The following is a 68,870-nucleotide window of genomic DNA, read 5'->3' on the forward strand; positions in this document are numbered from 1 at the left end:
AAGGATTAAATGTGTGTTCTCCATTATTCTAGACAGCCTGTAACCTGGGAGGGGCCCACAGGGCTAGCACAGAGGGATGAAAGGCTCGGACCACCTGGCTTCGGATGTGTACACCCTTCTTACAAAAGATAGGGAGGTAAAGAGGGGCCTCTCCTCCTGCCAGGCAGGGGCTGTCCCGAGGCTTCTTCCCACCTTCCTCGGCAGCATAGCTAAGTATCTGTCTTGCCCTGGAAGTCAGCTCCTCCTTCAGTTTTATAGTGGAACCAGGTTCAGAGAGGCCAAGAAACACGGATGGCTCACACAGCTAGGAAGAGAAGGAGCAGGGGTTGGGGGATTTAGAAGGGGTTGGGGATTTAGCTCAGTGGTAGAGCGCTTTTGCCAGCAAGCGCAAGGCCTTAGCCTGGTCCCCCAAAAAAAAAAAAAAAAAAAAAAAAGAGAAGGAGCTGGGATTTGGTGGGTTTGTTCTGTTTCGGTTTTCTTTTGTCGGCCTACCTCGGCCCCACCAGTGGAGAGCTTTAGAACCAGAATCGGAATCCAACAGGTAAAATGTAGTTGCGATACCAGCACTTGGGAGGCTGAGAGAGAAAGAACACTGTGAGTTCCAGTTGGGCAAGGGCTCCAGAGTGACTGATTTTCTGTCTCAAAAGAAATCAACAGATGCTTTCACAAAGTCAATTCACCTTTTTATTTAGATAACTCTGACAGCCCAGCGGTGGTGGCACACGCCTTTAATCCCAGCACTCAGAAGGCCGAGGGATATCTGTGAGTTCCGGGCCAGCCTGGTCTATATAAAGCTCAGAAGAAACACGCCTGTCTTTTTGTCTTCCTGCTATCTGTCATGGCATTCACTTTTAAAGTCTTCTGGCCCAGCCGTGCTAAGAGAAGCTTATGTTAGGGGCTGGAAAGATGACTCAGCATTACTGAAGCACCGACCATTCTTCCCTAAGGACCCAGGTTCAACTCCCAGCACCCACACGGGAGCTTACAACTGTCCGTAACGCTAGTTCCAGGGCATCTGATACACTCACACACAGACTGACAATCAGGGAAAATACCAACGAATATAATAATAGTAAAATCATCATCATCAACAGAAGCCTCCTTTATCACTGTTAAACGGGCAAACATGGGTCTCAGTCCTCACATGGCGGAACACAATTGTCTTCAGTTCCGCGGGATCTAGCGCCCTCTTCTGGTCTCCATAGCTCCTGCACACATCCAGGCAAAACACACATAGACAATACATTTTTTAAATGATAAATGTAATGTTTTTAATTTACTATTCAAGAGTTTCATGGATGTATACGATGTATTTCAATTCTACACACCCCCAGTCCACTCTCCAACTCATCCTGGACGCCCCTCCACACTACCCTACCAATTTCATGTCCCTTCCTTTCCTTAAGATTTCCAATCGAAGGCTGGAGAGATGGCTCAGCGGGTGAGAGTCCCGAGTTCAATTCCCAGCAACTACATGCTGGTTCACAACCATCTGTAATGGGATCCTATGCCCTCTTCTGGTGTGCATGAAGACAGCTACAGTGTACTCATATAAATAAAATAAAGAAATCTTTAAAAATATTTCCCATTAATTCCGGTTAGTGCTGCACTTATGTGTCTGGGTGTGGGGCCATCGACTGGAGCATAACCATCCTACCAGAGACCACATACCTACAGAAAACTGATTCTCCCAAACAGAGTTTGTCTTTGTTTAGTAGCTTTTAGATCTATTGTATGGGTCTGAGTATTCTGTCTGTGTACTACATAAAAGCAAGAGGTAGCCAGAAGAGGGCATGGGATCTCCTGGAACTGGAGTTCCAGATGGTTGAGCAAACAAGTGGATGCCGGGAACTGAAGTCAGGTCGTCTGCAAGAAGAACAACACACACACACACACTCACTATGTAGCTCTGACTGGTCTTGAACTCACAGAGGGGACAGGTTTGCTCCATCTGTCATAGCATCCTGTCTCTAAGTGCCCCCACTGAAATGATACTTCTGTGAAGACTACTATCAAATGCTATGGAGGGAACCCAGGCCAATGGGCTACACCCCAAACCCCAGTTACTCTTGTTCTGCCTCTTGGGTTGGGCTCCCACGCTTTATCTAAGTTTGGCTTGGAGTTCTTCGGACTTTAACCTGTGGCTGGGGCTTCCTCTTCAGTTCTCTTCTAGAACTGGGTACTGTTTTTTGCCAAGAGCAGGTTCCTAGATGGGCTTTAAAAGGCTGGCTGACTTTTGGCTTTTTTTTTTTTTTTTTTTCCCCGGAGTTGAGGACCGAACCCAGGGCCTTGAGCTTGCTAAGCTGGCTGACTTTCAACTGACCAACAGTTGGCTTTCAATTATTATCGTCATTAATTTCCGGAGAAGTATGTTCTATGTAATGGTTGTTATTTGATTTCGTTGTTTGTTTTTTAAGATAACGTTTTTCTTTGTAGGCCTGGCTGTTCTCTGCAACTCACCGAGATCTGTCTGCTTCTGTCTCCTGAGTGCTGGGAATAAAGGCACAGACAGACAACCACTCCTTCCTGGCCTCGTCTGAGTTTTGTTTTTGTGTGTGGGTGTTTCGCTTCATGTATGTCTGTGCACCACTTGCAGTTCCTGGGGTAAACCAGAAGAGGGCGTCGGATCCCCTGGGACTGGAACTACAGATGACTTGGAGCCAGCATGTGGGACCTGAGAATTGAACCCCGGTCCTTTAGAAGAGCAGACAGCCAGACAGCCAGCTCTTAACTGTAGAGCCATCTCTCCAGTTCCTGTCGCTTTTTCTTTTCTTTTTCTTTTTAAAGATTTATTCATTTATTATATATAAGTACACTGTAGCTGTCTTCACATACACCAGAAGAGGGCATCGGATCTCTTTACAGATGGTTGTGAGCCACCATGTGGTTGCTGGGAATTGTGAGTTCAATTCTCTGGACCTCTGGAAGAGTAGTTGGGTGCTCTTAACGGCTGAGCCATCTCTCCAGCCTCCCCCCCCCCCTTTTTTTTAAGACAGATTCTCACTCCAGAGTTCAGATTGACTTGGAACTCACCAAGCTTAAACTTAGAGCAATCCATCTGCCTCAGTCTAGGGACTACAGGCATTTATAGGCATTTGTCACAGTGTCAGCTGAAATATTTATTTATTTATTTATTTATTTATTTATTTATTTATTTTGATTTAAAAGCACGAGGTAGCTTTATTAACGAGATCCCAGGTCTTAGCGGGATCCCGGGTCGACACGTATCTCACACAGGAGACAGAGGAATCGACCAGCTGAAATATTTATTAATGGTATTTATCCAATTAATAGATGCTTGCCTGGCCCAGAGACGGCATAAAGCCATAAAATAATTGTCCTTGACAAATACTTGGATCACTTAACTAAAGCAGTATTTTTCCTTCCTTAACCATTCTTCAAAGACTTAGTTCAAATCTCAGCAACCACGTGGTGGCTCACAACCATCTGTAATGAGATCAGATGCCCTTTTCTGGTGTGTCTGAAGACAGCTACAGTGTTATATAAATAAATAAAACAAAAACAAACAAACAAACAAAAAACCCAAAAAATTCTCAGGCAGAAAAGACCCAAAAAAGTACAGAGAAGGGTCTCCTTATACCTTCACCCACAGAGCAAAGGTAAGTCAAGGAACCGAAGCAAATGAAATACATTAAGTAATCTATTATGGCAAAAATTAAAATCTAAACAATGAAAAAAACAAAAAAACGAATTAAAAATGGCTCACATTTACTCAGCTAAAAATAATCATTAGCCACGGAAGTAAAACAAAGCTATATAAAACCAATTAGTTGAAGAATTGGTCAAATAAGTAAAAGCAAAATAACTAGAAGAAGTGAATAAACTGGAAAGGAACGAATAAAGCAAGCTCAGCTATCAGTGAAGAAATCGGAGAATTTGGTGGACAGGACAGATGCATCTGTTCCGCGCTGCCGCTAGGAGGCGCTCGGTGTCCCCGGGTCCCCGCGGGTTCCCGGCTGCATCCGGAGCCTCTGTTATCCAAGGGGATCCCGCGGACCGGCTGTGCGGCTTTGCACTGTGTCCCCTTCCCGGTTGTCCCCGCTGGGATCAGCTTGGAAGTCATGGCAAGCGTCACATCGTGTGCAGGATACCCTGGTCACAAGGACACAGATCGCAGCTGGACCACAGATGCTCCAATGATTTCCTTGGTGGGACAGCCGCAATAAAGTTGTTTCTGGTACATTAAAGGGTCAACATGTATGGAGAGAAAACTCCCCACCTGCGGGCTGCCTCTCTTAGCTTCCTGAGGTTTTAGCGGAGATGTGGACAGTGGCAACATGTTGGCAGCTGGCAATGGCCCGAGTCCCAGAAGCCCCCAATCAGGGTCGCGCTGGGGGGTGCGGGTGGGGGTGGGGACAGGGGCTGCTCATATGCTAATGTGGCGGTGACAATCGCGCGGGGCGCCCCTGCGCCTGGGGAAGCCAAGGCCGGAACAAAGCATTAGCATTTTCTCCAAGAGAAAGGACTGCATTCCTAGGAGGGGAGCGCGGCCCTCCCCATTCACACTGGGGACCACACAGAGTGCCTCTCGCGCCAAATGCAACAAGGTTCGTTTCGGCTTTTCTTTTGACCCGGGCGATGCATACGAAATGTAGATATTTCCCTAAACGCCGGCTTTGACATTTAATGCGTTCCTAAGTAGTCTGAAATGTGGACGGGATTAGGAGGAGGCTAGGGGCCCACCGGGACACTCGGGCAAATCCCCCTAAATCCTCCAAGACAATTGTGTGTCACCACACGGATTCGCTTTGCCCCAAATGAGGAGGCTAATGAACTTCACTGCCTCCTCCCGTGGCAGCCCACTCGCACCCGGCAGAGCCTCTGCGCCCCTCTCCCTGCTTTGTGTTTACTTTACGCCGGGCCAGCTGGCTTCTAGGACCCAGTCTGACCAATAACTCAGCCACCTATCCTGGGCCACTGCTCAATCCTCACCCCACGAGGGCCTGAAAGGCACAAATGCTGAGCTTGTGGCTACCCCGTTTCAGGCCGTTGTAACACTGCTAAGTAAGCCCAGAAAGAAAAATACCACGTTATTTTATTGTACGTTGTGTTTTTGCCAGCACGTTATGTGCCCACGGAGGCCAGAAGAGGGCGTCAGATCCATTGAACTGGAGCTAGACGCTATGGTTTGGAGTCACCCTGTGAGTTCTGGGAATCAAGCCCTGTCCTATGCATGAAATGCACTCTATGTAACCGAGCCCTATCTCTCCAGCTCCCCTCCCCCGTGTTAACTTTTTTTTTTTGTCCGGAGCTGGGGACCGAACCCAGGGCTTTGTGATTGCTAGGTAAGCGCTCTACCACTGAGCTAAATCCCCAACATCCCCCTCACCACCCTCCCACCCCCATGTTAACTTTCTTTTTTTTTTTTTTTTTTTTTTTTCTTTTTTTGGAGCTGGGGACCGAACCAGGCCTTTGCCCTAGGCAAGCGCCTACCACTGAGCTAAATCCCAGCCCCCATGTTAACTTTCTTAATTCTCTTTTATCCCCTCTTTGAGACAGATCTCATTATGAATCCCAGGCTGGCCTGGAATTTGCTGTACAGACCAGAACGGCTTCAATCTCACATGTTTCAATGCCACTCAGATTTTGCAAATTTTTGTTTGTTGTTTGGTTGAGAGAAGGTTTCTCTGTGTAACCCTGTCTACACGGTGTAGTCCTAGAACTCAACCTAGCTGGCCTTGAACTCAGAGATCTGCCATTCTTTGTCTTCTGGTGTGCTGAGAGGCAGAGGCAGGTGGATCTGTGAGTTTGAGGCTAGTCTGGTCTACAGAGCAAGTTCAGGGACATCAGGAATAGCGAGACCGTTTCAAAAATAAACACCACTACTGTTAGGATTTATGCAGTGGGAGTACCTTGGCAGATTACAGGCAAGGTATACCAGAAAGATCGTACCATGCAACATATCCCAGCAACCACATGGTGGCTCACAACCATCTGTAATGGGATCTGATGCCCTATTCTGGTGTGTTTGAAGACAGCTACTCATATATAATAAAGAAAGAAATCTTAAAAATTGTAAGCCAACCCCAATTAAGTGTTGCCCTTTATAAATGTGGCTGTGGTCACGGTGTCTCTTCACAGCAATAGAATAGTGGCTCAGACAACTGCCACAAAATAGCTAAGTAAATAAAGTTGTTTTTTCTTTTTCTTTTTTTTTTTCTTTTTTTTCAGAGCTGGGGACCGAACCCAGGGCGTTGCGGTTGCTAGGCAAGCGCTCTACCACTGAGCTAAACCCCCAACCCCGTTGTTTTTCTTTTTAAAGATTTATTATATATGAGTACATCCAGTCTGTGGGCCAGGCTTCTCCTCTACCATCATCCAATTGTACCTTATTTTTATCAGTATATTAACTTTTTTTTTTTTATGTATTTTGCCACAGCACAGGAATGGAGGTCATAGAACAGTTTGCAGTAACTGGTCCTCTCCTTCTACCACGGGGGACCTCAGGACTAATCTCAGTCCATCTGGCTTGTCGGTAAATTCCTTTTCCCACTGAACTACTTCATTTGCCCTTTTTAATTGTGTATAGAGTTCTGCCTGCATGTACACTTGTACACCAGAAGAGAGCATCGGATCCCATTATAGATGGTTGTGAGCCACCATGTGGTTGCTGGGAACTGCACTCAGGATCTTTGGAAGAGCAGTCAGTGTTCTTAACCTCTGAGCCGTTTCTCCAGCCCTCATCTGCCCTTTTAAGAGATGGAGCCCTATGTAGCCCAAGCTGGCCTTGTTGTGCCTCATTCATGAGTCAAAATCCACCTGGGAGCTGACTCCGATGTGATCACATTAGGGTCTCTCTATTACAAACTCGAGTTTGGACTCACAAGATGGTTTGGTGAAGCAGGCCTGACCTCTCATCGGGACAAGGTTTTAAAGGAAATGGGAGCAACTGAGGGGGTGTCCATCCCGGCAAGCATCTAACTAATGGAATGAATATTGTAAACCCACGGGCGGGCACTCTGAAGCAATACCGAGTACAAATACAAACGGTCTGAAAGGACATCTGAAACAATCAGACTAATCTTTGATTGACTGTTGCTAGGAGTAGCTAGGGAGGGACTCTGGCCAAGGGCAAGCCATGGGGTCCTTCCTGGTACTTGGGTGCAGCCGTGGGTCAAATTCTTCAGGCTTTTTTTTTTTTTTTTTCAAGAAGGAGGCTGTTCCCAAGACAGAGTAGGTCTGGCCTCTCAGCCTCAAACTCCATGTAGCCCAGGCTGGCCATGAACTCCTTACCTTCTGGTGTCTGTCTCAGAATGCTGCCATGACAGGCAAACCAACGTACTAGGGTTTCTGAAGTGCTGGGCATGTGGTCCAGGACTCCCTGTATGCTATACCTCTACTGCCTGAGCCACAAAAGGATCCCACTTGAGTCCTCACACTGCGGGGTAACAGAACACTTGCTCTTTACAAACGGGCTGGGAAAGCCGTGCATGATAGTAGACACCTTGTCATCTCGGCATCTGTGGAACACGCTCTTCATTCCAGCACTCAGGAGGCAGAGGCAGGTGGCTCTCTGTGAGTTCAGAGCCAGCCTGGTCTACAGAGTGAGACCCTTGTCTCACATGACCATTGTCTGCTCTTGCAGAGGGTACGGGTCCCACTCCTACCACATACTCAGTAGTGGGGCTCACAAGCACCTGTGACTCCAGTAACAGAAACCCCAGAAGAACACCTATACATGGATGGCCGGAGGTCAGTTCTCAGTTCACATAACTCTCCACTCCCACAGCCCCTGAAGCAGCCTGCTCCACTATGTACGACCTGAGCTGCTAAGGGAGGCCCTGCTGAGGTAGCTCTCCGCCCATTTGCCTTTGACTGGGCCTGAGGAGCCAGCAGGTGTGGCTGTGGTGATATTCGTGAGAGTGGCCTCCCAGTGCCACAGGGGGTGGAACTGCTTGGGCAGGGTTAGGTGTGGCCTTGTTGGAGGAGCTGTGGCGTTGAGGGGCCAACCGTGAAGTTTCCACTCTTTGCCTTGTGCTTGCTGATTAAGATGTGAGCTTTCAGCTACTGCTCGAGCCCTGTGTTCCTGCTATGATGATCATGAACTCTTCTTTTTCCCCATCTTTATTAAATTGGGTATTTCTTATTTACATTCCAAATGTTATTCCCTTTCCCCGTTTCCATGCCAACATCCCCCTAGCCCTTCCCCCTCCCATTGCTCATGAACTCTTAGCCCTCTGAAACTGTTAGGCCCCAAACATGCAAACATGCTGCCAAGATAATTAAGGCAGCTGGTATATACACGTCCCATGGTAAAGTGGTCTCTGCAGCAGGGCTCTGAGGGGAGGGAAGACGCCAAGGAACATCCCTAAATGAAAAACACCTGCCCGGCACGGCACCTTGTCAGCAGTGGAGGCCAGTCCCTTTATCTAAGGGACATCAACATTAATTTCCAAGTTCAAGTCAGCGTGCGGCCTGTCAACAAATTCTCAGAACCGCAGTCTTACAACACGCACACCTTATTTTGTGAAACTTGTACATTCTTGCTTGCATTTTGAACTTGGCAGGTAGCCAAGGCAGACCTGAGCTCCTGCTCCACCTCTCGTGTGCTGGGACCACCACAGCCAGGTTTATGTAGCGCAGGGGATGGAATCAAGGCCTCGTCCGTGCTGGCAAGCAAACATGCTAATGGCTACAGCAGCAGCTCCTTCCAGAGGGATCTGCAGTGATCCTTGAATTGCCTGGTAAGGGTCCTAAGTCTAGAACAGGCTGAAGCAGGCCAGATCAGGGATGTGCCTGTCTCTCTGGTTTTGAATTTTATTGTTTGCTTTTGTTGTTGTTGTTGGGTTTTCTGCTGTTGTTTCTTATTTTTTTGTTTTTGAGATAGGGTGTCACTATGTAGCCTTGGCCGCCCTGGAACTATGAACTTAAGAGAACTGGCCTGCCTCTGCCTTCTTTTTTTTTTTTTTTTCTTTTTTCTTTTTTTCGGAGCTGGGGACCGAACCCAGGGCCTTGTGCTTCCTAAGCAAGCGCTCTACCACTGAGCTAAATCCCCAACCCCTGCCTCTGCCTTCTAATTACAGCGATTAAAGGGGTGCCTCACCATGCCAAATATGGATCTATCGATGTACCTATCAATTGATCTATTTATCCATTCATCCATCCACCTATCATCCATCGATCTATCATCTGTCTGTCTACCTACCTGTGCACTTACATGTGTATAAAAGTAACTTTTATTCCAAAATTGTCATGTTAGAGGGTTACTGCTGAATAAGCTCACCTTTTCTTTTTTTTTTTTTTTTTTTTTTTTTTTTTTCCGGAGCTGGGGACCGAACCCAGGGCCTTGCGCTCCCAAGGCAAGTGCTCTACCCCTGCGCAAATCCCCAACCCCTCACCTTTTCTCAACTGTCAGGCTGGTTCAACTCAGCTGTTCTGGCTGACTGATTCAATCTGGCTTCTCTCAGTTTCTCACTGAATTGTTCTGCATGGCCTCAAACTCTGGCAATTTGTTCTCACCTTCTGGATCCTTCTCATTCTCTGGCTCATTCTGTCTTCACCTGTAACCTGTTTCTGTAAAACTGCATCCCCCTGCCCCATAGAGGGGGTGAGTAGTAGACATCTGGAAGGGGGTTGAAGCTAGAACCACACGCAGGCTAAGTATTGAGCTATATCTTCAGCTCTCTTTTTTAGATTTATTTATTATATATGAATAACTGTAGCTGTCCTCAGACACACAACAAGAGGGCATCAGATCCCATTACAGATGGTCGTGAGCCACCATGTGGGTGCTGGGAATTGAGCTCAGGATCTCTGGAAGAGCAGTCAGTCAGCGCTCTTAACCATTGAGCCATCTCTCCATCTCTAGGTATCACTTTTTTTTTTTTTAAGATTTATTTTATTTAGGGGTTGGGGATTTAGCTCAGTGGTAGAACGCTCTTGCCTAGCAAGCGCAAGGCGCTGGGTTCGGTCCTCAGCTCCAAAAAAAAAAAATAAATAAATAGATTTATTTGTCTTCGTGCGCTTTAACTGTCTGCAGCTCCGCCCGAAGAGGGCATCAGATCCCATTACAGATGGGCGTGAGCCACCATGTGGGTGCTGGGAATTGAGCTCAGGATCTCTGGAAGAGCAGTCAGTCAGCTCTAACCAAAATCTCTAAAAAAAATAAATAAATAAATAAATAAATTTATTTATACACGTACACTGTAACTGTCTTCAGACACACCAGAAGAGGGCATCAGATCCCATTACAGATGGTCGTGAGCCACCATGTGGGTGCTGGGAATTGAGCTCAGGATCTCTGGAAGAGCAATCAGCCCTCTTAACTGCTGAGCCATCTCTCCAGCCCTAGATATCACTTTCAAACATGGCTGCTTCCTTCGATAAATTAACCCTACTGTCACTGTTAGGGAATACAGGTATGTATGTACTAAGAACCCGTCTACATTCTAGCCAGATCACAGATCACAGTGCAACCCACGGCGTGTCTGCGTTCCAGCTGATCACATAGACCCAGAGCAGCCCTGTTGCTGGATGAAAACTACACGTGTGAGCGTGCACCGAGCTTCTGTGCGTCTCATCTGTGCAGGTGCTGGCCGAGACCTGAAGATGCTGTCAGACGCTCTTGGGACTGGGAGTTGTGAGTCACGTGGGTGGAGGGACCAGAACTCTGGTTCTTAGAAGACCAGCAGAGCTCCTCACTACTGAGCCATGTGTCCAGCCCCACTGTCAGGAACTTCAGTAAATGACGCCTATGGTGCCAGTTATCTCCTTTAAACTCAATTGTACCCTGTGGTGTTTCAGTGATAACGGCCTCAGAGGCTCATAGGTTCCAATGTCTGGTCACCAGGGAGAGGCACTATGTGAAAGGACTAGGAGGTGTGGCCTTGTTGGAGGCAGTGTGTCACTGAGAGTGGGCTTTAAGGTTTCAAAAGTCCACACCAAGCCTAGAGTCTCTCTTGGCCTATGGACCAGGCAGGACATGGCTCTCACTCCAGTACCACATGTGCCACCAAATTCCCTGCCACGACGGTACTGGACTAACCCTGCCACTGTAAGCCAGCCCCAGTTAAATGCTTCCCTTTTGCATCTCTTCATAGCAACAGAGCAGTGACTAAGACAGGCCCTGGAGGTGAGCATGAGTTTACCTCACTTCCTGTACCCCAAGGAGAACTTCTGAAATGCTTAGAGCAGATATTTCTTTGTTAGTTTTTTTTTCAACCTTGACAATAAATCAGTTGCTAAACTATTTCAAAACAGACCACAAAACTGTTCTGATAAGAACATGTTTTAATGCCTAGACACAGACATACCAACACAATGGTTCACAATTAAAAGACTTGCAGAGATTAAATAAAAGCTGACAGTGGGTTATGAGTCCTTAGTTTTAAGGAAGCCTCGGCCATAAAACCCAGGGGTGCACTCGTCTCAAACCGCCTTCCGGCCAGCACTGTTGCCACTGTATTTCCTCTACTGCCTTTCCTGTGGACAACTGAGAGGCCCTCAACACGCCCTGGGCCTCAGGTACAGCTCCTCCACAGCGAGCGCTCACTTCCTCTGTACGGTGGTGAATGCCGGCATCTGGATGGGCTGGATGGGGTGCACAGGCTGGAACACTGTCTTCTTCCTCACATCGGAGTGCGCCTTTACTGCAGGGAGCAGCTGGTTCCGTTTGATCATCTGCAAGGCCAGCTGCGTGTTACCTAGAGAAACACAGTCCATTAAAGAGAGCAGGCACACAGCACTGTACAGAGCAAGGTGACAGAAGCCTGAAAAGGAGACGACGGAGTCCTAGACAGCTCTGCTCCCTTGCCCCAGCTGGACGAGGAACCGATGCCCAGACAACTTATAACTCAGGCAGGCTGTACAACAGAAGGGGTTCAAGGGAGTCAGACCTACTACCTATAGACATCCTGGCTTTCAGTCAGCCAGGCCCTCAGAGGGCCAGGCATTTAATTAGCCTCTTCAACTATAAAAACAGAAGATGCTGGAGAGATGGCTCAGAGGTTAAGAACACAGGCTGCTCTTCCAGAGGACCCAGGTGCCTGGCAAGAAGATGGTGGCTGCAAAGAAGACGAAAAAGTGGGCTGGAGAGATGGCTCAGATGTTAAGAGCACTGACTGCTATTCCAGAGGTTCTGAGTTCAATCCCCAGCAACCACATGGTGGCTCACAGCCATCTGTAATGGGATCCGATGCCCTCTTCTGGTGTGTCTGAAGCTATAGTATACTCATATACATAAAATAATTAAAAAAAAAAAAAGACGAAAAAGTCTCTGGAGTCCATCAACTCTAGATTCCAGGTTGTTATGAAAAGTGGCAAGCACGTGCTGGGGCACAGACAGATCTGAAGACGATCAGACAAGGCAACCTGGTTATGCTCGCCAGCAACTGCCCAGGTTTGAGAAAATCTGAAAGAGTACTATGCCACGTTGGCTTAAACTGGTGTCCATCAGCACAGTGGCAATAACACTGAATTGGGCACAGCGTGTGGAAAATACTACAGAGTATGCACACTGGCTGTCAGTGACCCAGGTGATTCTCATATTATTAGAAGCACGCCAGAACAGACCGGTGAGAAGTAAACAAGAAAGTTTTCCTTTAATAAAACTTTGCCAGAGCTCCTTTTAAAAAACAAACCCAAACCAAACCAAACCAAAAAAAAAAAAAAACAAAAAACAAAAACAAAAACAAAAACAAAACAAAACCCAAAAAACAAAAAAACAAAACAAAACAAAACAAAACAAAAAAAACCCCAACCAAACAAAAATACTGTGCTGTGCAATTTCAAGCAAGCAGCACCGTGGTCCACGTTCTCAATTAAGAGTCAGTCAGCTGCTCAAGATAAACTTCATGTGGGCTGCAGAGATGGCTCAGCGGTTAAGAATGCTGACTGCTCTTCCACAGGTCCTGAGTTCAAATCCCAGCAACCACATGGTGGTTCACAACCATCTGTAATGGGATCTGATGCCCTCTTCTGTGTGTCTGAAAACAGACAGTATGCTCATGTATAATAAACAAACAAACCAACCTTTAACAAGGCAGCCAAGCTCACGTTCAGGGACCGATTCTGAGGTCAGAAGTCAATGCTTTGCATTTTTCAGACTTTAATTTATGAGCAGGGCTCTGTGTGTCAAAGCCTTGAGGTGCAGCACTTAGAAAACATGGACCAAGTTCTCAGGACTGGGAAGCTTTACACTGTTATTCTTTTGGAGACAGAGAAGTCTTGATCACATGACTCTCCTGCCTTTACCTTTCAAGTGCTTTAATTCTAGGGACAGACCAGCATGCCTTGTCCTGAGTTTGAATCTGAAGAGAGATGGCAGATACACCAAAACTCTGAGCACTTTGAAAGTCAACACTCTGAAGAGACTTACCATTCTGCAGCTCAAGGTAGACCGCCAGCAGGATGGCCTCAGGGGGCACCTCTTTAGGATGGATCATTGATGCCGCCTTTGCCCATGAGAGAGAGAGACCAGTGAAAGCCAACAGTTTAGGATACAACTCCAAGAACCACAACAGACACCCAGGCCTCAGAAACACTCTCCATGAGAAGCTGGCCAGTTGACTTGGGGTCTCAGGTTCTCAGGACCCCTTGACCCTGAGCTGTCTCCCAGCTGCCTTTGCTTTTACAGTGTAAAAGCTCACACTGTAGCCCAGGATGGCCTCACACTGAGTGTCCTGTGCTTGGAGTCATCATGCTTGGCTATTTGTGGCTAAAGGGATGACAGGCCTTCACCACAGGCCTGGGTATAGGGTACAGGAATATATCACTTCACTTACCATTGAAACCTACCTACTATTAGACTTAACATGTACTTTCCCTCATGTATGACATGAAAATGTAGGTTTCCAGCCTCCTCCCAATTCCCCAGTGCTGCTTTTAGCTCCCCACCCCTTAGTTATTTTTTGAGACAGCAGCCCTAAAGTACTCAACCAAGGATGACCCTGAACTCCTCATCCCGACCTCTACCTGGTTCTGAGTTACAGGTCTGTATGACTTTACCTAAAAAAATTCTTTTTAGGTCAGTTTATTTTTATGTGCATGTGTTTTGTCTGTTTGTGTATGTGCACCCATCCATACCCAGCAAACTGAGGAGTCAGAAGGAAGCAGGAGATCTTTGGGAACTCGAGTTACACATGGTTGTAGGCCACCAGGTAAATCCTGGGATCCAAGCCTGAGTCCTCTGCAAGAGCAAGCGCTCTCACCAGCCGCGTTGTCACCAGGTGGTGGTACACCCCTTACTCTCAGTAGATTAAGGGTCAGAGGCAGGTGGGTGTCTGAGTTCAAGGCCAGCCTGGTCTACAGAGTGAGTTCTGAGATAGCCAGAGCCAGAGTTAGAGAAATCCTGTCTCAAAAACAAACAAACAAAAGAAGCTGAGCCATCTTTCTAGTTCCTAATTCCTTTTTTCCTTTCTGTTCATTTGTGTGTGACAGTGCGTGTGTGGGTGGTGTATGTGCCACAGTACACAGTGGAGGTCAGAGGACATCTCGCACAAGCTGCTTCCACCAATGGGTCCTGGGAGAGTGGAACTTAGGCCATCAGGCTTGACAGCAAGTGACTTTCCCAGTGGATCATCTTCCTGGTCCTGTGTTCCTCACAGAGGTCAGACCTCACAGATCTCTGGAGCTGGAGTTACAGGTGACTGTCGTCAGCACATCACATGGTGTTCCGTCTGCTCTGACTGCCGAGCCACCTCTGCAGCTCCTCAATTTTACTTAACCTCCATCTCCTCTTCTTGAAAGGGTTTCTTACTGCATAGCCATGAAATGTCTGGGACTTGCTCTGTAGATCTGGCTGTCATTAAATTCAGAGGTCTCCCTGCCTCTGCCGTCCACCGAAGGTCGCAGTGTCCGCTTGTTACTGTGAGATGGTTGTCATGAAGTCGTTCAAGCTGACCCTAACAGTCCAACCGTCCTGCCGCAGCCTCTGCAGCAGGATGTCACAGGGCTGTAGACAGACCTGTGTTTCTCCTTTCCTGGGAGCTCTCACTGCTCTCTGCCCTACTGCACATTACAGTCTACACTCCAGTCACATGAACAAGTTTACTCCTGTCTCTTCTGAACAAAAATCTTTTTGGGAGTGCGGGGGTTCAGACAGAGTTTCTTTGGGTAGCAATGGCTGTCCTCGAACTCTGTAGACCAGGCTGGCCTTAGACTCTGCATTTCACCCGCCTCTGCCTCCTGATGCTGGAACTAAAGGTGTGCACCCCAATACCTGGCTAGTTTGTTTGTCTGAGACAGGGTCCCTCTGTGTAACCTTGGCTGTCCTCTCCAGGATGGCTAACAGTTGCATTTACAACACCATCTGCGGGAAGACTCATTGGTGGCATAGAGGCTTCACCTCCAGGACAAGAGGCTCACTTTGGCTACAAAGCGAGACTCTACCTCAGCAGACACACACTGTGCTTCTGAGTGAATTAACGTGCAGATTTAAGCTGCCACAGACTCCACATCAATTCACCACAGCTCACCAGCAGCTTCCTCTGACACTGGACTGAGAATGGGAGTCTGCTTGCTAAGATCACAGGCAAATTCCTTGTGTCTGTACCCAGGAGTCACAGGGCTGTTTGCTCCTTCTTTTAATCCAACTAGGAAACTACTCTTGTGCAAATACTCCCACCCCCGTCCCCTTCAATTTACTTGAGGCAAGGTCTCTTGCTGCAGCCCAGCCTGGCCTTCCATTTTTAGTAAGAAATGTGAAATACCACGGAAGGCAGGCTGCGAGTGATGCAGATGTGTACTGCTGCGCTTCTCACCCGGAGCCGGGCCACCTCTGCCTCCAAGTGCACCACCCGCACCCCTTGCCGACCGGAGAGGCTGTACTCGCTCTTTCGCTCTTAAGATGTGCTCTCTCATTCTCCCATCACAGGCGGCTAACAGCTCGCTCTAGAAAGTCAAGTGCTATCTATGCTGCAGGTGTGGCTTTACGTGGGCAGGAGCACCACTACACTTGGTGGATACTCACGTCTTTATTTTTTTGGAGGGAAGGAGGGGCTGAGATGATTCAGGGGTAAAGGAAATAATTAAGTTAATGACCTCAAGTTGTCTTCTAACTTACACTTACACACACACACACACACCTGTGCATGTGCACGGTCTTCTTTAAGTTCTATTTTCTCTTAGGGCTAGTAAACACAGGCCATTTGCTGTCACTCTTTTCATGGACCACAGTCCCTATGTATGTATGTATGTATGTATGTATGTATGTATGTATGTATGTATGTATCTATCTATCTATCTATCTATCTATCTATCTATCTCCTTTACTAGGATAAGAGAATTCAAGGTAATGACTTTCTGAGACTTAATGGCATTTGGCTGCTGACTGTTTGGAATCACGGGTAGGGGGATTTTGGAAGCATTGGCTCAGAACTCTTTCTGACTCTCCAAGTCACTGTTCTGTCATCCTAGACATGGTGGGCCTCCCAATTAACAATGACCCTGCCACTGGATTAATCCAAAGAATAGAGACCAAAAACAAACCTGAGACCCTGACAGGACTGACCTCATTTGTCTCTCCCTGCATGGCAACAGCCATGACCACCTACCATACAAGAACCAGAACGGGACTAAGACACTAACTGTAGATCAAAAGCCCTGCTGGCCACAGGGGCTGGGGGTCAGAGGGCATCAGAAGGGCTGGTGCATAAAGTTCCATCACTGACAAGAAGTTTCACCTCTTTGCAGTTTATAGCTCACATACTCAGTCCCTCAAAGTTTTCCTGGAGAGATCAGCATCAAATGTTTGTTTTTGTACTTGAAATGCTGACTAAATACCACCAAGCTCTCAGAGGGTCATTGTCCATGATAGAGCTCGTCACTTGTGCACACACCGAAGTTACCTGTGTGAGCTCACAGTGTATGGAAGCCGCCATGTCTCCCGGAGTCAGATCAGTCTCAGTCCCCCTAACAAAGTGAGAATGTAGGCTCTCTCATAATGTCTTTTTGTTTTGTTTTGTTTCTTGAAAGAGGGTTTCTCTGTGAAGCTCTGGTTGTCTCAGAACTGGCTCTATAGACCAGGCTGGCCTCAGACTCACTGCCTGCGTCTGCTTCCTGAACGCCTGGATGAAAGGCATGCACCACGATGAACACCATGACCAAATCAATTTGGGAAGGACAGGATTTGTTTCCACTCGTAGTTCACAGTCCATCTTCCTGGGAAGTCAGGACAAGAATTCAGATAGGGCAGGAACCATGAGGCAGGAGCTGATGCAGAGGCCATGGAGGGGTGCTGCTCACTGGCTTGCTCCTCATGGCCTGCTTTCTTAGAGAATCCAGGACAAGCAGCCCAAGGACAGTATCACTTACATCAATCAGTAAATAAGAAACTGCCCTACAATCAGATCTTATGGAGGCATTTTTTCAATTGAAGAGTCCTCTTCCCAAATGATCCTAGCTTCTATAAAGCTAATACAAACCAGCCAGCACACAGGGTCTCACTATGTGCTCTAGATGGCCTGGAACTCTTTGTAGGGAGGTCAGTCGAGCCTTGAACTCAGAGTTCTTACCTGTCTCTACCTCCCGAATACTGGGATTAAAAATATGCCCTACCATGTTCCCAAGAATATTTTTTTTTTTTTTTTTTTTGGTTCTTTTTTTCAGAGCTGGGGACCGAACCCAGGGCCTTGCGCTTCCTAGGCAAGCGCTCTACCACTGAGCTAAATCCCCAACCCCTCCCAAGAATATTTTAAACCTGGAAAAATATTTCAAGTGTTTAATAAATTGACCATAAACCTCAATCAAAAATCACAAACTCCATACACTCTCAGGTCCTCGTGGCTGGTGTGCACGAAGGCTGCCCTCTCCCCATGCTCTCTCACCTGATGCAGACACTTGCGGGCCTTGTCATACTCGCTCCTCAGGCAGTACGCACTGCCCAGGTTGAAGAGCATCACAGTCCGGGCAGAGTTGACAGAACTGGGGTAGCACTGAGGGGCGCGTTTGCCAGCTGAGGAGAGAGCGTAGACACTGATGAAGGGGCTGTGCAGAGGACAGGAGAGCACCACTCCACCGCTGAGCACTTGAACAAAGCACTATTCCTCAGGCTGACAGATACACGGACACAGAGATGCAGGGTCTAAATCTTTGGGATGCAGGCCAGGCTACTTAAGGATTTACAAAACTTCTTACTTACAGGATTCCATTGCTTCATTTTCACCCTTGTCTGATCCTACAAATACATGAAAATAAATCTGAGGGCAGGACAACAGCACATCTTCTAAATACCTAAGTTTCTTACCAAGTAGGACTGTAATGAGTGCAAGTACTTGCTTTTGGTGTTGTGGAGGCCCTGTTAAGGGTGTCAGGATGCAACCTCACCACCACCCCACGTGAGTTAGTCATGAAGAGGGGACCACATGGTCTCATAGAATCAGAAACTTAAGCGTGACTGAAAATTGTTTGAAAACCACGTCTCCATTCCCTCTTGCACAGAGGAATCAGTTCAAAGAAAAAAAGTGTCAGAACCAAACCCAAACAGATCTTAAGCCAGGTGGGCGGGCACAAACGCCTGTAAGCCTAGCACCCAAAAAGTCCAGCCAGGCCAGAGGATGGCATGAGCCCAGGAGTTTGAAGCCAGCCTGGGCAAAAAGTGAGATTATATCTCTTTAAAACAAAGGGGAAGGGGTGTGGGGTGTGAGGAAGAAGGAAGGAAGGAAGGAAGGAAGGGTAAGGTAAGGAGAAGGCAGGATGGAAGAAGGGATGGAAGGGAAGGATCCTAACATGGCAGCCTCTGAGAATTTAGGCCATGTGACAAGCAGTTTCCCAGCCTTTCTTCGCCAACAATCACTACACAGTAAGAACAGCCATAGGCATGGAGAGCGGACTTTAAACTTCCTTCCCTTCACAACCATGCCCTTGGGTCCTACACATCCTGAGTTACACAGGACAGAAGTGGCGGCAGTGACCAGTTCTGATCAAATGTGTCCTCATTAACCTTGGTCCTGTTCATTTGAAGAGATCCCTAAAGAGACATCAGTGACATTCTCTGGGTTCAAGTGCGTAATGGCATCAGATATTCTGTCGAGGGAGATGAGGGCTTCTGCGGCATATAAATGGCCCAAAAACCTGAAATGAAAATGCAAATTCCAGTCTGAAGAACAGGTCATCACAGACATGCTTAATGCACAGTGACACTGGGCATGCGCTTCACATGCTTCACGTCTGTCCCTGAACTGAAAGCTAAGCTGATTTAGGTTACTGTAACCCAGAATGAAGGCTAACTCTTGACAACAAGCCTATTTCCTGACTCCAACCCATGTGCTAGAGAGAGCTAAGTCTTGTGAGCTGTTGTGCTCTGGGCTCCACATGCACACTGTGATATATATGCACTACCCAAATCATCGTTTGTACAAACACCACAGACAAGCAAACAAACAAATAGTGCGTGCCCACTCGGGAGGCAGAGGCAGCAGATCTCTGAATTCAAAGCCAGCCTGGTCTACAGAGTGAGTTCCAGGATAGACAGGGCTACATAAAAAATTCTATCTTGAAAACTGAACCAAAACAAACTAAAACAAATAAAACCCAAAACCAACCCCACAAAACAAGAACAATATCCAAGTACAAAAACACTGAAGGACCCAAGTCCAACCCCCGTAAGTCAGAAGAACTAATCCCAAGCAAAGCCACCAGCTAAGCACCATAGCAGCAGCATGGGAAGCCCCATGCCTGCCACCCGACTGGCCACCTGTGATGTGATGCCACCGCTCACATCACAGTGCCACGGCAGGACCCACGGCCGCCCTCCATGAGGTAGAGTGTGTGAGAAGTGCCTCTGGAGTTGTCCTCCTCTTCCCTGTGAATGTGGCACACGTGCTGTGGCCCTTGCACACCTACATTCACACAATTAGTAATAAATTACATTTACAACTCCTCAGACAAGACAAAATGAAAGAGAGAAAACCCACATCATAAGCCAGGCGCGGTGGAGCAGAGCTTCAGTTCTAACACAGGAGGCAGAGGTGAACAGCCAGGCCCCCAGGGCCACATACTCAAGTTCTATCTAAAAGTAAAGAAAATCTGCACTGTGACCCACATACCCCAGGCTGCCTCCCATCTTTAACTTCTGGTCCTCGTGTCCGTGACCACACCTCTCGGGATGACATGTACGTGGCACATGCCATGTGGATGCTGTACCTGAACCCGGGGCTTCATGCACGTGAGGCAAGCACACTGTGGAAGCCACATTTGTGGGATTTTTTTGTATTTGTTTGTTTTGCTTTTAAAGATAGGGCCCTGGTCTGGCTTTGAACTCAAAGCAACTAATCCTCTTGTGTCAACTTCTAGTTCTAGGCTTACAGTTATGAGCTACCATTGCCTATCTGTCCTTCCTTCTTCCCTCCTTTTCTTAACCTGAGACAGGGTCTCAAGTAGCTCAAGATAACTTGGTACATATATGAGCCTACGTGTGAATTTCTGATCTTGCATCTCCTGAGTCCCAGGACTAAAGTCTTATACCTGCACACAGGCTTTCTTCACCGGCACCCATCTAACTGGAGAGTAAAAGCCAGCCGTGTAGAGAGCAATCAGAGACTTTGAAACAAGTGAGCGTGCAGGTGAAGTCACACTTACTTAAGAGAGCCAGACAGCTTGGGCTGCTGCAGGAGCTGATCTGCATGGTTCAACGCCATGAGGTTGTCACCTAAGGCCAGGGCCACATAAGCACTGCAAGCAAGGATGGAGCACCTACAACACAGAGAGAGAAGGCCGGACTCAATTACTCGTGGGTCGACAGTGCCTTTGTCCAATACTGAAAGGCCGTGAAAACCAGTAAGGTTTAAGATGAGGAGACTGTACGGAGGTGAGGGCAGGAGGGGAGGGGCTGGAGGACAGCAAGGCTGGGAAATGATGTAATTATACCAGAATCTCAAAAAGTAGTCTAAAAAAATACAGGGAGAATAAGTAAATTGCAAAGGTTAAAGTGTGAAGCGACATACATGTAGGACACATGTTTCCAAACACATTTTCCAAATATGTGTACATGTATTCCATGCTTGTGACACAGTAGAATCCCAGGACTAGAGAGGGGACAGGGATAGAAGGGTCTTGAGTTTGAGACCAGCCTGGGCTGCATGGTGAGCTTGTAAAAATAGTTTCTAATTTTTGTAATATGTATTTTTATTGAGGTTATAATTACATCATTACCCTCTTTTCTCCCCCCACACCATTTCCATGGATACTGCCTTGCTCCAAGATTTCCATGGCATCCTTTTGCAGGAGCCATGCTAACCTCTGCATGGATCCAATCTGAGTATATATGCCACCAACCAGAGAATGGGAGAAGGCTTACTCTGAAGCAGACTGTCCTCTCACTTACAGTCTAGGTGGGCTTTATACATGAGCTTCCCAAGTGCTGAATGACAGGCACGAGTCCCATCAAGTGTTCAAAGACGGGGTCTTAATTCAGTAGTCTAGGCTGGCCTCAAAACTCAGAGCAATTCTCTTGTCTCAGCTTTCCCAATTTCAGGATCATAGGCACAAGTCGCCTTCTGACATTTACCAGAGACCAGAGTGGCCTCAAACTCAGGTCCACCTGCCTCTGCCTCCAGCATCCTGGGATGAAAGCTCAATGTCATGGCACCTGGCCTTCTCCAATCCCTTTTCCCCCAGTTACTGTTTTTTATTTTATGTATGTGTAGCATGCGTGTGCTTAGTCCTCCATAGGCCAGAAAAGGCATCAGATCCTCCGGACTGCAGTTACAGATGTTTGTAGGTCACCAAGTAGCTACTGGGAATTGAACCCAGGCCTTCTGGTGCTCTTAGCTGTCGAACCATCTTTCCACCCCCCTCTAATTTGTGTTTGAGACAGAGGCTCTCTACATAGCCATCCATGGCTGTCCTAGAATTCACTATATAAACCAAGCTGGCCTCACACTCAAGACATCTAGCTGCCTCTGCCTTCTGAGTGCTGGGGATTAAAGGCAGGTGCCCCCACACTGGGCTGCCACCTCATTCTCCCCCCCTCCCCCGGAGCTGGGGACCGAACCCAGGGCCTTGTGCTTGCTAGGCAAGGGCTCTACCACTGAGCTAAATCCCCAACCCCCTGCCACCTCATTCTTGATAAGTACAAGCTTCCCAGTAATATAAGGTGGACACACAGCTCAGAGGTAGAGTACCTGCCTGGCCCAGGAAAAATCCTGAATTCAATCTCTAGTCCACACAGGAAGAAGAAGTACTGTGATGCTTTGAGTGAGGAATGTCCCATAGGCTCATGCATCTGAACACCGTGACCCCATACAGCAACACTGTCTGGGGAGGTTAGGAGGAAGGGGCTCACTAGGGGCCAGCTAGTGGCTTTATAGTCCTGTACCACTTCCTGTTACCACCTCACTCACTGGTTACTGGGATCTTTTACTGGTTTCAGGAAAGGGGGATGCCCCATGGGGCCAAGGAAGGGAACAATGACTGGTTGGGCATATCTCACCTTCAGAAGTGTGTCACTAGTTACATCTGTGTGACAAGACACAGCGGCTTAATAGTTCTGGCTTGTTTATTTGACTTTACTTATTTGATTAAGTAAGTGGTGTTTTAAGACAAGGTCTCAGGTAGCTCAGGTTGCCTCAGACTCATTCTGTGGCTAAGGATGGCCCTGAACTCTCATTATTCTTGCCTCCATGCCCTGAGCGATGATATTACAGGCATGGGTCATTGTCGTACCTGGTTGTTTTGATTTTAATTAAAAAAAAAAAAAAAAAAAAAAAAAAGATATTGTCTCATGCAGTCCAGACTAGCCCTCGACTCACTATGTAACTGAGGACGACTTTAATCTCCAATCTCCTGCCTCCCCTTCTGAGCACTAAGGCTGCAGACATCTAACTACTTGTGTGGCTGGAGATCTAGCTCAGGGCTTCCTGGGTGCCAGGCAAATCTCCCAACTAAGCCACACCAATCTCCAATCTCCTTACTCCTAATTTGTTTTAAAACCTTTTTACTTGAATAAAACGATCTTTTGTGTGTGTGAACATGTAGGTGCTAATATCACATGTGTGGTGGCCAGAGACAGTTTGTTGGGAGTGGCTCTCTCTACCATGCCATGTAGACTCTGCAGACTGAACTCAGGTCTTATTGGTGGCAAGCGCTTTCACCCAATGAGCTAATGTGCACGTCTGAGCTATCTTTCAGGTCCCCTCTGTGTTTTTATTTAAGAACAGCAATGTTCATACATTCTACAAGTACTCAGTGCATTCAGGAGACAGAAGCAAAAGGATAGCGTGTTTTAGATCACCTGGGTTATACTTAGAAAAATAAAAGAAAATAAAAAGGGGGTACTACAGATGTGACCCAGAGGTCGAGTACTGGATGCTCTTGCAGAGGGCCTGGGTTCGATTCCCAGTGCTGTCTATAACTCTAGTTCCAGGGGATAGGATACTCTCTTCTGTCCTTCATAGGCACTGGGTACACATAGTGAAACCACACAGACTCATAAAGGAAAAAAAAAATAGCAGTCACACATGTACTGTTAGAAAGGAAAATAAAATTATTTAGCATTAGGGCCCTTGCACATGCAGCCAGAGCTGAAGAAGACCGAGGTTTAAATGACGTTCATGAAGCTTAATCTTTTCTTACCCAGTTTTATCTGTGGCTCTTTACAGAGCAGCAGCAGCAGTTTTCTACACTTATACAGTATTGTATATTCCCCAGAGATATACAAGGAACTCTTGAAGAATATGGGCTACGTCAGGCATAGTGGTACACATCTGTATCTCTAGCCGATGGGGACAAAGGCAGGGGGCAGTGTTCAAGGCCAGCCTGAACCACACAGCAAGACCCTGTCTGAAGAAAAACAAGCTGGGTGTGATGGCGCACGCCTTTAATCCCAGCACTTGTGTGGCAGAGGCAGGTGGATCTCTGTGAGTTTGAGACCACCCTGGTCTACAGAGTGCGTTCCAGGACAGCCAAGGCTATACAGAGAAATTCTGTCTCAAAAAAACAAAACAAAACACCGAAAAAGAAAAACAACAAAAGCAAAAGCTTCTGCAGACCCCTCTCTCCTTGGCTCCCACGGCAGTTGTAGCTCTGGTAGCCAGAACAGGACCGTATGAGGCAGGCTCACTGGGAAGCGCCTGTCCTAGCCTTTCCTCACAGTAGGGGGCCATTCCTGCTCCAGCCCACTGTCAAGCTCACTCTGGGTCCAGAAATCAGCTCTGCAGCACAACAGTTTCCCAGCAAAGCCCACACATACCTACCTGTTAGAGAGTGACTGCCCCCAGCCTTTGCAATAGCGCCATTAGGATTCTATTAAAACCATCCTCCTACAACATCCAAGTGTGTCGATATAAAACTGGGGGCCAAGGATGGTTTGGTGGGAGATACCTTGCCTCCACAAAACAATAAATTTGGCTAGCATCCTGATCAAGGGCTATGGAATTAAGGCAGCCTCACTGTCCTGAACCAACTTTTTATGATGCCCCTTCCTGAGCCTGATAATCCACTCAGTTTCCTGTGAGAAAACAGTATTTCCACAGGCTCTAAACAATAAAAAGAAACATGCCTGGCTCTATCTACTAAGGCCTTGCAGAAAATCATTTTATTTTTGATCATTGCTACTTAAAATACTTCCCATCCCTAACACACACTCCACCCTGGAGTCACTGTCTGATCAGTTTTACCTGGCCCTCAGTGGATCTGACAGCTCATCGGACTGGAAGGCGGAGGAGGCAAGGGCAGAGACACTTGAGCTCCTGCCCCCTGTGGAGAAGCTGACAAAACCCTCACTCCACAGCACATGCCACGGAGGAGCTAAGCCCTCAGACAACAACTAGGAGAGAGGGAGGAAAGGAAGGAAGGAAGAAAGGAAGGAAGGAGGAAGGAAGGGCGGGCAAAGTGGACATCTTCTTAAGCAGCAAGTCACAATCAGAGACACTAAAAACCATCCGAGGGACACCTGGGGACTAAATGAAAGCAGTCCAGATACCACAAACTCCAACCGAAGGTAAAGCTGACATGGCCAAAATCACCATTTTCCAAAAGAAAATGTCTTTACAATGCAATTTCACAAGTATCATTTGAAAAATTGATTAACAAAACAATGCACAACAAAGTGAAAAAATGTAAGATTTCGAAGAAATAAAACTAGCCCCCAAAACAGCAAGCTTATTCCACTTCTCTACAACACAGCAAACAATAGATAAATCTGTCAACTGTAATCTGACTCCTGATTCTCCTGCCTCTACCAGCAGAGTGTAACCACCATGTCCTCTATGCTGTGGTGGCGATCAGAAACAAGGGCTCTGCCGTTGCTAGGCAATCTACCGATGAGCCACATTTGCAGTGCCTCTCCATTCACTTCCCTCACCTTCCTCGGTCCCAGGATTACAGGTATGAACCTTATGCCTGGCTATAACACCCACACCTACAGGAGACAGGGTCCTACTATGTAGTCCTGGCCAGCCTCAAACTCATAAAATTCCCCTGCCTCTGCCACACTAGTGCTGAGGTTAAAGGTGTGAACCACCACCTTCTCAGGATTCCTTCCTTCCTTCCTGGAGGCACATGGGATGGTACTAAGGTGGACACAGTGCAAATGAGGTACAGGACAGGGCTTCTGGGCAGGCTCTTTTCTGGAAGATTTACTGGATAGGCAGGCTTTTGCAGGACCATACTCAAGTCATAAGGTATGTGTAACCTCAGCACTGGAGATACTGAGGCAGGAGGATCACTATGGGTTACACAGTATGAATATGAATCAAATAGAAAAATAAAAAACCCAAAAGTCAATTGAAATGGGGAGGGGTAGGTGGGCCCTAAGGACAGCACAGAAAAGACCAGGCAGGGCAAACAGCCCAGCAGGTGATACCCTGGGACAAAGCTCAAGAAAAACAGTGCATGTTATCAGTCAGGTATCAGCTGGACTCCCTTCTGAACAACAATCCTTGGATGTCTTCTGAATCTATGGAGAAAGAACTCAAAGGGTGTCACACCAGGATCTAGCGAATTGCCTAACCTTCCATGATTTATATTTTTACAATAGTTATACTAGCCTAGTTATCTTTGTCCTGAACATTTCTCTTATCCAATCTGGGACCTCTTACTAAACAGACAACTTAGAATTCACCTTACTCTGTGCTGACTTCACTGCCTGTGCAGATGTTCCCGCGCTGGCTCCAGCATGGCCGTCTCCTGTGCCTCCTCCCTAGCACTGCTGCCCTCTTTCCCAGATCCCGGAGTCCCTGAGCTTATTAAAGCCGTATGCAACCTCCCCAAGTGCATGTGTACTGAGTACAGGCCAATACCCACATACACATAAAACAGTCTGCTTCCATGACCTTGGATTCATCAACAGATCTCCCTCCCCCTAACCCTGCCTGAGCCAGAAGTTCCTGTATCCCAAGCTGGCCTCAAGTCTTCTCTGTAGCTGAGGGCGAGCTTCAGCTTTTCATCTCCCAGTCTCTAACTCCACAGGGCTGAGATCCTCTGAACACATCCACATGAAAACATCAGTACACCTCACACCCCCTTCCCTTTTTTTTTTTTCAGAGCTGGGGACTGAACCCAGGGCCTTCAAGCACTCTACCACTGAGCTAAATCCCCAACCCCTCGATCCCCTTCTTTGAGTAGCTCCTGATGTCGTGGAACTCAACTGTTTAACCAGGATGGTCTTGAACTCAGAGAGAGATCCGTCTGCCTCTGAGTACTGAGATTAAAGGTGTGGGCCACCATTGCTTAGCTCTCTAATTTATTTTTATTTTTAAAATGATTTATTTTTATTTTAGGTACATTGGTGTTTTGCCTGCATGTATGTCTATGTGAGGGTATCAGACCCCTGAAATAGGAGTGAATAGTTACGAGCTGCTGTGTGGGTGCTGGGAATTGATCCATGTCCTCTAGAAAAGTAGCCAGTGCTTTGAGCCACCTCTCCAGCTCCCTATTTTTTTTTTTAAAGATTTATTCATTTATTATATATAAGTACACTGTAGCTGTCTTCAGATACACCAGAAGGGGGCATCAGATCTCTTTACAGATGGTTGTGAGCCACCATGTGGTTGCTGGGATTTGAACTCAGGACCTCTGGAAGAGCAGTCAGTGCTCTTAACCACTGTGCCATCTCTCCAGCCCCCAGCTCCCTATTTTTAACAGCAAATACATTTTTGGAGGTGTTAGACACAGAACACAAGGTCTAGGACATAAAAGCCACCGAGTTTCAACCAGCCTTGTTCCATTATCTATGACAATAGTATCCTTTGTTGTTTTACTGACTTTATTGTGTGTGTATCATGTGCATGCAGGAGTGAGCCTATGGAGTCCATGAGTGCATCGGAATAACCTGAATAACAGATAGTTGGTTGATAAACCAGCTCAACAGTCATTTTATAGTAAGGACAAACAGAAACCATCTCTGTAGGGTTAGGTTCTTTAAAACCTATTTTAAATGTTTTAATTTCTCTTCTAGTCCATTACCCACCAAGGTAGTAGAAAGGCAAGGTTAATAGAGCAAAGAAGGATACAGACCTGTTTAGGAATAGATGTTGGAGCAAACCTAGTCCGTGTTGTCAGGACACCAGCAGTGTAGTGTACACCAATAAGTAGTGGCAGGACTCGACAATACAATTTACGAATTAGTAATGGTGGTTTGATCTAGAAGAAATCCTAAGGCCTAATAGGCCCGAATCTGCAGCAGTGGCAGGAGCTGCCAGACCACCAGAGGGTTTCTGGTCTCTGCGAAGTCAGACAAACGAATACCAGCAAAGAATGGCAAGGCGCACCGATGCCGTCCAGCATCAGCCATGTTTGCTGGGCTACATTTATACCCTCCCTAAGCATGTGTTCTCTCCAGCATCCGCTCTAGTCAAACAGCACATGTCTTTTTTTCCAGGCTGCCTCCAGAAAAATGCCATGTGTCTGTTCTCAGCAAAACATCTTCTCACATGTCTGTTTTAGCAAAAACATCCACTCATAAGAGTTTTCAGAAAAACATCAAATGACACAAACGAGTCTTTAAAGAAAGCAGAATTTACATCTGTTTCTGAAGGTGTTATGACTGCCTGCTATAGTTCTTTTGCTTCAGGAGGTTGTTAAAATTGTCTTGCAATCCAACTTTTGTGTCAAAAGGTTATAGCCACCTGTTGTTATGACTGCCTTACAACCATATCTTTGTTCCAGAAGGTTAGGACCAACTTATTTGCCAGCCAAATCCTCCATTTGGAAATTCCCTACCCCTAGCTATAAAAACCTTGTTTTCCCCACGTCCAGTGTTGACCTCTTGCATCCAGTCTTCAGGGGGGTGGCAGCCCATGTACACAAATAAAAAAGCTTACCTAAATTAATTTGGCCACAATGATTTGGTCTCTCTCACATCTTTGGGATAAACAGTTGTGAGAGGGGTGGGTGGGAGTGGGAGCATCTTCATGGAAGACGGGGAGAGGGGGTGGGCGAGGGGGGAAAGGGGATAACATTTGAAATGTAAATGCATAAAATATCCAATAAAAAAAAAACAAAAACCCAGACAGAGTTGTGAGCTATCACATGGGTGCTGGGAGTCGAATCCAGGTCCTCTAGAAGGGCAGCCAGTGCTCTTAGCCTCCCAGTCACCTCTCCAGTTTCTATTCTTTTGAGACTCGGTGTGGTGTCATCGTCATACATACCATCCTGGGCTGGGCTGGAACTTGCTATCCACAATATGCTGGTCTCAAACTCAGAGCTGTCTACCTCTCTCTATTGAGTCCTAGGATATAAGGCGAGAGCCGTCCTGAGCTCACATCCTTTTTCCGTTTGTTTTTTTTTTTTTTTTTTGGTTCTTTTTTTCGGAGCTGGGGACCGAACCCAGGGCCTTGCGCTTCCTAGGCAAGCGCTCTACCACTGAGCTAAATCCCCAACCCCACAACATGTGATTTTTAAAGATTTGTTTGTATTATATCTCATGTGTATGAATGTTTTGCCTATGTGTATGTATACGCACCAGGTACATGCCTGGTATCCATGGAGGTCAGAAAGGGGCATCACATCCTTTGGAAATGGAGTCATAGGTGTTTGTGAGTAACCATATGAGTGCTGGGAATCAAACCCAGGTCCTCTGCAAACACAAGTGGTTTAACCCCCAAGCCATCTCTTCAGCATCCCCCCTGCTTTTTAAACAAGTCATCTTTGATGTGTATGAGCACTGTGCTTATGTGTATGAATATGCGTGCACCACAAGCACATCTAGTGCCCCTGGAGGCAGGAAGGTAGCAGCTCCCTTGGAACTGCAAGTACAGAGGACTGTGAACCTCCCAGTAGGTGTTGGGAACTGAACCTGGGTGCTCTGTAAGAATAGCAAGTGCCCCAAATCTGCTCTCCTCAGCATTTGCTCTGAACCACTAAAACCACATCTCCAGCCCCATCAGTTAATTCTTAAAACCCTTCCTAACTAGGGGAAATCAGTATTTTAAAAAGATGTATTTTGACTTTATGTGTATGAATGGTTTGTGTGTATAAATGTGCTCCATTTGTGTGCTGGTGTCCACAGAAGCCAGAAGATGGTCTTCCATCAACTCCTGGAACTGGAGCTAACAATGCTGTCAGCCAACTGAACCTGGGTCTCCTCTGGAAGAACAGCAGTGTCCCTCAACAAGGAGCACATCTCCAGTCCTGTTTCGGTTTTTTTTTGTCTTCTTTTTTTTCCGGAGCTGGGGACCGAACCCAGGGCCTTGAGCTTGCTAGGCAAGCGCTCTACCACTGAGCTAAATCCCCAATCCTGTTTCTGTTTTTTTGAGATAGTGTTTTCTCTATTTTATATTCCTTTGTGCCCTGGTATTTACTATGTGTAAACCAGGTACTTCTCTGCTTCTGAACTGGTGGGGTCAGAGGTGGGAACCACCATACCCAACTTCCATTTTTTTTTTTTTTTTTGGTTCTTTTTTCGGAGCTGGGGACCGAACCCCCAACTTCCATTTTTTGAGACAAGGCGTTATAGGATGGCTTTATATCCAAAGATGGCCCTGGTCTCCACCTTCACCATGCTGTGGTTACAGGTCTGTGTGACCAGGGCTGGCTTCGGGGATTAAAAACCGGGGCTTTATGGATGCCAAGAAAGCATTCTACCAACTGAACCAGCCTCCAGGATGGCTTTGAAACAGACTCTGATTTAACACAGAAGCTCATCTTCAGCCTGTCTAGAATTGAATTTTTTTAAGACTTGTCTTCTTTTATGTGTAAATGAAAAATTGAAACTAGGGCTGTCAAGATGGCAGAGGGTAAGAGCACTTGCTGTTCTTCCAGAGGTCCTAAGTTAAATGTTGGTTCATAACCTTCTATACTGTGATCTTCTGGCATATGTACATAAATACAGGCACAATACTGTATATATAATAAATAAAGGGGCCTTCAGTGTTACAGAGCACAAGCAGATGACTTGGTGAGGAAAAGTCTTCACTGGCTAAACCATCTTGCTGGCCCAATGATATTAAAAAATTAAAACCAAAAAACATCACCATTGGGGTTGGGATTTAGCTCAGTGGTAGGCGCTTGCCTAGGAAGTGCAAGGCCCTGGGTTCGGTCCCCAGCTCCGAAAAAAAAAAAGAACCAAAAAAAAACAACAACAAAAAAAAAAAAACAAAAAAAAAACCCCATCACCATTGACAAAACTCCAAAGGCAAAAGCACTTGGGAGGGGGGCAGAGACAGACAGACTGCTGGACGCCCGCCCCCAGGACTGGACCAGCGCATTTGGTACATTAGAGCTCCTAACCCCCAGCCAGCTCTTCAGCTCCTTTCTTGAGACCTTTATCTTTGTTTTCTTCAGTCCTTTGTTTATGAGCCAACACCCTTTGTTCAGCTCATTAGAAAACTTACTTTTGGGCTGCAGAGATGGCTCAGTGGTTAAGAGCACTGACTGCTCTTCCAGAGGTCCTGAGTTCAATTCCCAGCAACCACATGGTGGCTCACAACCATCTGTAATGAGATCTGATGCCCTCTTCTGGTGTGTCTGAAGACAGGGACAGTGTACTTATGTATACTAATTAAATAAATCTTTTAAAAAAAACTTAAAAAAAAAAAAAAAACCCAAAAAAACTTATGTTTCAGAGAAGAAAGTGTTGTCCAATAAGAGCCAACCAGGATCTTGTAACTTGGGGCGGGGCTTAGCCCAATGGTAGTGATGAAGCACCTGCCCATCATGCACAAGTCCTTGGCTACCACAGCTTCCCCATCCCAAACCGTCCAGGTAAGCTTCAGGGCTTGCAGCTGACAGAGTGGCAAGAGCATGTGCTGTTTGAGTGTGGGGACCTGACTTTGCTTCCTAGCACCCATGGAAAAAGCAGGTGTGGCTGCACACCCTGGAGCGTCAGCAATGAGGTGGGGGAGGTCACTGGATTGTCAGGTCATGTAGGATGCTCACAGGCAGAAAGAAGACAGTACTGTGCAGAGGTCCCGGCCCACTGTGTACATGTCTACAGCACATATGTGGTGGATGCTCGCCGCCGCAGGTACTTACTTGAGGTTTTCTAACTCCTGTTTCCTCAGGGGAGAAGACGGTGGAGCAGGAATGAGCTTATCTCCATCATGGCTTTTACTGCTGAATAGAGAAAGACTCTCAGGGCTGACAAGAAACAAACGAGTGTACAGTTTGCTTTCCCGTTCCCACTCCACCACACCAACCCAGTTCTGACAACAGACATGCTAACTTCATACAACCCTACTGTACTACCAACTCTGTCCTACCGCATCGTCCCTAGTCCTTAACAGTACTTTACCCAGTCTCTAGCTGCAAACACCTCACTTAAGTACCTCCGCACAGTCACTCAGCTTCAAAATGTTTTTCCTTTTTCCTTTCCTTTCCTTTCCTTCCCTTTCCTTTCCTTTCCTTCCTTCTGTCTTGTGTTTTTTTTCCAGACAGGGTTTCTCTGTGTATCCCTGGCTGTCCTGGCACTCACTCTATCGACTAGGTTATGGCCTCAAACTCAAGAAGAGATCCACCTGCCTCTCCCTCCCAAGTGCTAGGATTAAAGGTGTGCACCACCACTGCCCAGCTCAAAATTCCTTTAGTAAGTAAGCTGGGGTTGTGGTTCAGTTGATAGAGTGTATGTCTAACATGCATGAAACCCTAGGATCTATTCCCGGCACTGCATAAGCCAGGCATAATGGTGTGTGTCTTAAATACAAAGATATAGGAAGTAGTGGTCACAGGGCTAGAAGCTCAAGGCCACCCTCAGTTACCTAGTGTAACTGGTCTGTGTGAGATCTTGTCTTAACTTTTCTATAATGAATATTTATAAATTTGTAATAATCAAGAAGAGAGTGTTGTAACAGAGAAACAGTTTGAGGGTGATATGTAGAGAGCAGACCTTCTAGCTGGGCATGGTGGCTCACACCTCTGATCCAGCAGCACCAGGGAGGCCGAGGCAGAAGGCTCATTACAAATCTGAAGCTGACTTGCAAATAGGAAAAAAAAAAAAAAAAAGCTTTTCTTTTTCTTTCTTACTTTTTAGTTTGTCTTTTTTTTTTTTTTTTTTTTTTTTTTTTGGGACAGGGCCTTTAACAGCCCTGGCTATCCTGGAACTCAAGTTGTAGACCAGGCTGACCTGTCTGCCTCTGTCTCCTAACTGCTGGGACAAAAGGTCTGTGCCACCATATCTGCCTGGCACTTTTTTTTTTAAAAAGATTTATTCATTTATTATATATACGTACACTGTAGCAGTTTTCTGATACACCAGAAGAGGGCATCGGATCTCTTTACAGATGGTTGTGAGCCACCATGTGGGTGCTGGGAATTGTAGTCAGGACCTCTGGGAGAGCAGTCAGTGCTCTTAACCACTGAGCTGTCTCTCCAGCCCTGGCTGGCACTTTAAAAAAAAAAAAAAAAAAACATTTTAAAATGTGTGTATGTTCGGTCCCCAGCTCCGAAAAAAAAAGGAAAAAAAAAAATGTGTTTATGTGAGTATTTGTGGCTGTACATGTGCTATGGTGCACAAATGGCTGCCCGCCTACCTCTGCCTCCCAAGTGCTTGGGTTAAAGGCAGATTCCACCTCACCCCAGGTTGGCTTCTAATATTCAATAAATACTAAAAAAATTGCTGTCTCTGACACCCACAAGACTTTCAAATATTCCTGCTGTTAACCTAATGGTATTTCTTCAGTCAGGGTTTTGTTACACATCCTAGGTAGTACACAAGTGTCCTTCTGCCTCCCAGAGCTGGGCCACAGGTATGCGCCACCACACCGGCTCTGGCCTCAGAGCTGCTCCTTTAAGAAATAAGAGTCTATTTTGTCTCAAAGCGCTCTGCTCTCTTAGCCTCTATTTCTCTTCAGAAACCATCTTCTTTGGTATGAGTGAATTTTGGAACTGCTGGATGAAGCTTGGGAAGCTATCTAGAGGACAGACAGACAACAGGCTTGCTGAAGAAGTCCTGAAGGACTTTTGCCAAGGGGAGGTGGGGGTGCATTGTCTAGATTTTTGTAGAGTAACTTGAGAAGAGGGAACCTCAATTGAGACAAGGCCTAGAGGCAAGTCTGTGGGGCACGTTCTTGACTGCTTTCTGATACAGAAGGACTCATCCCACTGTGGGTGGTGCCACCCTGGACAGATGTTTCAGGGTTGTGTAAAAAAGCAGAGAGAGCTCTGGGAAGCAAGCCATGTAGAATAAGTCTGTTCTTTCTCAGCTTCTGCTTCAGTTCCTGTTCTAATTTCCCTCAACAACAGTATGCGATCAAGACCAAACCCTTCCCTTCCTCTGATGGGCTGATTAAGATTGCACTTTTAGACGCATTTATCTGAACGCTCCAGTGTACAGGGCGCAGTAGTATTTAAAGGGATTAGGAGATGTGGCCGGGTTGGGGGAAGTGTGTCACTATGGTAGGCTTTGAGTTCAAAAGCTCAAGTCAGGTCCCAGCATCTCGCTCTTCTGCTGCGGTGGATACAGATGTAGAATTGAGCTACTTTCTCCAGTGCCACGTCTGTCTGTCTGGGCGCCGCCACACTCCCTACTATGACCAGAATGAACTAAGCCTCGGAACTGTAAGTTGCCATGGTGTCTTAAGATACTTCCCAAGTTGCTTTTGGCCACAGTGTTCGCCACAGCAGTGAAGAGCGACAGGACAGAGGTGAGAAGAATGGGTACCTGCACGTCTCACTGCTCTCGCTGCTTTCCGCATTTCCTCCAAGCTGGCTGCTGCTCTTGGAGCCGTTTTCCTGCTTTGGATCTTGCTGTTCTTCAGGTAACAGCAACAAGGCATTTCTGAGACAGATGGCTGCAAACTCCACACTGGCTACAGGAATGGCTGAAGACTGCCCATCGCTTCAAAGAACAAGAGAAATAAGCTGAACGGACTGTAGAAAAATAAACCCGACTTTCCCGCTATAAGGAATCATTAACTGTTAAGGTGCAAGCCTTTAATCTCAGCACTCGGAGGGAGAGGCAGGCTGACCTCTGTGAGTTCAAAGTCAGTCTGGTCTACACCTCCTAATCTTTTTAAATAGTACCACTCCCTGTTGACTAAGACAGAGAAATCCTATCTCAACAAAATAAAACAAGATGGGGGTTGGGGATTTAGCTCAGTGGTAGGCGCTTGCCTAGCAAGCGCAAGCCCTAAGGTTGCCCCCCAGCTCGAAAAAAAAAAAAAAAAAAAAAAAAACAAAAAACAAAAAAAAACGAGATGGAGGGTTGGGGATTTAGCTCAGTGGTAGAGCGCTTGTCTAGGAAGCGCAAGGCCCTGGGTTAGGCCCCAAGCTCCAAAAAAAAAAACAAAAAAAAAAAAAAAAAAAACCGAGATGGAATCATTAACTGTTACTGAACACTTTCTCTAATGGACAAAAAATTAACAGAAGCTGTTATAAGCAAACGGTAAAGAACCAGCCGAGGCTCCCTCAAGACATGAAGTACTGTAAACATTCATAAGAGGAGGGTGGGATCAATACTCCGCACTGTCAAGACCAATGCAAGAGAACTAACTGTAGACGACGCCCTGAGAACAGAGGGTAGAAAAGGCCCGTGATGAATGCGAAGGCTGTGGGGTGGGCAGAGAGAGCTCGGCGGTTAGGAGCACCAGCTGTTCTTTCAGAGTGACTTCCAGCACCCACATGGTGGCTCAGAACTCTGTGTAACTCTGTTCCAAGAGACACATGCCCTCTTCTGAACTCCATGGGGATCAGGCATGCAGATGGTACACATAAATGCCCAAAAAATAACCCCTCCCTCCAAAAAAAAGCCTTAAAAACTAAGTCAGCACATGGGTCAACATTGTTTTAATGTTTTTGTTTGTAAATATTTTTTTTTTCTTTTTTCTTTTTTTTCGGAGCTGGGGACTGAACCCAGGGCCTTGCGCTCGCTAGGCAAGCGCTCTACCACTGAGCTAAACCCCCAACCCCTTGTTTGTAAATATTTTTAATCAGAGGTTGGCTGAATCCTTGGATGGGAACTCACAGACAAGGGTAAAGGAGCAGCAACTCTCTAGGAAGACAAAGGAGACACAAAAATGCCCTCTTCTGGACATCCTGATTCATGGCAGTGACCAGTCTGCTTCCTTAGGATCGGGACAGTTTCAGCGCCCACAGTTATACTAGATTATGATTACAGTTGACAGACAGTGTGGGCCTGTCTACTGATGCAGCAATAAAATGTTACCACAGAGCAATTCCTCCCATGAAATGATCAAGGCCAAGCTACTTCCCACTAAAACCTCAGCACTAACAGTACTATTACGGAGGCACACTGGCTCATGGTAAAATACTTACTTGTAGACAGTGTTCTGAATAGACTGTGATGCCAGAACTATTTTACGGTGATACCCTTGACCAACAATAGACTGTACAATTCCCTTTTTTGTGGGAAGACCTTTGGTTTCTTGCTCAGAAGTCTAAAAAACGAAAAATATTTAAGATAAAATGTAAAGAAATAGCATAAAATATGATCAATTAATTTATAATTATGTTTTTTAAAAAGACTTATTTATTTTATATATGAGTACACTGTAGCTGTCTTCAGACACACCAGAAGAGGGCATCGGATCTCATTACAGATGGTTGTGAGGCACCATGAGGTTGCTGGGATTTGAACTCAGAACCTCTGGAAGAGCAGTCAAGTGCTCTTAACCACTGAGCCATCTCTCCAGCCCAAATTATTATGTTTTATAAATGTTTGCCTGTTGATATGAATATGTACCACATGCTCCTGGTGCCTGTGGAAATCAAACAGAGCCTTGGATTCCCTGAGCTACAGGCAGTTGTGTACCATGCAATTACTATCAACCTACCCTGGGCTCTTTGCAAGAGAGACAAGTGTCCACCTCTCCAGCACCAAATTTTAGAATTATTATTATTTTTAAAAGGTTTATTTATTTCATGTATGTGGGTACACTGTTCGGCCTTCTTCAGAAGAGGGCATCAGATCTCTTTACAGATGGTCGTGAGCTACCATGTGGTTGCTGGGAATTGAACTCAGGACCTCTGGAAGAGTAGTCAGTGCTCTTAACTGCTGAGCCATTTCTCCAGCCCAAATTTTAGAATTATTAAAAGTGTGTATTTGTGTGTGTGAGACAGGGTTTTGTTTTTTTGTTTTTCTTTTTTCTTTTTTTCAGAGCTGGGGACCGAACTCAGGGCCTTGGGCATGCTAGGCAAGCGCTCTACCACTGAGCTAAATCCCCAACCCCTGAGACAGGGTTTTGTTCTGTAGCACAAGCTGGTCCCAAACTTGCAATCCTCCTGCTTCAAACTCCCGTGTGCTAGGATTACTGTCATAGCCACGTTGTGAAACAACATGTTCCCCACTGTATTTGTATGTGTGATGCACATGTATGTGTAATGCACATGTGCCTATTTGTGAGCCTGGAGGCCTGCAGGTAACACATGGAGATGTGCTAGGTTTTTCTTCTATTTTTTGAGGCAGAGCCTCTCGGCAGAACTGTGGTGGTTTGAATAGGTATGGCCTCCATAGACTCATGTCTATGAGTGCTTGGCCATAGGGTATGACACCATTAGGAGGTGTGGCCTTCCTGGAGTGGGTGTGGCTTTTGTGGAGGCTGGCTTTGAGGTAATAGATGCTCAAGCTATGCCCAGTGCGGTACAGAACCTTCTGCCTAAAGGCTTTTGTAAAAACTTTTTTAAAAACTAAGGTACAGGAGAGATGACTCAGTAGTTTAGAGCACTTGCTGCTCTCGCAGAGGATCCCGGTTATTTCCAGCACCCACAGGGTAACTCAAATTTCAGAGGCTTTGATGACCTTTTCTGACCTCTGTGGGCTGCACACGAACATGGTGCGTACATATATAAGCAGGGAAAACACTTATATACATAAAAATAAACCTTACCAATAAAAACCCAAAGTACAGGGCTAAAGAAGTAGCTCAGTGGTTGAGTACTCTCCCGTTACGCACAAGGCTCTGAGTTGGAAACAGAACTCGTACATACGTCATGCTTGCTCACAGGCCTACCCTCCCTCCCCACCCCTCTCTCAATAACTTCTGAGAGCATTAGTCCCCTCTCTGCTGCTCTCACATCAACCACTCAAACACTGGGTGCGAAGCTGCACAAAGGCTTCCTTTAAACCCTGCCTCTTTCCCCTGCTCGTCAGAAAATGGTGCTCAGGGAAGAACCTCAACGTCCTACGGAACCTATGGCGGGCAGGGGTGCCAGGAGAGCCTTAGGGAGCCAACAGCTTCACATCCCAAGGGAACGTGGGGAGAGGGGAGGGGAACCCACACCCCTGGTGGTTCTTATTTCACCTGCTTCACACTGACCCCGCTCAACCAGAGACTCAGAGGCTGCTACCAACCTGGAGATAACAACTCAGGGCAGCCCATCTTCAGACACTGAGGACCAGTGTGTCAGAGAGGATACGAGACTGTCATGTGAGTCACTGGAGGGAGTGCTCTACTCCTGTCCACACTCACCTGTCAGAACGAGCTGTTCTCTGACCACCCGGACACAGGCCATCCTCATGCTCTCAGATGGCACAGCCTAAGCCCAGCAGGAGCCACCACTGTTCTGACACAGACGCCTCACTGGCATCAACCCTTTGCCAAGAATTAAGCAAGCAACTGCGAGCAGAAGACTTACATTCAGTGGTGGTGAAAAAGGAAATGAGATCTTAGATTCCCAAGTATCTTTTGCTTTCCCTGTAACAAGTGTAGAAGAGAAGAAATAGAGGTTCAAAGAGCTACACATCAGTGCTCACCCCTTTATTGGCAGCAATGCAGCACTCCGCCAGCCGGAGCCAAAGACGAGGATTCGCGTGGTACACCTGAACAGCTTCAATCAGACACTCAAAGGCAGCAAGAGGCCTCCCGACGTGCAGCAGCTGGATCCCACAGTTGTACAGCAGCTCATACCTTTTGTTGGCCAGCAATGTACACATGGGTCTTCCAGAAAACTTTTTGCCTTGTGAGAGAATTTGGAGAATAGATCATATTAAGGTTCTGTTGTACTGCAGGCCTTTGTTCTCCCGAGTAAACACGCCCATGTTTAGTACTAGTAACTCCAATGTGAAACTCTAACAGCTCTTTCCAAGGGGGTTTCCCAATACCTAACTCCTCAAGTACCTGCCAGTCACTTCAGATGTCTGTGCTAGGAAGGACAGAGATGTCCTTGTGTATGTCAGCTCTTCTGGCAGTGTTGCTTCAGGGAGCCAAAGAGCTGAGGTGTGCCACTGGCTTTCTGAACCTTACAGCACCTTGCCCTACTTCAGACTGCTTGGCCATTTTGTTTCCACTTGCTACACTTTTTGGTGACCGAGTCTACAATACAATCACTTGCCACTCAAAATATATTCTTTTTTTTTTTTTTTTTTCTTTTTCCAGAGCTGAGGACCAAACCCAGGGCCTTGCGCTTGCTAGGCAAGCGCTCTACCACTGAGCTAAATCCCCAACCCCTCAAAATATATTCTTCAGCAATTGAATAGGTGTTTAAGATTTTTTTTTTCTTTTTTTCGGAGCTGGGGACTGAACCCAGGGCCTTGCGCTTGCTAGGCAAGCACTCTACCACTGAGCTAAATCCCCAACCCTGGTGTTTAAGATTTTAAAAATTAGAAAGTTGCTTGATTTTAAGCATTTCTGATCAAAGATCCATATAATCTGAATGTAAATTACAAAGTTCAGCAAGTTGCTTTAAGGCTGTCAGACTTGTGAAGTTCTGCCAACAATTTATAATACTGCTAGCCCACAGTCAAGAAACCCTAGGGACTAATCAGAACTGGATGACACACCATGCAGGATTACTGATTCACATCATAACAAACTGAAGTAATGGAATTTTTTGGTCTTTTCTACCCCTCACCCCCATGTCTACGTGCTTTCACATGTGTACTTGTGTGTACATGTGAAGCCCAAGCTTGAGGTCACGAATCTTCCTCAATCATCCTTTTGTCTTATTCTTGAGGTGGGGTCTTTTAATTAGACTGAAGCTCCCTGACAGAGCTCGCCAGCTTGCTCCAGGGACTTACATTTTTGACTGGATGATTGCTACTTCTTTGATTATGACATCTTAAAGCAAAACTTGTCTCATCCTCCAAGCCCTGAATGTCCCCTCCAGCCCCAGATCCCTTCCCCAATGCTTGTTCTTTCTCCATGTGTATCCAGCAGGACACTGCCGGTCCCCAGTGCGAGTTTACCTGGATCGGTGTTACCCGCACTGAGCTGGGCGCAGACATTGTCATTTTCCTGCAGAGCCTTCTTGAAGTAGAAAATCCCCAAATTGTGCTTGCTCATGGCAAAATGGATACAACCAAGATTATTCCAGAACATGCATCTCAAGCACTCACCTGAAAACAACACAGACAACTTTACCCAGAGAATGTGTCTTTGCAGTCCCCCATGCAAACAGCAGACCTAGTTGCTGTCAGTTAGCTAACCTATTTGGAAAGTCACTTAGTCCCTACAGGGCAGTTCATGAGGCACAGTGAAAACCCAAGGGCTGGACAGGGTGACACCCTGTCTTGCTGGATTTCTAAAACAACCCTGAATACTTTTTTATTCATCCTATTTTTTTTTTAGCAAGTGACAAAAACAACTTATTATACATGCCATACATCCCACTGAAACCCTGAAACCCTGACAAACGCAATCTGTAAAGCACCTAGACATGGGAAGCTGGAGTTTAGCTCAATGGTAGAGCTGGCTTAGCATGCATAAGGTCCTAAGTTGAACATGCACACACATGGAAACAGCTAGGATACATTAAATGGAGAATAGCAGGGAGAATGTATGCAGTAAAACAGTCTACAAACCCTGCTTCATCTTAAGCCTAAGTAAGTGTCCCCTCTATTTACACCATCTGTCCACCTACCATCCATCATATCACCAACCACCTCAGACAGGACTGTGCAGAAAAGGCTGGCCTCGTCTCAGCTCTCTCTAGTTGAGAGTGACCTTCTAATTCTCTTGCCTCTACTACCCAGAGGGTAGGGATCACAGACAAATACCTGGTTTGTGTGGTGCTGGAGATGAAAGCCAGGGCTTTGTGTATGACAGAGAACTCTATCGACTGGTAGGACCCTAGCACTGTTCTCCTTATACTAAGAGGGTCTTGCACCAGTCCTGGTGGCTTACAACTCACTATGCAACTGAGGCTGGCTTGGGACTTCTGGCAATGTCTCTGCCTCAGTCTCTGGAATGCAGGGATCACAGGTGCCATCTGTCGTACCCAGCTGGCATTATTCTTAGTTATGCATTATCTCATCTGGTCTATCAGTTGCCCCTATCTAGTAAGTCAGAGACTGTCACAGAAGCCTTTGTCACATGCTTTAAATACTAATGCCTACTAACAGTTGTCACTTGTTCTGTGACTTAATCATTCATATATATATATATTTTTTTTTTTTTTTTTTTTTGTTTTTTGTTTTTTTGTTTGTTTGTTTCAAGACAGGGTTTCTCTGTGTGGCCCTGGCTGTCCTGGAACTTGCTCTGCAGACCAGGCTGGCCTCCAACTCATATGGATCTCTTCCTCTCGAGTGCTGGGACTAAAGGTGTGTGCTATCACATGTTTGTGGTTAATCACAAAAACTGAACACTCTTTTGTGGTTGAATCTTTAGCTATCTCTCCAAGATTGTGGGTAATGTTTGAGCAAGCCTTCTTCACCACAAAGTAGGGTATTCACCCCAGTTTTCTTCTGCACTTTTATTTTTAGTCTGCATTGGTGCTTTGCCTGCATGTATGTGTATGTGAGGGTGTCAGATCTTGGAGTTATAGAAAATTGTGAGCTGCCATGTTGGTTCTGGGAATTGAACCCAGGTCCTCTGGAAGAGCAGTCAGCACTCTTAATCACTGGGCCATCTGTGCTTTTATTTTTACATTCCAATGCTTTACCTTGGTAGATTTTTTTTTTCTTTTGATGAAAATAACCTAACTTAGCCTTCACTTTCTAAATGAGCATTCCAAAACCATTTCCTGAGCCTGTGTGGTGGCAGAGTGACAGAGCATGCATGCCTATAATCTTTGCACTTGCAAGGTGAGGGCAGCAGCAGCGAAGTTCCTTGGTTACACAGCAAGTCAAAGGTAGCCTGCTGTATGTGAATCTGGGCATGATGTTTCACACTTTAATCCCAGTAGTAGGGAGGTAGAATGAGTCAGATCTCTGAGTTTGAGGCTGGCCAGAGCTGTACAGTGAAACTCTGTCTCAAAACAAAAGAAAATTACTAGTTAATAAACGTAATAACTAGCATGACTACTTTATCCTCATGACACAAAACACCAGATTAAGATGAGTTGTTAACAGGATACTCACTGCCGAATTACCAAGGCTGTGTAGGCGCTGAGCTTTAAATGAGGCAGTACTATTAAGAAGAGAAGGGGACAGTTTTCTTTTACCTGTTTTCATGAAGCCTGGATGCTCGGCAATGTTTGAACTATTTAACAGCTTCACTGCTTTTCGATAATTGCCCCTTAAGTACTCAAAATTGCTTTTAAGAAACAGGGAAGGTGCGGACTGTAAAGGAATATGAAAGTGATTTAGAGTTTGTTTTCGTTGTCTTCTGCACTATTGTCACACTGCTGTCCACGGAAGCGTTTACGACAAAATCACTAAGCTGAGTCAGCCACAGAAAACAATTCCTAAACGCTCACTGACCTGCTGTCTTTTTAAAATACCAACATCTCAAAGAGTTGAGTGGCCACCTAAAAAAAAAAAATCACTAACACGCATACACAGAGTATCAACAAACTGTCTTCATTCTCTGCATCCTCCTGCGCCCAGCCTGCTCCATGTTCAATATGTTCAAGTGATCTTCTGCCTAAGCCTCTTAAGTCGTTGAATACAAGCACAGAACCTTGGGCCTGGCCTAACTGAAAGTCAGTTTTACAGCACAAACTAGGACTTTTGTTTTAATGGTTATTGCAAAATTGATGGCCATGGTAGTCTGAATGAAAACGCCCCATAAACTCACCCCCAGTCAGAGGAGTGTTACCGGGGTCAGGCTTTGGGGTTTAAAAGGCCTGTATCATTCCCAGACAGCTCTCTATTCCTTGTGCTCCCGGATCAAATGCAAGCTCTCAACTACAACTCCCCACACCTGCCTAAGTGGCAACCTCCCTGCCACAAGGGCTCTCTTCCTCAGCACTGTGAGCCCCAGACTGGACAACTCATCTTGGAGGTTGTCTTGGTTATGGTGTCTTCTCAGAGCAGAACAGTAACTATGAGAATGGTCTTCCCTGCTTCTTTTTGATTTTAAAAAACATTGTGTGGTGTGAATAAGAATGACCCCTCAGGCTCGAATTAGCAGGTGTGGTCTTGTTAAGGAAGTGTCACTGGGGGATGGGCTGAGGTTTCACAAGCTCAAGCCAGGATCAGTCTCTCTTCCTGCTGTCTGGGGATCCTGCTATAGAACTTGCAGCTACTTCCTCAGTGCCATGTCTGCCTTCGTGCCACCATTCTCCGGTCTCCCCACCATGTTGATTATGAACTAAACCTTAAAATGGTAAGCAAGTCCCAGTTAAATGGTTTCCTTTTACAAGTCGCCTTGGTCATGGAGTCTCTTTACAGCAATAAGGCACTAAGACAAAGCTAAGTTCTTTTTTACCTTATGTGTAAATGTGCAAGGGAGTGGACACATTGTGTATGGGTGTTTATGGAGACCAGAACAGGATGCCAGATCTCCTGGATCTGGGGTTTATAGCAGGTTGTGAGCCACACAACATGGTTGATGGGAACCAAACTCAGGTATCCCTGTAATAGTATAAATTCCCAATTACTGAGCAATCCCTCCAATCCCTCCAGCCTCCCCCCACCCCTTCCTTTTTTTTTTTCCCCTTTTCTTTTTTTTGGAGCTTGTGACTGAACCCTGGGCCTTGCGCTTGCTAGGCAAGTGCTCTACCACTGAGCTAAATTGCCAAACCCCCCCCCCCTTTTTTTTTTAAAAAAAAAACATGGTCTCACATAGGAACCCAAGCTGGTCTTGAACTTGCTGTCTAACCAAGGAAGACTTTGAACTTCTGATCTGACCAAGTCTACCACCCAAATGCTGATACTGTAGGTCAGGGACGCCACACCCAAGCATTTTATTTTTGTGCACACTATGGAGGGACGTCTTTTTCGTTTTTAAGATTTTATTTTCACTTTCAATTACTATATGATGAGAGTGATAGTCTGTATACTAGAGTCCAGAGCTATTGAAGGTAGAGGAGGGTTTAGATCCCCTGGAGCTGGAGTAACAGGCAACTGGGAGCTGCCTGATGTGGGTGCTCACATTGCAAGAGCAGTGAATGCTCTTAACTGCCAAGCCATCTCTACAGCCCTTGCTTTTAACATGGGCACACTTCAGCCCAGGCTAGCCTTGAATTCCTAATCCTCCTGCCTCCACCTCTCAAGTGATAGAACTGTATTCCCCGTGTGTGTGTGTGTGTGTGTGTGTGTGTGTGTCTGAGTCTGAGTGGTGCTAGGCCAGTGTTGTATTACTGAGCTGTCCCCAATCTTTCTCCTTTCTTAGGATTCAACTTTCATTAATTCCCAATATCCAGTTATTCTTGCAAGTATAAAAAGAAACTATGCTACCATATGAACAGAAGAAATTCCAAACAAAGTTTTGTTTGCAGTTACCAATCTTTCTATTCCAAAATTCTTGGCAAGGATTTTTGTATCACTCTCATTAAATCTTCACACTAGAGGGGCCTCCAGAGAGAACTGATTTAGAATGCAAATGCCGCAAAGGTCTGGACACTGTACTTTGTGAAGCACCATCCCAGGAGTTATTTACTCACTCAGAAACACGCTCTCCATCTATGGTCTAGTCCTTTCTCTCTGTCTGGACTTCTGTTGGCCCAGAGATCTGCTGGTCACTAAGTAACTGTAGTCTCAGGGTTATTCTAGGTAGAGGTACTTCAGATGTTCATGGCCTCAGGTACAAACAGTAAACTGCACAACAATGATCAGTTTTTGTTTTTTTTTTAAACAATGATCAGTTTTTAAAAACAAGATTTATAGGCTAGAGAGATGGCTCAGTGGTTAAGAGCACTGACTGCTCTTCCAGAGGTCCTGAGTTCAATTCCCAGCAACCACAGAGTGGCTTACAATCATATGTAATGGGACCTTACACCCTCTTTTGGTGTGTCTGAAGACAGTAACAGTATACTCACAAACATGAAGTAAATAATTTTTTAAAACAACAACAAAAACAAGATTTATTAGTTGGGTGGTGGTAGTGCACACCTTTAATCCCAGTACTTAGGACTCACTCCTGATCTACAGAGTGAGTTCCAGGACAGCAAGGGATATACAGAGTAACCCCATCTTGAAAGACTAAACCAAAACTAAAACCAAAACCAAACAGACAAAAAAAAACCAAAAAAAACCCACCAAAACAAAACAAAAAGCAGAAAACAAAATCAAGCAACAACCCCACCCTCCACAAAGAATCCCCAAGATTTCTTTACTCGAGTGTATGTGTGTACGTGTATGTACCTGTGTGTAGAGGCCACAAGAAAGCAACAGGTGTCCTACTCTCTTTCTCCCCATTCTGCTGAGTCTTCAGACTGGGTCTCCCCCTGAACTTGGAGCAATTTCCAATGGTAGGCTGGAAACCAGCAAGCCCAAAATCTTCCTGTTCCTCTCAGAGCTGGGGTTACAGACTGGTGTTTTATCTTTGCAAACTGACAAATCCTCGCAGTCTAACTAAGAAAGCCAGAAACTGACAACGGGGAGGAGCGTCCAGGAGGAACTTACATTTCCAGCTGTGTTCATGACAGACTTGATCTCCCTTTTGCATGCCTTCAGCGACTTCATCTGGATGTACCCTCTGACTTTGTACTGCAGGTGAGAACGGAGACACACAAGAGGGCGGGTCACTTACATGTGCTCGGCGCCAGCTTGGCTCGCCAGTCCAGGACAGTAAATCTCATTTGCATACAACAGGTCAAAGATAGTCACATGCAAATGCAACTTCAAAATTATCTTTGTTTCCTTTTTCTTTTCTGTGGTGCTGGGGATAGAAACTAAGGTTGCCCGCATGGCAATCCATCACTCTACTCCCAAGCAAAACCTACAAATTCGCATCTGCATAAGATAATTTTAAAATTTCATATATTACTTTATCATACACTGTAGGCTACTTCAGACTTATATACAGTAATTTATAGAAGTCACAATGTATATATCTCAAGCAAAATGTATTCAGAGGGATAACTGCGCTCTCAACTCCAAGCCTTTCAAGCAGGTAAGCACCCCAGTCAGTCAGTGGTCCTGGGCCTCTCGCACTGCCTCTCACAGACCCACCCTGAGTGTGCATACCTGGTGTATCTTGGACTTGGCAGCCTCTATCAGCGCTGCACTCTCAGCCTTAGGATTGGATCCGTCTTTGCTGCTGTTATTGCCAGTCTATGAAATAGGGAAACAAAATCAATCGCACAGCTCTGATGTACTGATTTCCAGGTGAGCTAGCATAAGTGCTCAAGTCAAGTGCCCAGAGGCCATTCCCAAACTGAACCCTCTGCAGAGCCCACTGCAGAGCCTACTCCTAGGGACTGAGAGTCATGTGGCATGCCTAACAGGAAACTCATGGATGAGCGCAACCATGGACCCATTTACAAGTCATAGGTGCCATTCAGACTAACCCTCTAAAACCCAACAGAGACCCTGTCTCCTTATGCCCTTCTCCACTATAAACACTACCAACACCGCTGAAGCCCTGCTTCCTTCCCCCACGGTCCTGACACTCAGACCCACTTTCCCTGCAGTGGGAAAATGTCATCCAGCCACTCCCCACACTTCCAGACACTGCTCCTTCCCTGGCTCTCCGCCAAGCCATTCACCCCATTGTGCTGTTGTTTCTGGTATGTCAGACTGCTTGAATGTTCAAATCAAATACTCAATTACTAGAGATGTCCCTAATTTTCTTCCTTTTTACCCAGGGATTCCTTGTATTCCACCCACCCCTTCCCAGCAGAGGGTCTGGAGGACAAGGACTGCCTGCAGTGTTCCTACACCGTCAGATCAGAACCTACCACATGCATCTACTGAACTAAGGCCTATTTCACCAAATATTACAAGTACCAAATACAAAATGAAATATTTTACAACACTAAGTTTAGGAATAATGCTGAGGGCACTCAACTGGAATCTCTAACACACGCCTGTTGGGTTGGAAAATGGCAAACATGCAAACCTTGATAAATGGGACATTTTTATAAGGCAGTGTACAGGGCAGGCAGACAAACACTGCGTCTCTGTGAATGCCGTCCCCATGAGCTGCAGGATATGTCACACAACAGACACTGGTCCCACTTCCAACCCAATGCCCGGCACTCACCTCGCTCTTCCCATTTTTGTTCCCGCTACCCTGTGAAATCATCTTTTCTAGGACGGCAAGAAGATGCAGCGCTTTCTCAGCTTGGTGGGTTAATATATACAAGTCTACGAGCAGAAAGCACACTGCTTGGGCAAATTTTTCTTCTGGCAAAACAAACACACAAATAGAAAAAGTTACAATCCAAGGGTGAGCATACATCTCTGCTTACCCTCAAACAGAACACAGCTCTGCAAAATGAAGCACATCTCCCTCAAGCAAAAGATGCCACTAAAGCCATGACTGGAAACAGCAGCTATCCCAGCACTGCCATTGTTCACTGGGTCTCCGGGCCTCTTCACGGGAGTGTTCTTTGCACCGTCTTTATAAAGTTCCCAGGGAGTGGGAAGAAGCCTCACTTCCAGTACTTGTGCATACCATTTAACTCCCAGTCTTTATTTATTCTAGTGTGATACTAGAATGTATGTGTGTGGGTGCATATATGTAACAGTATGCATGGCGGGTCAGAGGCTTTGATTACTGAATCTGAAAGTCCCTAGTTACTCTCTATGCTCTTAGCAGTACTTCACGGCATGCAGCTACCTCATCATGTCTGTGTTGCTCTTTCTTCAATAAGAGTGACAAGGGTCACAATTTCCCTTTTAGCTCACTGTTTCACCCTCAAACTCCAGAGCCATGCCTGGCTCACAACATTGGTCTGTGCACTCAACAAATATATCAGGGTTACAATTCGAATACTCTGGAAGAAGTCCAACTATAAAGACGGCAGAAAGCTCAGTGTCTGTGGAGAGGAGAGAAGACAGCTAGAAAACAGCATTTTAGGGCGGCCGCTGTCCTACCCAGTCAGTAAGGACTTAGTTCAGCACAAAATGTACATCAGGAGAAAATCCTAATGTAAGCTCCGGTCTGGGGGACTGCACTGTGTCCGTGTGGCTCCTGCTGTAACGTGCACACTGACACTAACCATGAAGGGACAGCTGTTGGAGGAGTTTCGCATGCTGACGGGAGGCAACAGGAGACAACTGCCCTTTCCTCTCAATTTTGCTATGAACCCAAAACTGCTCAAAAGAAGACAAAAACCAAATAAAACCCAAGTAGTAAAAAGTAAAAAATTAGCTGCACATGATTGATGCCTTTCATCCCAGCACTGAGGAGAGGCAGAGAGATCTCTGAGAGTTCTAGGCCAGGCTGGTCCACATAACCAGACTACATAGTGAGATCCTGCCTCAGAAATAAAAGAGGCTAGAGGGGTGGCTCAATGGGTAAGGAAGCTTGCTGCTCTCCTGGGGACCCAAATTCGGTCCCCAACACCCACATCAGGCAGCTTGCAATTGCTGTAACTCTAGTTCTAGGGTACTGGATGCCTTTGCTTTCCAGGCATCTGTATGCATGTGCAAACACCCACAAAGAGACACACCCCCAACGCACATAAGTAAAAATATAAATAAACAAAAACTTTTAAATAGAAAAACTAAAACCATAATTTTCACAAAAATAAATTTGTCTAAATGAGTAATACAAAGTTTTATATTCTCTTAGCTGTAGTACAGGTTAACAGCATGCTGTGAACTAATGGAAAAATTCAGAAAAACACTGCCAATGCTCTCAAGCACACAGTGGGGTCCCATTCAACCTGTAGCTTCATGGAGGGACCCAGTCCCGTCACACAGTCCCTACCAGTGCCTCTCTCCTGGCCAGCCTACCAGTCACCAAGCCGTCAGGCCTGAAGAAACAGGCAGCAGCTCAACGGTTCCCGAGAGTCAGTTATCAACTGCTCACCCAGCTGTCAAATGCTCTTCCCAAGTGCCCCAGAGGCATCAGCACACTGCATCACCTGCTGTCCAGTGACCATCACAGACAGGTGCTCCTAAGTCGGGATGTCTCACTGATGATCTGATGTACTAGAAAGAGCAGGCTGCATGAGGGCTGGAGAGCAATGCCGCTCTCTAACCACGCGCCAGCCTGCTGCTGACCTGAGAACTCCTTCCCAATCCTCAGGCCTCACCTAGCGTCAGGATGCAGACACAAACAGAGAAAGGAAACACTACACTGTCCTCTACCATTCCAAACTGCTCTTTTTAAAATGTTTATTTTGTGTACATGCATGTTAGATGTGTATTCCTGGTGCAGAGATTCCGGTCTTCCATACACATGTACACACATGTAAAATGATGAAAAATCCTGTGTGTATATATGTGTATTTCTGGTGCATGCGGAGACCAGAACAGGGCATTGGATCCCTTGAAACTGAAGTTATAGACAGTAGTTGGCTGCTGTGTAGGGCTAGGAACCCAACCTAATCGTCTACAGGAGCAAGAACTCTAACCCACTGAGCCATGTGTCCAGCCCTCCTAATCTTCTTTCATGGAAACTAAGGTAAGAAAGGCTCCAGGACCCTAAGGGAGTATTCAACAGCAAAGAGGAGACAAGAATTCTTTCTACTACCAACAGTTCACTTTAGCCCTTCTCTCTTTGTCCCTTCCTTCCTTTTTGATAGGGTCTCAAGAAGTCCAGGCTGGCCTCGAACCTAGCATGTATCCGAGGATGACCCTGAACATCTGGTTGTCCTGCCTGAGTCCAGGAAGCTAGGATTACAGGCATATGACAGCATGTGAGATGTGACAGCATGTGAGGCACCTTTATAACTCAGGTGGGAAGGAGTGCTAAAAAGAAACTGGCCTTGGGTTGGGATTTAGCTCAGTGGTAGGCGCTTGCCTAGCAAGCGCAAGGCCCTAGGTTGGGTCCCCAGCTCCAAAAAAAAAAAAAAAAAAGGAAAAAAAAAAAAAAAAAAGAAACTGGCCTTCTCTAGCCTGAAATCAAATTTAGAAATGTTCCAAGAATTTTGTTGATTTTGGTTATTTTCTATGTGTGGACACAGATGTGCAGCTGAGTACGTGTGTACATGTGTGTGGAAGACAGGAATCTCTGCTGTTGTTCCTTAGTGACTGTTCCCTTTAGCTGTTCTGCCTACATGCATGTCTGTGTACTTCATGCATGCCAGATGCCTGAAGTGGCCAGAAGGCATCAGATCTTCTCAGAGTGACAGATGACTGTGAGCAACTACGTGGGTGCTGGGAATTGAACCCATGTATTAGAGCAGTCGATGCTCTTACCTGTTGAGCCACCTCTCCAGTCCCTAACTCTAGTTTTCAGAGACAGGCATCACACTAGCCTAGAGCTCATTAGGAAAGCAGAGCATCTGGCCAGCAATCTCAGCACAGCCACCTGTGTCCACCTCCCCAGCAGTGGGTTACAACCATGTGCCAGCAGCAAGCCCAGCTACTTCTTTTTCTGTTTTTGTTTTTGTTTTTTTATTTTGTTTTTAAATAAGATTTATTTATATAAGTACACTGTACCTGTCTTCAGACAGGTAAGTCAGAAAAGGACATCGGATCCCATTACAGATGGTTGTGAGCCACCATGTGGTTGCTGGGAATTATACTCAGCAGTGCTCTTTAGCCACTAAACCATCTCTCCAGCCCTTCATGTGGGTCCTAGGCACTGAACTCAAGCCCTCACATTTACAGGGAAAGCACTCTACATATTTCTCCCATTCTTTTTTCCCTTTCCATGCTGACATATATCTCTGATTTAGGTCATCTAGGTAGAAGCAATAGACAAATCTGCAAGAAAGAGGATGAAGAGATTTCTGGCTTGAGATAACATACCGAAAGGTTCTATGAACTGATAAAGTTTTTCACCAACAGCTATGGCCTCTGTGTGCTGCCGCAGATGATAGAGAATGACTGCTTGGTTATAATACAGCATGCTGTTCTCAACGTCGTCTAACCCATCCATCTCTTCCACAGCCGAGTGGACCTGCAAAACAGTCCAGGCAGAAGGTACTCTAACAGCAGCAAGGAAACAAACAGCAGTAATCAGAGTTCAGCTGGGTGTGTGACCCGCCCTGTAGTCTCAGCACCTACAGATGAAGCAGAACTGACATAGGTCAAGGTCAGCAGAGGCTACACAGCGAGTTCCAGGCCAGTCTTCTGAACAGCTATGAGTGCAGATGTATGCTCTCATGCCCAGCTCCAACACATCTTATTTTGATTTTTCTGCACTGCAATAGTGCCTTTGTCAGGCTAGTGGTATATGCCCTAATCCCACCACTAGGAGGCAGAGGCGGCTGTATCCTTGAGTCCCAGGCCAGCCTGCTCTACAGAGTGAGTTCAAGGACAGCAAGAGCAGCAGAGAAACCCTGTCTGGGAAAAAAAAAAACAAAAAACAAACAAACAAAATACAAAACAATGACAAAATATACCTTCAGGTTTTAGCTAGTACCCAATACTACACATCATTCCATCTGTTTCATATACATTAAAATTATGTTAAACATTTTAACATGTTTATATAAGTTTGGCTTACATAGCAAGTTCCAGGCCAGTCAAAGCTACACAGTGAGAATACAGATATTTATCTAATAGGTGAGAGAGATCATTCTTAACTATGTTGTCTAAGACAAGGGTATATTTAAGGGTCTAGTCCCTTAGAGAAAATAGTATGTTTTAATAAAATCCCAAGCAGCTGCATTGCAGCTGGCGATTAGAAGCCTTTAACAGAGTTTGTTTTTATTTCAGTGTATGAGGAGTGTTTGTCTGCATGTATGCATGTGCACCTCAAAGGCAAGGGGAGGGCATGGGGTGCCCGGGAGCTAGAGTTATAGATGGCTGTAAGCTGTCACCTGGGTGCTGGGAACCAGACCCGGGTCCTCTGGGACAGCAGCATCCAGTGCTTTTAACCACTAGGCATCTCGTCAGCCTCTACAATAAACTTTTATGGGCTTTGTTAGAGCTTATGAGAATCTACAACTGATAAGTCTCCTCCAATCATCATAGTAAAAAAAAAAACTATCTATCTACCTATCTTTAATGTATAATGTATATAGATGTCTGTGCACACGTGCCTGGTACCCACAGTGGGAAGAGGAGGGCAATGGATCTCCTAGAACTGGACTTGCAGATAGTTGTTGAGTTGCCATGTGGGTGCCGGGAATCAAACCTGGGTCCTCTATTTAAAAAAAAAAAAGGGGTTGGGGATTTAGCTCAGTGGTACAGCGCTTGCCTAGGAAGCGCAAGGCCCTAGGTTCGGTCCCCAGCTCCAAAAAAAAAAAAAAAAAAAAAAAAAAAAAAAAAAAGCAAGCAGTCAGCGCTCTTAACCACTAACCCATCTCTCCAGACACAAGACAATGACATTTAATTAAGATGACTACACTATTCCTGTGTGTACACAATGAAGAGGAGGATGGGTGTCAGTCACGTATGGAGCCCCGAGGACAGGCTTGTGTTGCCAGTGTGTCTGCCCTCTGAGCAATCTCACTGGCCCAACATGTTTACTCCCTTCCCCCGCCGACCTTTAGGTCTAATTACTTTACTTTAGTGTATGTTTTGCCTGGATGCATGTGTGTGTGGTAAGAATGCCTGTCAGATGGCTCTTCTTTCTCAAGGGCAGTAAGTGTTCTAACTTTAAATGCTAAGCCCTCTCCAGCCCATCTTCCCAATTTTTTTAAGCAAAATTTCTGAGACGGGTCTCATTGTATATAGCCCAGGGTAACCTCCAAAAAACACAGCAATCCTCCTGCCTTAGCTTATCCAGTGTTGGGATTACAGCCAGGTTTGTATGTATTTTACTATCATTATGTTTGTTTGAAAACAGGGTCTCACTATAAAGCTCTGGCTGTCCTGAGATTAACAGAACTCTACCTCCTGGGTGCCGGAGTAAAGAATGCCCCGGCCTGGATCACTGTTTGTGTTTTTGAGACAGGGTCTCATTATGTAGCTCTGGCTTGGTCTATAACTTGCTTTGTAAACCAGGCTGGCCTAGAACCTCTTTACATTTCACAGCGTGTTACTAATTGTGTACAACACATGTAACTAAAATTCTAGCCCTTTAATACCAACATTTCTTTGCCATCATAAAAATTAAAACACAGGCTGGGGAGATGGCTCAGAGGTTAAGAGCGTTGGCTGCTCTTTCAGAGGTCCTGAGTTTAATCCCCAGCAACCACGTAGTGGCTCATAACCATCTGTAACGAGATTTGGTGCCCTCTTCTGGCCTGCAGGCAAAATCTTAAAAAAATAAAAAATAAAAATTAAAAAAAAAAGCAGAAGAAAAATTAAAACAAAGTTGTCTAATGATGTTATTAGATTAATTCTAGGACTGGCATTTCCCCAAATCATGCAGTGATTTAGTACACATGGATTTAACAACCTTAGTGTTGGATGGTAGGGAATCCAAAAGCTTCACAGAATACAGTGGTTCATAATCAGATCCCAATCACCCATATGGTGAGCCTGACATAGCAGGCGAATTCACAGGGAAGACAAGACCCTGGCTGACCTGATCAAGATAACTCTTCATTAACTATTCAGCCACTATCTTTATATTAAGAAGTGTCTTAAGATAAAGAGAATTTCCATTTCTAAAGACAGGCAACTGTTTCTGCAGTATTACTCAGTTTATCTAAGATTCTTGCTGTGTTCCTGTGTGTGAACCCCTGTGTTGGCTAGAGCAGCACCAGCACCCTTCTCTGTCGCCTTCCAGCTCTTCCTGGAGACAGGGCTTCTCACTGGCCTTGGGCTTGCTAAATAGGCTGCTGGTCAATGCCTCTAGCGTTGGGATTAAAATAACAATTAAACCTATGCAAAAATAACAGCAACTAAGGGTTCAGAGAAGTAGAAATTCCGTCATCAGTATTAGGCAAGAAGTCACACTTATTTCCTTAACTATTTGTATTTCACAAGTTAACACAACAAACTTTACAGTTAAATTCATTTGTCACCTGATTCTTCAGCTGGTTAAGTGTTTGTCTCAAATTATCTGTTGTTGTTTGATTATTTTTAAAAAATTCAGCTACTGCTGTATTCAGAATAATTTTGTAATCATCTTTGTTTATATCTTGCAGACAGGCAAGGTGTTGCAGACAGGCATCATAATTTCCAGACTAAAAAGAAACAAAAGACAAACAAAACCACACATATATACACAAAATTCCATATCAGCTTTAAGAACAATGCAGCTTTTCCAAATACGTTTCCCTCATCTTTCCTCGTGTTTTAAAGCAGGAGTCCCCTTAGCATTCTAAGTGAAAGCCCTCTGTAGAGCAATCGGCGTGTCAGTGAACGGGTTTCATTACTTTCTACATCTTCAGGTAAGAGCTGTCACACACACCGGACATGAGAGATAATGTGCACACACTGCTGGCAGGGTATGGAGGGCAGAGGCTAGCCAAGAACAGGAAAGAATTATTCCAAAGGCCAGCTCTAGTAAATATACTTTGAATGCACGTCAAACGCTTCTAATGCATATTTCAAATGTATGTGCATGCACAGCATAGGGCTTTTCATATTGTTTAATGTCAGAAAGATTGTAATTCTGACAACAAATATTTGGTGTTTCACTTTAAAGTACAGTCAAGACAAACTCTGAACAGAGTAGGAAAATGGAAAGACTGACCCACACATTTACAAATTTAAATTTAAAAGACTCAAACAACGTTGGAGTTAGAACATGTTTGTGAAAACAAAAATTTGGGGATTGTCTAAAGTACTTTTAATCTTTTTACCATATTTACATCAAATTAAACCTAATTCTCCTTAAAATTCCTGAGTTATGATGGAATAAAATTTGTAAAATTCAAATTTGTTTTGAAGAGAGTCCTACTGGCCAGTCCTGATTTGAGCAGGTGAAGAGAGAAGCCGCTTCTTACTGTGAAGGCCTGGAAAGCACTGGTGGACAGCTCCTTCTCCTGGTCAGTGACCCCAGATGACTGGCCTGCCCCTTCATGTTTCTCTGCTCCCTGATCTGCAAACACACAAAGTTTCTTTAGGAATGGCAGTGGGGACCGGAGTGGTTCAGCAAGAGAAAATATTCTGGCATGTATGCAAACCTGACAACTGAGTTTGATCCCAAATCTTACAGGGTGGAGAGAACCGACCTCACGAGTTATCATCTGACCTCCACATGAGTTCCACAGCTCATATGTCTGCCCGCACACAAGAAATGAAGCTGTACAATGAGTTTGTTCTTCTCCATCTGTTTTGGTTTTTCGGGGGTGGGTGGGGGTGGAAGCAGGAAGCAGGTTTAGAGACAAGTGTTTCATATAGTCTAGGATAGCCTCAAACTCAGTATCTCACTGATCTTCCTTCCTTCCCTCTACCTCTCAAGTGCTGGGACTATAGGCATGTGCCCCTGCACACTTTGTGTGTGTGTGTGTGTGTGTGTGTGTGTGTGTGTGTGTGTGTGTGTGTGTGTTCTGGGGACCTAGGACCTTGAGCGCTTGCTCTGTTTACCAGACTTGAGGGCATAGCCTGTGCCCTAACAAAATTTGGCCACCTATCCCTTCTAAGTAATTAATATAGCCAAACTAACAGTAAAAAGCAGAAAGGGGATGTATTCAATGTGGCCCCATTCTTCAGGGTCCTGAGGTTAGGATGAGGTTACACACACACACACACACACACACACACACACACACACACACACTGCCACCCCATGCATGCTTCCTGTGAAGCTATTTCAAGGTGAATGAAGGCCAACCTCCTAATCCATGAAATAAATGTGAGTTAAGACATTTAGTGAGTTGGGACTGTAGTGACCCAGTGGAAAAGCTCTTACCTACCACATACAAAGTCTTGGGTTCAATTCCCAGCAACACCAAAAATGAATAAGCGAACAGGACATAACTCAATTGGCAAAATGCTTGCCTAGCACCCATGAGACCCTCACTTCAGTCTGCAGCCTTGCATAAACCAAGTACAGGGGTGCCTAGCATTCCAGAAGTATGAAGACTCAGTAGTTCAAAGTCATCTTCAGTTAGCAAACTCAAGACCAAACTAAGACAGAAGACTCTTAACTCAAAATATTGTTAGTTCAGAAAGCTGACACAGCAAGATTGTTGGAAATTCAGGAGTTCAAGACCAGCCCAAGGAAGACAGTGAGACCTTGTTTAAAAATGAAGTGTTTAATTTGACAATAGATTTAAATCCCAGCTACAGAGTGACTTGTAAAACGTTCCATACTTAATACCAAACCAACCCATGGTAAGGTAGTAGGGATGTTGGCTGAGTGCTAGAGGTGCTTGCCTGGCAGTTTGAGCCTTGGGTTTGAGTCCCGGAACCACATGGAGTGGTGGTGGGGGAATAACTAGGGGTGGAACTGTAAAAATATGTACAGAGACAGACAAGACAAACACATACATACATACATACATACATACATACATACACACACACACACACACACATACATCTGAATATGCATGGAATCAAGGATCTACTCCCAACTTTAAATAATCACCTCTGGGATGGAGGCTTTTACTCCACCTCACACTTCTCTTTAAATTCTCTCCACTACTAGGGAGATGGCTGAGCGGCTGAATCACACTATCCTTTTAACTCCAGTTCCAGGGCACACAACAACCTCTTCTGAACTCTGACGGCACCAGGCATGCAAAACACTCTCACACATGAAATAAAATAAAAACTTAAAAAACTTAAGTACATAAATTATTATTACTTTGGTGTGCCTTTCTACTTTTTGAGGCAGGATCTCATATAGCCTAGGATGCCCCTGAATCCTCTCCATACAGCCATAGCCAGCTCTGACTGCTGACTCTCCTACCTCTGTCTCTCAAGTTCTGAAAAGAACAGCACAGTAAATGACATTCTTTTTTTTTTGTGGGGAGGGCCAGGCAAGCACTCTACCACTGAGCTAAATCCCCAACTCCTCTAGAGGACATTCTTTAGTGAGCCCCCCGGCCCTAAACAGCAGTGACTTTAGTGAAGAACTCTGTTAACTCTGGCACTGGGGAGGTAGAGAAAGGAGGACTGAGTCTGAGACCGTCCTGAGTTATACAATGAGAGCCTATCTCAAACACACACACACACACACACACACACACACACACACACACACACACACACACACACACACACGTACGCGCGTGCCAGAGTCCCAGCCTCCCAAGTGCTGGGCTTACAGGATGAGCCACAGTGCCCATCTAGAACACTGAAGATTTTAAGTATCTATTTTCCACTAAAAATCAAATTCATGTGGACACAGTTGTCATCATCCCTAGAAAACAGAAAAAGCCTCAAAATCCTCCAGGAAACTGGTCAACTTCAAGGTAAGGTGACCAGCTCTGAAACTCATTTCTATGTGTATTTGAGAAATGAGTAGCATAAACACTCATTTACATACACATCAGTCAAACCATAATTTACTACATCTTTTACTTTAGGATAAAATTACTTCAATGAGATTACTTTTTAAAAAAACCTTACTGTGCACTGCAGAGTTGTAACTGGGTTTTCAAACGGTTCAAAGGCAAATGCTATTTGTAGCTATAGACTCCTTACCAGACAGTGTCTGCATGTAATCCCACAGTGTGTCTTTGCTTGTCCAAAAGTAGTCTCCATTGCCAATGGAGAGCGGGTGCGACCGCTCCTCCAGAAGCTTCGCTTTCCTTCTGCCCTGGCCTAGTGAGCAAGGCTGATGAAGGCGAACGGGGCTCTTGGATGCACAAACCTTGACGCTCTTTAAACTGAAAGACTTCATTTCTAAGGACAACAACAACAACACAACACACACACTCACACTCACACACACACACACACTCACTCTCGCCCCTACCTATAGGTTTCAACTACATAGAAAAGAAACGTAACACCTCTTCCAAACTGAAAGTCAGTTAACTGAAAGCACAGACATATTCCAACACAGAATGTTGACACTTCAAAGCTGATTGGAGGATGACTACAAACTGTACTGTGCAAACGCAGTCCCGAGGACAGGCATGGAAAGGCTGAAAACACTGCTGAAGGGGTAAGACAGACAGACACAAACTAGCAAATCCTCCCTTCAAAGGAGAGAGGGAGAACACAAAGGGGTTATATCTACTATTCCAGTCCCACAAACCATGTTCCTTTACTTCCAGACAAGAGGAGTTAGAGAAAAATGGGAGAACATGAGTTCCAGAGCCTGGAGCAAAGCATTATCTATTCTCAGGGAAGCTGAGCGCAGTGGCACGCAGAGGCTGGACACCGAGTTTAAGGCCGTCTTTGAATACTCATGAACACATGGCAAGCTCGACCTCCACTCTGCTCTCTCTTTGCAAAGTTTCTTTGTGTTTGGTTGAGGCAAGGCCTCAGTCTGTCTCCCAGAAAGACCTAGAAATCACTACATTTCCCAGGCCGACCTTGTGGCCCATTCTTCTGCCTCAAATTCCCAAGTGCTGGGATTGCAGGCGTGGGTCACCACAGTCTGCTAACTTCTATTTGATCACCAGATCTCTCTCTCACACACAAGCACTCCTGCCGCCAGTCAGGTATCACAGCCATGGGGTCTCACCAGAGGCTGAAATGCTGGCATTTGATCGTGGGCATTTAGTATCCATCAATGAAGTCAATTGGGCATGATAACATACATCTGTAATCCCAGCACCTCAAGAGGCTGAGGCAGGAAGATAGGAGTCTAAGGCTGGCTTAGGATCTACTGGCTCATCAACTGCCATGAAGCCACACAAGGAAATCTGTTCCTCCATATTAGATGCCCTTAACCAACTGCAAGGAGAAAGCAGGAGGAAGATATACATACATACACACACACGCACACGCACACACACACACACACGCATACACACGCACGTGCACGCGCACGCCTCCTTTCTCCTCCCTATGTGTTACTTTCAAAAACTGCTTCTAGAGGCTGTGTGGCCCTGGCTGAGGCTCCATTAAAAAACCTCGCACAGGAAGTGACTGCCACAGCTTCTCAGAGCTGGTGGTGGATCAATAGCAGGGACAGAACACACTGTGTCTCCCCTTGTTGCTATCTCTCCTTCATTTCCCAGACCCTGGCACTTTCCAAATAAACTTAACATGTCTCTTCTGTCTCTTTAACATCACCGCAAAGAGACACAGACTGGCGCTTACTATTTACTTGAGTGTGTATGTCAGACACAGCTTGGAAAAGGCAGGTTTTTCCTCTACCACATGGGTCCTGGGGATGGGACTCCGGGTGTCAGGCTTGAAAGAAAACACCTTTACCCACTGAACTATCTCACAGGCCCTTAGCAGACATTTAAAGGCCAGGTGGTGGTGGTGGTGGTGGTGGTGGTGGTGTTTCCAGCTGCCTTCCAGCACATTCCTTTGATCCCAGCCCTCTGAGGTGAATGCAGAAGCAGGTGGATTTCTTGTGTTTGAGGCTACCTGGTCTACAGAGGGAGTTTCTTTAACAGCCAGGGCTTCAAAGAGAAACCTTGTCTTGAAAAACAGCAAACAAACAAACAAAACAACAACAAAAACCTAAACTCACCACTACCACCAACAGCAAAAATTGCAAAAGACTGGGCATGGTGGTGCATGCCTTTAAAATTCCAGCCCTTGGGAGGCAAAGGCAGATGGGTTCCTGAGAATTTGAAGTTAGGCTGGTCTGAATAGAAAATCTTAAAGGCCAGCCAAAGCTATTAGAGAGACATTGTCTCAAAAAGTATAAAAACAAACCAACCACCACCGAGCCACAGCTGATGTCACCTGAGCCTTCAATAGCTCTAGGAGAAAGACACTGTCAGCATGCTAACTGTACACGAAGGGACACTGAGGCTCAAAAAGGCTTCTCAGCCACCAAGCCCGACGACCCAAGTTCAGTTCTTGGAAGGAGAGAATTGGTAGGAGAGTACTGACTCCCACAGGTAGTCTCTGACCTCCAGACGTGTATTAAGGATTGCGTTCTGATAGACAGACAGGCAGACAATGTACAATAAGAAAATTAACAAGCAGCTGCTGGAGGAGAGATGTCTCAGGGGTGGAGGATTACGGCTCCTACAGAGGACCCAATTTGGAAAGCTCGTAAACCATATTAAAGAGTAAGGGCTCAGCGGCTAACCAGTGAGACAATCCTGGAAAGTCTACAGAGAGGAAAGCAACACACACGATGACTATTTAGAAAAAAGATGAAGAGCAGTGAGAGACCGGGAGATGGCCTGATGGGTAAACATGCTCAGTCTTACCCCGAGTCTAGATCGTCAGAGCCCAGACACAGTGGCATTCCCAGTGAGAGGGACAGGCAGTGAAGACAATCGAAGCCCCTGGAGACTCCCAGGGCAGCTAGCACAGAGTATTAATTTCTTCAAAGAAATAAAGCAGACTTTCCAGGTAATGAGTGGGCTAGAAATTTATAATTCCCCAAGGGGAAAAATTCCCGAGGGGGCACCACAGAAAACCCTAGAGATTAAGAACTTAATCTTGGAGCTGGAAAGAAGATGGCTTAGCCATTAACAGCACTTGCTGCTCTTGCAGAGGACAAAAGTGGGTCCCCAGCACCCACAGGTGGTGGCCCACAACTGTGTAACTCCAGCTCCTGTAGACACAACGTCCTCTTCGGGTCTCTGCAGGCACCTGTACTCACACACATAATTAAGATTTTTTTAAAAAAGAAGTTAATCTTGAGTAGCTAGAGAAAAATCAAATGGCGAACAAGGTTAAGTGACAGCAAGCAGAAGTCACACTGAAACGTCACGTCTATTTAAACGGTTTTCAGAAGGATTCCACAGGACACGCTGAACAGAGGGAACTTTCAGTGGCTGAGCCTGGGGACCTTACGGCAACCGTGTAAGCTCGGGAAGACCTTCCCCTGATGCCTCTGGGAAGCGGCGTGACAAATTTGAGCTTTCTGGGGCAGAATTATCTTGGAGAGCAAGGCAAGGATGGTCTGCAGTGGCATCGAGACGGGTCACAGTAGAAAACCCACAGGACTCACAGTAGGGACAACTGAGAAGAGTGAGGGGCAGAAATACACGAGCGAAGTCAAGTGGCCCTGGAGTCCCCCACGCGGGCCCTGCCATCTCCGCGCGCAGTGTGTCAGCCCCTGGGTCGCGGCGCGGGCGCCTCACCTGCAGGCTTGTCTGCAGCCATCTTCCCGCCTCGGCTCGAGTTCTTCCCTGCAGGTGGCGTGGCCCTGACTCCCGCCGCCGGGCTGGTGGCGGGTCCTGTAGGCGGGGGAAAACTCTTCAACTCAAGCCGGCTTCGGTCGCCTCTGGTTCGGTCCTGGGCGGGCCACGGGCTGAGGAAGTGACGAACTTACTGTTCGTCGTCTAGCAACAGCACCAACACATCCGCCAGTGGAGGGCTGTTTTCCCCGCCATCCACGGCTTCCGCCCTGTAGCGTCCAAGGAAGACAGTACTTCCGGGGCGGGGCCAGCTGGATGGCCAGCTGGGCGTGGGAATTAGGGCTGGCCGCGGCCCCGGAAGAGCGTCCTTGTGCAAAGCCGGAAGTGCATTAGTGCAAGTCCTGAGTGAAACACGGAAGGGGAAGGGCTTTTTGTTCCGCATTTCACCAAAATGACGGGTATCACACCTGATGTCTATACGCTAATCGCTTAATCTCACATGGCCTGTACTGTTTCACCGATTTTCCACAACAGTGAGGATGAGAGAGATGTTATTAGAGGCCACCCCCCCCATATAAAAGCCTTTTTTTTTTTTTTAAAAGTCTCAGAGCCATTTTGTTATTTGTAGCCAAGTTGGAAAATTCAGAGTTCCTGCATTATGCATCCGGTTTCTCTGGTTGCGAATCCTGCAACCGTTAACTTATGTAGGTCACATCTAAGACATCAGCTTGGTGCATCACTATTCCTAAGCACAATGGTTTAGATTCAGGTTCCAGAACTCTGCAAAAACAATACCCACTCTTAACCACCCAGGCATCTCCAGCCCATATCTTGACAGATTTTTGTTTGTTTGTTTAATTTTTTGATACAGAGTCTCACTATGTATCTTTGTCTGCAGTCTTTGGATAAAGCAAAGGTTCTGGTTTTGTTCAATGACCTCAGCGTTGGGTTCCAGAAGCACGTACTCCATCCTTCCTTTTCCTTCTAGGGAATAATCAGTATTTATAATAACAGAGGTTCAGATCATGGAGGGAAACAGACATCAGAGGCATTTGTGTTAGACTTTTTGCTTCTGTGATAAATACCCTGAAGGAGAATTTAAGTGAGGAAGAATAGATTTTTGCCTCAGGTATCAGAATTTTCAGTCCTGGGTCACTTGGTTCCATTGTTTTGGGGTCCTTGGTGAAGCAGTGCATTGTGCCAGGGCACAAATGACAGAGTAAAGTTGTTGACTTCCTGGTGTCTAGAAGCAGAGGAAACTGGAAGAAGAAATAGCCTGAAGGGCACATCCCACTGAGATTCTTACTCCCACTGGGCTCCATGTCCTTATTTTCCATTGCTTCCTAATGATGCATCAAATTATGACTCTGCTAGTGGGTGAATCTAAGGATAGTTCCAAACTGGTGGAATCCTATTACCACTCGCAAAGACTGGGGTCCTGGTCTCCTATTTAGAGGCTTTTGAGGGAGGGGAACGTCATATATAAATGACAACAGCAACAGCACTGAATTGTAAAGTAACCATCACACCAGGTATTCCTCATAAGATTCTGAAAATTTTATTTTTATTTTTAAAAATAAGCCAAACACCATCAAAATAGATCAGAGGGTAAATACTTGCCACTAAGCCTGATGACCTGAATTTGATTTCCAGATGTTACATGGTAGAAGGAGAGAAGTGACTCCCACAAATTGTCCTCTGACCTCCATACACACATGCTATGGTATACCTGTGCGTGCACACACACACACACACACACACACACACACACACACACACACACACAAAGGAACACATAAATAAGGTAAAAAAGTAAATTAAGCACATCATGGTGAGATGCAACCACAGGATTCAATAGGTTGCCGAATTATATTTCTAGTCTAAGGCCAATATAAGCAACACCAGACCCTGCCTCAAGAAAAAAGTAATGAAATATTAAAACGTTTACAGTGGTTCCTATTTTTAAAGCTAGTCCTCTGTTAGTGTAAATCTTGGGCAAAAAATTTAGAGGTCAGATGTGGTGATGTATACATAATCTCCCAGTCCCTGGCTGGTAGAGGCAGGAGAATTTTGAATTTGAGAGCAAACTGGTCTGGAAATAAGATCTTATACCAAATTTAATTTTAAAAAGTGACACAGAAGAGTACTTTTGACTCTCTGTTGGTCCTTCCTTGAAGTTATTCTTTTTTGCTTTTTAAATTTAATTTTTTATTTCATGTACGTTGGTGTTTTTCCTGAATGTGTGAGGGAGTCAGATCCCCTAGAACAGGAGTTACAGGCAGTTGTGAGCTGCCATGTGGGTGCTGGGGATTGAACTCTGGTCTTCCAGGAGAGCAGCCAGTGCTCCTAACTGCTGAGTCATATTTCCAGCCCCCTTGAAGTTATCTTAAATCTCACAGTTAAAGACATTGCTGTGAGAACCATTCTTGAGCGTGCGCGGAGCTAAGAGCCGTTCATTAGGATACGAACAATGGAGAGGGGTTTAGGTGTATGACAACATCATTGTTAAAATTTTATTGTAAAATATTCCAAATGTATGTGAAAGCCTTGAACACCACAAGTCTCACGTGCACAATCTTGTTTATTATCCTTAATGTTCTTTTGCATTGTGTGTTTTGTGGCTAAAGAATGTTGAAGCAACTCCAAACACTTCTATATGCATTTTGTGACAAAAAGAAAGATTTAGGGATGGCCAGGAATGGTTGTGCATGCCTTTAATTCTAGTGTTCATTAGACAAAGGCAGCTAAATCTCTTGCGTTCAAGGCCACCCTGTTCTATAGAGTGAGTTTCAGTACAGCCAGGGCTACACAGAGGAAACCCTGCAGAAAGAAAGAAACAAAGAAAGAGAGAGGGAGGGAGGGAGGGAGGAGGAGGAAGAAGAGGAGGAGGAAAAGGGGAAGGAGGAGGAAAGAAAGAAAGGGGGAAGGAAAGGAAAGGAAAAAAGAAAAGAAAAGGTATAAGGCTTAGGGAGATGGTCCAGGATTCTCATCCACCATTGGGCCTGATGGTCTGAGTTTGATCCCTGGGATCCACATTGCAGGAGAGGACTCTAACCTATACAAGTGCAGTGTGTGGCATGTGTACTATGACAGGGGTATAAACAACAAGCACACATGCTCTCTCTCTCTCTCTCTCTCTCTCTCTCTCTCTCTCTCCCTCTCTCTAAAAATTTATGTAAACTACCCAAGTGTTTGGTGTTACCTGTCTTCAATTCCAGTATTTGGGAAGTAGTGGTCCAGAGGGTCAATATGAGTTCCAGAACAGCCTAGGTAAGGAGTGACACCTTGTCTCAGGAAACCCAGGGTGACACATGCTTTTCATCACAGCACTCAGAAGGCAGAGGAGAAGCAAGACCAGACATCTAAAGACATTCTATGGCTACACAGCCAGCTAGGGGCCAGCTTAGTAAGATCCATGAAACCCCAGGACAAACAATAGCATTGAAAACAAAAAGCCAAACAAACAAGGCGGCCACAAAGCAGGGGCTGGAGAGATGGCTCATTGGCCAAGGGTGCCTGCTGCTCTTTCAGAGGAGGTCAGTTCAGTTCTTGGTACCCATGTCAAGTGGTGCACAAACGACCCGCACTAGCTCCAGCAGGCCCCGCTTCCTTTTCTGGCTGCCCACTCACTGGCATTACCACATACACACAAAGAAAAAGAGAAGAAAAAGAAAAACAATCAAACAAGTTGTGTCCACTTTTCAAGTTCTGGCTTTACAGATGTGCACCTGCTATATGTGGTGTTGGGATCGAATCCGTGCCTTCGTGCACGCTAGGCAAGCATCCCACTAATAAAGCTATATCATCAGCCACAGTATCTTCAGCCATGTAGCTCATCTCCTTTTGCATACTGTGCAGACGTGTCAGTGGAGGGGTCTGGTAGAAGAGAAGACAGAGGCAGGTGCCTTTTAGATGAATTAAACATGATTTTCCTCATCTGGTTGTTCATCTTTCCAGAACACCTTCTCTCTCACCCTTCCCCAGTTTCCTTTGGAGAGTCCCAGCTTATGAAATACCCGTCCAATCTCCCACAGTGACCTTCTTCATGTCTCCAGGACTTCTGGGGCCCTGCAAGTTTAAAGGGTGAGGATAAGCAAGTATGCTAAATGTCCCTGAACTGTTGGCGTGAGCTGCGACTTTTCCGAAACCTCCTATGCCAAGAAGAGACTGTTCTGCCTCCACCACAGAGACCCTTCATTAGCAACTATATTGACATGTCCACAGCTGGCTCCCAGGGAAGAAAAGCCAGGCTGGAGAAATTACACCATTGGGTAAATCACATAGATTTCCCCCTCTGCCTAAAGGAGACAGAAAGGAATGTGCAGAGTCAAACAATGACGACAAAACAGACAAACCAAATGGACCACCAGTATTCTTTGGGAGGCAGAGATGCAAGGCCTCAGAACTAATAAAGATCCCGGTATGGATGTGTGAGTTTCGTGACAAGGGAGCAGTAACAGGCTAACGTATTGGCTACTTCTCCTTCTGGGTCAAATAGCTGATAGGAAAGAACTTGAGAGAGGAGGGGTGTGTTTTGGCTTACAGTTCGAGGCGATACAGTTTGCTGTAGTGGGAAGGTCTGGGCTGCAGGTGGCTATAAGGCTAGAGTAGGAAGCTGTTTGTTTAAATCTCTATGAACCGAAAAGCAAAGAGAAGGGAATTCTAGCACTCAGCTGGTGTTCTCCTTAAAAACAGAACAAGATAACAACAACAACAACAACAACAAAACAACTGCATGTGGCTGGAGAGACAGCTCAGAGGTACTCCAGAGGACTGGGGTTCTATTCTCTCACTCAATGGTAGCCCACAATTGTCTGTAACTCCAGTCTCAGGGGATCTGATGCTCTCCTCTGGCCTCCAGAGGCCCCAGACAAGCACAGTACACATGGTGCACAAACAAAATATTCATACACATTTTTTTAAAAAAGTGTGTGTGTGTGTGTGTGTGTGTGTGTGTGTGTTTGTGTCTGGGTGCATGCATGTGTGTGTGTAGGTTAGAAAATTACCTTTAGGAGTCAATTCCCTTCTGCCACCATGGGGATTCTGGGGGTTGAACACAGGTTGCTGGACTTGTTACAAATGCCTTTACCTATTGTATCCTCTCAGAAACTCCTGATAGTTTCATTCAGATGTGTCAGGTACTCTTTTTTTTTTAAATCAATCTTTTCTGAAGATTTATTATATATCAGTACACTGTAGCTGTCTTCAGACACACCAGAAGAGGACATCAGCTCTCACTACAGATGGTTGTGAGCCACCATGTGGTTGCTGGGATTTGAACTCAGGACCTCTGGAAGAGCAGCAGTCAGTGCTCTTAACCGCTGAGCCATCTCTCCAGCCCAGAATACTCTTTAAAAATGTGTTTAGAGGTAGGGTCTCATTGTCTATTTCTGGCTGCCCTAAGAACTCACTTTGTAGACCAGGCCGGCTTGACTCACAGAACTTCGCCTGCCTCTCATGTTCTGGGATTAAAAGCATGCACCACTATGCAGGGTCTCTCTGTGTGTACACTCTTTCCTTCCCTCTGGTTATTCAGTTGGGATGGTTTTATATCAACTCCACACAAGCTAGAGCAGCGGCTCTCAACTTGTGGGTTCAGACACCCTTTGGGGGTCGAACATCAGGCATCCTGCATATCAGATATTTACTTTACCTTTTATAACTGTAGCCAGGTTACAGTTCTGAAGTAGCAATGAAATGATTTTATGGCTGGGAGGTCACCACAACATGAGGATCCATAAAAGGTGGAAGCGTTAAGAAGGTTGAAAAATATTGAGCCACAATTATCAGAGTGGGAGAAACCTCAACTGAGAAAATGCCTTGATATTATCTCTCTGTAGGGCGTTTCCTTAATTAATGACCAGTGGGGGAGGGCCCAGCCCATTATGGATGGTGACATCCCTGGGCTGGTGGTCCTGGGTTCTATAAGAGAGCAGGTTGAGCAAGCCAGGGGAAGCAGGCCAGTAAGCAGCACCCTCCATGGCCTCTGCATCAGCTCCTGCCTCCGGGTTCCTGCCCTGCTTGAGATCCTGTCCTGACCTCCTTTGGTGATGAACAAGGTGGAAATGTAAGCTGAATAAACCCTTTCCTCCCCAACTTGCTTCTTGGATGTGGTGTTTTGTTGTCGCAATAGAATCCCTAACTAAGACGGATGGTACCACCCACATTCAGTCTCCTAGATGTCGCCAAATCATTGTCAAAGTAGTAGTGAGAAGCGAGAGGCTACATTAGCCTTCAGGAAACTTGACTTCCAGCCTCCTTCTCGGTGTCTGTAGGAGCCTGGGTTATCTTTATCATAGAGTTACACAACATACAGTAGGACTTTAGAGCATCATTCCACCACTCTCTATCCATTCCTCTTCCTGATCAAACACAGCCTGGCTCAAAACATTGGCCCAGAACAGTGATCCTGGGCTAGTCTCAGTGTCCTAGGGTTTTGGAGACCAACCAAAAACTCATTAGACCAAGGAGCTAGAGAGATGGCTAAGTGGTTAGAGCATTTGTTGCTCTTGCAGAGGACCTGGGTTTGGTTCATGGTGGCTCATAACTTTCTGTAACTCCAGTTCCAGTGGATCAGATAAGCTCTTTTGACTTCTGTAGGCATCAGGCATGCATATGGTGCACAGACATGTGCTCAGGCAAAATGCTCAGACACATAAAATAAATAAAATAAAATAAAATATTTGCAAATGCATTTAAAAAGTTTTTAAATGTATTTAATGTATGAGTGCCCTGCCCCATATACACCTGCATGCCAGAAGAGGCTGTGAGCCACCATGTGGTTGCTGGGAATTGAACTCAGGACCTCTGGAAGAGCAAGCAGTACCCTTAATCGCTGAGCCATCTTACCAGCCCCTGAAAAATGCATTTTATGAGAAAGATCTTTATATCATCTCAGATTCCTAGCTACAAGGCCCCAGGGGTCAAGCCCAAGTGATGTTACACCTATGTCCACATGAATACCCACGTCATCTGTGTTCTAGGACCTCGCTGTCTGACCTCAGAGATGCTCTTCACCTCCCAGGTTTTCTCTACACTTATCTCCCGTGTGGCTGCAGCACATGCCTTGAATGGGGGCACCACTTTCAGACTGCTTGACTTTGCTTACAAACTCCTAACAGAAAACAAAACAAAACAAAACAAAAAAAAATACATTTATGATTGACCACTAGAGGGTGCCATCTCACAGACTACATTCAGAGTGTGCATTTTTTGAGACAGCTTTTAGAGTGGTTGACCTCATCAAATAATTTCCCCAAGGGTGTCAACTTTAAATACTGTGGATCCCGTCCCAATTTGACCAAAGCCATCATGATGGCCTGTAATGTCAGCCTTTAAGAGGCAGATGAAAGTGGAATTCTGTGAGTTTGAGGCCAGGCTAGTCTGCACTGCGAATTCCAGGACACCTATGCAGAGAGTGATCTTGTCTAAAAATAACAACAACAACATCAACAACAACAAAAACCAGAAATAAGCTGGGGTAATCCCAACACTCAGGAGGCAGAGACAGGCAGATCTCTGGGTTCGAGGCCAGCCCTGGTCTACAAAGTGAATTCCAGGACAGCCAGGTCTATACAGAGAGACCCTGTCTTGAAAAACCAAAACCAAAACAACAACAACAAAAAACTTATGGACTGGAGAGATGGCTCAGCGGTTAAGAGCGCTGAATGCTCTTCCAGAGGTCAAGTTCAAATCCCAGCAACTGCATGGTGGCTCACAACCATCTGTAATGAGATCTGATGCCCTCTTCTGGTGTGTCTGAAGTAACAGCTATAGTGTACTACAGTTTACTTATATATAATAAATACATAAATCTTTTAAAAATGTGTGGTCTTGAATATGTATATATGTATATATATATATATATTACCTATATAATATTATATTTACATATACTGGTCATAAGCTAAGCAACAGGTCTAAGAAAAAAATGCGTGCCAGGAGGAATTTAAAAAGCCGAGTGTTCCTTTTTCCGGCTGCTTCCCTCTCTCTCTAAATGCAGGCGTGTCTAGACAGGGGAACAAACACAATTGTTCAACCTAATTATTTCTATTGTTTACAGTGCTGAGTCAGTGTGGGGAGGGCTGAAAGAGGTTGAACGGTATTTTCCTCTTCCCACTCAAAGGCGGGTTGGAGTAAACGGCTTGGATGGGGCCAGACCCAGCTTTGCAAAGGCACACTGATGCTTTGGGTCCTTCCTTGGGCCCATTTGTTGACTTCCCTTTACCGAGTGAGCCCCGTCAATGGCGGGTGTGCCGGGCAGGCTTTGATGTTGTTTTGTTTGCTTTTTTGTTTTGTTTTTGTCAACTTGTCATAAGCCGGACTCATCTAGAAAGAGGGAAGACTGTTGGGAAACTGCCTCCATCAGATTGGCTTGTGGCTAGTCTGTCGGT

The 68,870-nt window shown here is 45.7% G+C and overlaps 1 protein-coding gene and 1 pseudogene across 6 annotated transcripts; one reads left to right on the plus strand and one right to left on the minus strand.

The window, feature by feature from the left end:
• Positions 1 to 11,232: 11,232 nt before the first annotated feature.
• Cnot10 (CCR4-NOT transcription complex subunit 10) lies at positions 11,233 to 60,738 on the minus strand. 6 transcript variants are annotated; one of them, XM_032910998.1, is made up of 19 exons: positions 60,481 to 60,738; positions 54,301 to 54,395; positions 53,374 to 53,535; positions 50,261 to 50,411; positions 46,596 to 46,738; positions 45,578 to 45,664; positions 45,014 to 45,097; positions 41,668 to 41,785; positions 39,473 to 39,622; positions 38,042 to 38,244; positions 35,605 to 35,726; positions 33,992 to 34,168; positions 31,369 to 31,446; positions 20,536 to 20,649; positions 18,899 to 19,029; positions 18,098 to 18,133; positions 17,784 to 17,911; positions 13,337 to 13,412; positions 11,233 to 11,663 (listed from the first exon to the last, which is right to left on the minus strand). In XM_032910998.1, the coding sequence occupies exons 1-19, from the start codon at positions 60,500 to 60,502 to the stop codon at positions 11,509 to 11,511; spliced, it is 2,232 nt and encodes a 743-aa protein (XP_032766889.1). In that variant the 5' UTR covers positions 60,503 to 60,738; the 3' UTR covers positions 11,233 to 11,508. The 6 variants fall into 6 exon arrangements, with proteins under 6 accessions (XP_032766889.1, XP_032766888.1, XP_032766887.1 ...); XM_032910997.1 differs by having other exon boundaries at positions 31,369 to 31,449; XM_032910996.1 differs by having other exon boundaries at positions 31,369 to 31,473.
• LOC116907165 lies at positions 12,017 to 12,584 on the plus strand (annotated as a pseudogene).
• Positions 60,739 to 68,870: the final 8,132 nt, after the last annotated feature.

The sequence above is a fragment of the Rattus rattus genome, chromosome 8 (assembly GCF_011064425.1).
Source record: "Rattus rattus isolate New Zealand chromosome 8, Rrattus_CSIRO_v1, whole genome shotgun sequence".
NCBI classification, from domain to species: domain Eukaryota; kingdom Metazoa; phylum Chordata; class Mammalia; order Rodentia; family Muridae; genus Rattus; species Rattus rattus.

Excerpts from the sequence above, each read along its gene's own strand:
- Cnot10 (XM_032911001.1), bottom strand. The coding sequence starts at position 57,149 with ATGAAGTCTTTCAGTTTAAAGAGCGTCAAGGTTTGTGCATCCAAGAGC. Across the intron at positions 39,623-41,667 it reads TCCAGGCTTCATGAAAACAG|GTGAGTGCTTGAGATGCATG; the intron begins GTAAAAGAAAAC and ends TGTTGTTTTCAG. Across the intron at positions 34,169-35,604 it reads ATTCAGAACACTGTCTACAA|CGATGGGCAGTCTTCAGCCA; the intron begins GTAAGTATTTTA and ends TGTTCTTTGAAG.